Source organism: Acomys minous (assembly GCF_964271855.1).
Source record: "Acomys minous genome assembly, chromosome: 2".
Lineage (NCBI taxonomy): Eukaryota > Metazoa > Chordata > Mammalia > Rodentia > Muridae > Acomys > Acomys minous.
In genome coordinates, this window is record NC_140484.1 from 71,973,773 (window position 1) to 72,040,202 (window position 66,430).

Here is a 66,430-nt window from a genome sequence, read left to right on the forward strand (position 1 = left end):
CCTTGCTTTCACAGCCATGTATTTGAAGAACATTTTTCTTTCTTTCTTTCTTTTTTGAGATAGGGTTCCTCTGTGTAGCCATGTAGACCAGGCTGGCCTTGAATTCACAATGATCTACCTACCTCTGCCTCCTGGTGCTGGGATTAAAGGTGTGTGCCACCACTGCCTGGCCTTTGAAGAACTTTTTAATTTAGTTATAAAAAAATTTTTTTGGGGGGAGGGAATCAGTGGATAAGAGCACCGCCTGCTCTTCCAAAGGTCTTGAGTTTAATTCCCAGCAACCACATGGTGGCTCTTCTGCCCTGCAGGTGTGCATGCAGGCAGAACACTGTATACATAATAATAAATAAATAACAATTTTTAAAAGTTTTGGGTGCTGGAGAGATGGTTCAGCAGACTGTGCTTAAAGAGGCCCTGCACTCAAGTCCCTGCACCCAAATGGGAGCTCACAATCCTCTTAATCCCAGCTCTACAAGATCTGAGGCTTTCTTCTGGCACACATGTAGTGCCCATATAGACATGCAGGCAAAACACGCATACACATAAAATAAAATAAATAATACTTGGTATGGTAGAGTGTGCCTTTAACCCAGCACTGGGGAGGCAGAGTCAGGCAAACCTCTGTGAGTTTGAGGCCAGCCTGGTCTATATAGTGAGTTCCAGAACAGCCAAAGCTACATAGAGAAACCCTGTCTTGAAAGGAGACAGGGGGGAGGCCGGGCGTGGTGGCGCACGCCTTTAATCCCAGCACTCGGGAGGCAGAGGCAGGCGGATGGCTGTGAGTTCGAGGCCGGCCTGGTCTACAAAATCGAGTCTAGGACAGCCAAGGCTACACAGAGAAACCCTGTCTCGAAAAAACAAAACAAAACAAAAAGAAGACGAAGAAAGGAGATGGGAGTAGGGGGTGGGGGGCAGGGGGCTGGGGGAGTGGGGTGGGCGGGAGGGAGGGGGCAGGGGGCTGGGGGAGTGGGGTGGGCGGGAGGGAGGGGGCAGGGGGCTGGGGGAGTGGGGTGGGCGGGAGGGAGGGGGCAGGGGGCTGGGGGAGTGGGGTGGGCGGGAGGGAGGGGGCAGGGGGCTGGGGGAGTGGGGTGGGCGGGAGGGAGGGGGCAGGGGGCTGGGGGAGTGGGGTGGGCGGGAGGGAGGGGGCAGGGGGCTGGGGGAGTGGGGTGGGCGGGAGGGAGTGTTTTAGTTTGGGGGATGGGGGGATGTAGCTCTGGGTTTGATGCCCAGCACTGTAAAAAGCAAGGCCTAGACCCTCATCACTTCACTCTTGATCTCCGGCTGGGCTTTCCTCCATCTCCTCCATCAATCTTACAGCTGAAAACTGAGAAAAAGCAGCCCGTGAACAAGGCAAATGGGCTGTTCGGTGATACAGACGTCTGAAAAGATCTGCTGGCTTCCAGAGTTGAGGCTTCTATGCCCAGGATGGCAGTGGTGCAGCTGTAGTGGGTGATGGAGCGCAAGCCGATTGGCCCCAAGGTGTGCTACAAAGGCACGGTGGACTGTCACCTGCCAGATATCCCAGAGAACAGAGTTTCTTCAGTTATTGGTCTGGCAATTTGGCAAAATGTTGATATTTTCTAACGCAAGCTTGAAATGTTTCTTTTTAAGGACAAATACAACCACTTTCGTACAGAGTCAATGAGAAAGTTCTGGAGGTCCCTATAGGCTCATATATTTGAATGCTTAGGTGACAAGGGAGTGGCACTATTGGAAAGGATTAGAAAGGTTAAGAAGCATGGCCTTGTTGGAGGAAGTGTGTCACTGGGGGTGGGGGGGTGGGCTTTGAGGTTTCAAAAGCCTATGGCGACCCCTCCCGTTCTGTCCACAGATGAGGATGTACTTCTTGGCTACTGCTCCGGTGCCTGCCTATATAGGCTGCCATGTGTCCTGCCATGGTGTTAAGGCTATTTTTACAGAACTGTGTTTGTCTCTCTTAGTTTCTCTCCACACAGCCATCATACAAACAATTGAGACTTTTATATCTGTTTATAGTAAGCTTTACAACGCAATCTTGAGCAGTTTAAGTCTGTTCTTAACCCTCTGTTATCGTGACTCCATCTTTGCCAAAACCCCCAAGTTACTTGATTTTTAGTTCTTTGCTCTAGCTGAATCTTCCTCATCTCTCCTGCCCCTCTGCCTGTGGCTCAGTCCTCCAGCTCAATCCCCTACTTCCTCTTCTAACTCCTCCTCCCCTGGATGCCAGGAAGTCCAGCCTTATTCTCTCCCCTGCTTGGCGATTGGCTGTAAGCTGCTTTATTGGCATATGAGAGAACAATTGGGGAGCAGTGTTTATACAACACTGAGACAGGAGATTCTCAGAACAAGGTTTACATCCAGATACGGGGTAGGGTGGGGGCCTTACAGAAATCAGCATTTGAATTACCCAATAACCTTATGCCTACAGACTAAGCCTCTGAAACTGTAAGCAAGGCCCCCAGTTAGATGCTTTCTCTTATTATAGTTGCCTTGGTCATGATGTCTCTCACAGTAATAGAACAGTGACTGAGACATTGGTTCTGTGGAACTGAGGGCAGTATGCTTAAATGTGGTAAAGTCACTGGGTTCTGCTTGAATTCTATTAGGTGTTGATATTGGAAGAAATTCTGCAGAGGAATTTAAGGGTTTAGGCAACTGTATAATAAACAACAAACCCAGATGAAATTACTGACTTATAAATATTCCGTTTAGTGTTTCAGTTCAGTGCACCAGTGTTCACCAAGCCTCTGATTTTGGAATTTTAGTGCCAGGTACAGTGGCACATACCTTTAATCACAGCACTCAGGAGGCAGGGGAGGCAGATATCTTTGTGAGTTAGAGGCCAGCTTGGTCTTCATAGTGAGTTCCAGGACAGCTACATAGTGAGACTCTGTCTGGAAGAAGAAGAAGAAGAAGAAGAAGAAGAAGAAGAAGAAGAAGAAGAAGAAACAGTCTACAAAGTGAGTTTCAGGACATCCAGGGCTACACAGGGAAACTCTCTTGAAAAACAAAAATAAAAATCCAGAAACAAAATGGTGAGCCTGGTGGTCTATAGCTATAACTCAAAGGGGGGAGGGAAGTTGGTAGGATGCCAGCCTGGTCCACACAGAAAGCCCCAGTGCATCCATCAACACAGCAAGGCTGTGTCTCAAACACAAGCACAAGTACTCCTTTAGCTGTTCTGGAGTGTGCGTTGTACCAGTACTACCAAAACTGTTGTGTGTAATAGAGCCCTCGCTTCCCTCCTGCCAAACAGAAGCTTTGTATGTGTGTCCTTTCCTCAGCCACCCTTTCCTGTGGCCTCTGAGAGTCATTGCTCTAGTTTCTATTGCCATGAGTTCACCATTGTTAGATTCCCTATGAGTGAGATGATGGACTTTTTTGTCCTCCCCCCCTCCCCCCCCCCCCCCGCTCTGGCTTATTTAACTTATAATTTCCAGGCTCCTGTAAGTTGTTACAAATGATTAGATGTAGGATTAAAGCTATGATAGATTAATGACTTATTAATGAATAATGATATATATATATATATATATATATATATATATATATATGTAAAGTGAGAAGAGAGCTGTAATAGAGAGTGGGGATATTAACACTTGCTGTTTGGATTCAATAAAAAGAGAATGGAAGGGTTTAGCAACTACTGGACAAGAAAAGTGATGCACTTAGCAGGAAAAGGAGTGGGTAGTGCCGAGAAGGAAAATAAAACAAAACAAAACAAGAAACATTGTTCTCCATCCTCAGCAACCAGAAGGTCATTATTTAGACAGTTTCTAGGAATTGGGAAAAGCTGAAGCTAGGGTTTAATTGATTTAGGAATTACTGGAAAATGAGGAAATATTTGCAGTAGATGTTTGAATCTAGAATGCCAGACAAAAAGTTTTTTTGTTTTTGTTTTGTTGTCCGAGACAGGGTTTCTCTCTGTATAGCATTAGCTGTCCTGGAACTCACTCTGTAGACCAGGCTGGCCTTGAACTCGCAGAGATCTGCCTGGCTCTGCCTCCCAAGCACTGGGATTAAAGGCCTGTGCCACCACAACACAGCAAAAAGTCAATTCTTGGGAACAACAGCTCTGGGCCCTACTGGGGACTGGTCTACGTACTCAAATGCTGGTTCAGGTACATCCTCATGAAGACTGGTCTTTGTTGTGTAAACAACCTAATTTAAAGTTAATTGGTTAATAAAGTTGCTGAAGCCTGTGAGGACTGGGCATAAGAGAGGTAGGTGGAGCTTAGGTTCTTGGGCTTGGGGGAGATGGGGACCAGCAGGCAGGAAGGAGGAAAAGAGCTGCAGGGGAAGCGCTGACCACTGGACGGACGGGATGACAAGGAGCCTGTTGCCAAGCAAAGTGGGACCTGAAGACAGACCCATGGGGCAGAAGCCGCTCAGGAGGCATCACATCAGCAAGTGACGAGCATTTATGTGGGTTTTAAGGGTAGTAGGATTAAAATAGCTCAGAACCTGCCAGCATAGTATCTACAGCTTAGTAGCAAATCAGTCTCTCTGTGTCAATCATTGAGGAACTAGCTTATTAAAGAAAACTGCAGCTAGCCGGGCGGTGGTGGCGCACGCCTTTAATCCCAGCACTCGGGAGGCAGAGGCAGGCGGATCGCTGTGAGTTCGAGGCCAGCCTGGTCTACAAAACAAGTCCAGGACAGCCAAGGCTACACAGAAAGACCCTGTCTTGGAAAACAACAACAACAACAACAAGACAAAAAAAACTGCAGCTGAATTAATTTCCTGCATACATTATTATTAATAATCATTTTACAGGGTCCCTGCTCCATCTGGTGAGCCTGTCTCTTTGCTGCCCTTTGCTGAGTGTGTATGCACTTTGCTTTCAATACAAATCTGGTTCAAGGCTGGGCAGAGGTGGCGCACGCCTTTAATCCCAACACTCGGGAGGCAGAGGTAGGTGGATTGCTGTGAGTCCAAGGTCAGCCTGGTCTACAAATCAAGTCCAGGACAGCCAAGGCTACACAGAGAAACCGTTTCGAAAAAACTCAAATTAATTAATTAGTTAATTAATCTGGGTCAAACTGGGTGGTGGTGGCACACACCTTTAATCCCAGCACTACAGGGGCAGAGACAGAGGGATCTCTTAGTTCAAGGTCAGCCTGGTCTACATAGTGAGTTCCAGGACAGCCAGGACTAGATAGAGACCTTGTCTCAAAAATAAAAACATTAAATAAAACAAACAAGGGCTGGGCATGGTGGCACAGGCCTTTAATCCCAGCACTCAGGAGGCAGAGGCAGGTGGATCACTGAGTTCAAGGCCAAGCCTGGTCTACAAAGTGAGTCCAGGACAGCCAGGGCTACACAGAGAAACCCTGTCTCAAAAAACCAAAAACCAACCAAACAAAAAACTTTAGGCTGGGGCTGGAGAGATGGCTCAGTGGTTAAGAGCGCCACCTGCTCTTCCAGAGGTCCTGAGTTCAATTCCCAGCACCCACATGGTGGCTCATAACCATCTGTAATGTGATCTGATGCCCTCTTCTGCAGATAAAGCACTCATATGCAATAAATAAATAAATAAACAAATCTTTTAGGAAAAAAAAAACTTTAGGCTGAAGAACTCTGGCTAAACTTCCACAAGCGGGTGCGCTACCAAGGCCCAGCTGAGAAACCCTTTTTTGAAAAACAGAAACAGATAATTGAGCACTCGGGAGGCAGAGACAGATCTCTGTGAGAGTTCAAGGCCCTGCCTGGTCTACAGGCAAATGCCTGCAGAAACCCCCTCACAAAGCCAACTTCAGCAGCATTGTACAGGAGCTTTTAAAAAACAAAGAACACAGAAAAACCGCATCCTGATTGGCAGTTGCAGGGCAAAGCAAGCAGTTCAACAGAAGCCAAAAACATGGAATTAGCTGGGGACACTTCATCCCAAGCTTCTAGAACAGGATTGGGGACTTTCCCAGTGTAGAAAAAAGGCGGCGTCCAGTGTGGGAACTTTAAGATAGAATCAATCAAGTGTTTGTAGATTTCGTAGCTTAGGAGGAAAAGCAGGACGTAAAAGCCCGCACTTTGTCTGTTCTAGCCTGGAAATTCAAAAGCCAGAAAAAGCAGCGTCTTCACACGCTCACCACTTAGTGACAGACTCCAGGGCCAATCCCTGGGAATGTTTCTGCTTGAGACCGGAAACGAGCCCGAGAGGGCGGTATTATGGTGTTATAACGGAAGCTTCCGGCGGCAAGGAACAGTGATTGGTCGAATCTGAGAGAGAGGCGGGGCCCCGGCAATTCAAAAGAGAGAAACGGGCTCGAAGACTGGAGGAAATATGGACGCTGGGGCTAAGGCCAGGTCGCGGCGGCGGGAGACGGTGGCGGCCAGCTCGGGTACGCGGGCCCGGGAGAGTCCTGGCGGCGCGGGGCGGACGGGCGGGGGGCGCGGCTGGAGGACGCGGGGTGGGCGCCGCAGGACCCGGTCCTCGCTATTCGTCGCCTAACGCCGTAGACCCGGTTGAGACCTCCCCTCCCCGGTCTCCAGCGCCTGGCTAGAGCCTGCGCACTTATGTGTGCGCGTCAGTTTGTTTCGTCTGTAAAGCTGGGGGGCGGGGAGAAGCCACCCCAAGAGTCGAGGTTCCTGGGAGTCCGGACACCTCCGGCCGACTGAAGGCTCGTTCTGGGCGGCGTGTGTGAGATCACACGGCAAAGAGAAATCAAAAGTTTCCTTTCCCTCTAGCCATGGGATTGGATGCTGTCTTCTTGTTGAAAAGGCTTGCCTTTTTTTTTTTTTTTCCTCCCCTCCAGAAGGTTCAGAATCTCCTCTAAGAGGGTTTGCATATGTGTTCTTTCTCTTGCTTTAGATTGGAATATTGGCCTGTAGTTAACCCTTACTCCGTGTTCGGCCTTTGGGGAAGCCGACTTTAAGGAGAACGCCTCGTCCCAGGCGCAGCTCCAAGCATTTTATGATGAACCATTTAATGTTTGTACAGAAATCTTAAGTGATGACTGCTGGTGACCTGGGCTATACATAGTGAGGCGAGAGGCTGGAGAGATGGCTCTGGGGCTAAGAGCGTTTGCTGTTCTTACTCTTTTTGTTGTTTTTAGATTATTTTATGTTATTTTTATGAGTGTGCGTGCCTGAATGTATGTATGTGCAACATGAGAGTGCCTGGTGTCTTTGGGAGTCAGGGGACATCAGATTCCCCTGGGACCAGAGTTATAGACAGTTGTGACCTGCCACATAGGTGCTGGCTGGCATTAGAACCTGGAGTCTTCTGCAAAACCAGTAAGTGTTCTTAACTATTGAGTCCACTCTCCAGCCCTACTTGCTGTTATTTGGGTTTTTGTTGTTGTTGTTTTGGTTTTTTGTTTTGTTTTGAGACAGGGCTTCTCTGTGTAGCCCTGGCTGCCCTGTACATGAACTCAGAGAGATCTGCCTGCCTCTGCTTCCAAGTGCTGGGATTAAAAGTGTGTGCTACTGCTGCCTGGCTACAACTTAATTTTCTCCTACACAGTTTTTACCTGGATTCTCCTTACTTTTAAGTTGTCATACGCAGCAAATAAGAACCGGATATGCAAATGCTTTGTCAGTACGGGGTGTGGCCTTTGCCAGCTGAAGGGGCCACGGCCTGAATTTCCAACAGCCCGCCCAAGATTAATCGATGCCTGATTTTGTTGTTGTTGTTGTTGTAATTTCTGTGTTGAACACACACACCAGCCATTGTTTTCCTTTGAGATCTGTAGCTTCTGATAGCCAGCTGCTACCCCCATCAAAGGAGGAGGAAGTCTGCCAAGAGCTTATCTGGTACCCAAAAGGGAGACAGCACATCAGTTTTGTTAAAAGAATTTTGGGGCCAGCAATGGTGGTGGAGGTGCCCATAATTTCAGCACTTGGACGGTGGAGACAGGAGATCAAGTTCAAGGCTGACAGGTGGTGGCAGCGAAGGCCTTAGAAGACCCAGCACTTGGGAGGCAGAGGCAGGAGGATCTCCGAGTTCAAGACCAGGCTAGTCTACAGAGTGAGTTCCAGGACAGGCAGTGCTACACAAAAGAAATCTTTGAAAAAACAAACAAACAAATAAACACAGTCATCCTGTTGTATATCCCGTTTGAGGCCATTTATATGTAGCTCATGAAATCCTGTCTCAACAAAACAAAACATAGTTTTAGAATGAAGAGATCCAGGCTTGAATCTTGCTGTTAACTGAGCTTCGTCATGACACTTTCCAAGGCAAGGTAGAGTATTACTTTCCTTGGCAGGTGTCGGTATTTTAACCTAACGTGGATAGAGGCTGTGGCTGGAGGGAAGGCTCACCTGCTAAGGCCTCTTGCTGCTTTTACAAAGGACCTGAGTTGGGTTCTCAGCATCCATGCTGGGCTCCACATCTCCTATAACTCTAGCTCCAGAGGATCTGATGCTCTATTCTGGCCTTACTGGGCACCAAAACAGATGGGGCATTCATTCATTCAAATATATATCATAAATAAAAATAAATCTTAAGAAAACTCTTTAAGAAGGCTTAAAATATACTTTGCTTTTTTACAATAAAAAATAATTTAGCGCCGGGCGTGGTGATGCACGCCTTTAATCCCAGCACTCGGGAGGCAGAGTCAGGGGGATCGCTGTGAGTTCGAGGCCAGCCTGGTTTACAAAGGGAGTCCAGGACAGCCAAGGCTACACAGAGAAACCCTGTCTCAAAAAAAAATAAATAAGTAATATTAATAATTTAGGATTTTTCCCCCAAGACTGAATCAAACAAATAAATGAAAAGTTTGTGGGTTTTTTTTGTTGTTGTTGTTGTTTATTTTTTTGTTTTTTGTTATTTGAGACAGGGTTTCTCTGTGTAGCCTTGGCTGTCCTGGACTTGCTTTGTAGACCAGGATGGTCTCAAACTCACAGCCATCCACCTGCCTCTGCCTCCCGAGTGCTGGGATTAAAGGTGCGCGCCACCACCGCCTGGCTGAAAAGTTTGTAAGAGAACCAGTACTTTTTGTTTTACTTGCTTTGCTTGTTTTTGTTTTCAGTATTTCAGTTTTTGTTCATCATTTTAGTAAAACCTATGATTTTTTTAAAAAATAGGTGTGTGTCTATGTGTGTGAGGGTGCCCATGGAGGCCAGAAAAGGATATTGGCCTCAAACTCACGATGATCCTTCTGGCCTGGCCTCCCACATGGGTGCTAGGAACCTAACTTGGGTCCTCTGTAAAAGCATTAAGTACTCTTAGCCACTGAGCTGTCTCTCCAGCCCTCATTTGGTTTTGTCAAGGTCACATCTCAGTCCTGTGGCACTCCTGTGATGTGCTGATGGTACTGTGCTTTGGCGGTTCACAGTGTGCCCAACACCATCTGACAAGCTCAGCTGTCATCCAGAGACTTGAAGGAAATCTTCCATTATTGATGTAGATCTCACAGTTGGATAGTCCTGCTCTGTACCCGGTCACCCTGGGTAAAACCCACAGCACCCCTGGGCCTCCCAGCAGGTGGCTCCAGTTTCTCTATGCTTCCACCACATTTTAACACCCGAAACCGGTCTCTTTCAGGAGCTGGTCGCTGTGCAAGCAAGGGAGGAGCTGCCCGGCGCCCACCTCCAGCTCGAGTGAAGGTGGCTGTAAGACTGCGGCCATTTATGGATGAACAAACAGAAGCAAATGAGCCCCCCTGTGTGCGCGGCCTAGACAGCTGCTCTCTTGAGGTGGCCAACTGGAGGAACAACCAGGAGACACTCAAATACCAGTAAGGCTCAGGCTACTCCTTGACTAGGCCTGCTCCCCTGATGGCTTCCTAGGGTTTCTGAGATTTGCCCCTCAGCATCCTGTACCTTGCAGGGCAAAGCTTTGTTCCCAAACCTTCATTTGCTTCTTTAGGTGTGAATGGTATACAGGAACACTGAAGAGAAGACTGGGGGCGGAACTGGATATCAGCCTAGGGACAGAGACTGGGACAAAGGGAGGAGCAATGCAGCCCCAGATAGGTTTTAGGAAACACATGACAAGGGTAGGAAAACAGACCTGGCAGCCAGTCCATAGAAGGCTGTGCAGATCTGGGAGTGGCCTGTTAGTCTGGCCTAGAGGGCTGCAAACCACAGACTGCATGCCAAATCCAACTAGGAGTCTTCTGATTGGTTGTTGTTTAATTTTATTTTAAAGATTTACGGGGCTGGAGAGATGGCTCAGTGGTTAAGAGCACCGCCTGCTCTTCCAGAGGTCCTGAGTTCAATTCCCAGCAACCACATGGTGGCTCATAACCATCTGTAATGTGATATGGTGCCCTCTTCTGGCTTGTAGGAGTACATGCAAGCAGAGCACTGTATACATAATAATAAATAAATCTTGGGGAAAAAAAAGATTTACTTAGTATGTATAGTGTTCTGCCTGCATGTACACCTGCACACCAGATGACGGCACCAGATCTCATTATAAATGGTTGTGAGCCACCATGTGGTTGCTGGGAATTGAACTCAGGACCTTTGGAAGAGGCAGACAGTGCTCTAAACCTCTGAGCCATGGGTTTTTTGTTGTTGTTTGAAACAAAGTCTCATAAGGTCCAGGCTGACCTTGAACTCCTGATTCTCTTGCCTTACCTCCTAAGTGCTGGAATCACAGGTGGTGTGTCGCATGCCCAGCTCAGGAGACTTTTCTGTAAATAAAGTGTTATCATTTATTTACATAATAGTAACTGCTTAACTAGCCTTAGAATTAAGCACTTGTGAAAGGAACCAGATGATTACAAAACCTAAACTTATGATGTGGTTCTTTACAGGAAGTTAGTTTGTTCCAGATGTAGTTGCTGTTCCTTCCCAGCCTTGTCTTGTCGGCATGCACTAGATCCCGAGTCACAGTGTGGTGAGGGAGCTGTGTTTACCGACCCTGTTACGGTGCTACCTCAAGAAGCCCTTTCACACCATGTTGTTCCCTACCATTGCTGGGGAGATACAAACAAATGACTACTTACCTCAGGGTGGGAACCAACCACAGACCAAAGTAAAGATACCACCAATATCCAGCGTGGTGAACCAATAAGTTTTATTGAGGTTACTCAGGGGAATGTGGGCTTATGGGCACAGATAGGGCCTGAAGACAGCGGCATCGGCTAAGCCCACACCAGCATGGCTGACAGCACACTGCACAGCGCGCAGGCAGTGAGCCTCTTCCAGACAGCTCCACTGGCCTCTGCTTCTCCAGGCTGCTCTGCTGAGTGGAGTGTGACTCTTAGCGCTCCTTACTGCGTTACATGCACCTCATTTACCTGGTCAGTTTCAGGGACTTACTCGCTTCCTGAGCTTAGGCTCCCCTCCAACCTGGAGATTGCTGCACAAAAACCATGTCTTGTTTCTGTGTTCTCTTGCTTGGCAGCGCTTCCTTCTGTCAGTAGACTCACTTATTCCTTCTAGTGTATTCCTGTCTTTGCCTCCTGAATCATTGGAAAATATGGGTGTCTGGCCTACCAGATTGTAGTGTGAGATTAATTTTGTTTTCCTAACATCAGTACAGTGACTGCAATTCAGTAGGTTTTCCAGGGACACTTTCAAGGTCTTTGTTCAAGAAATGGGATAGAGGGCTGGAGAGATGGCTCAGAGGTTAAGAGCTCTGACTGCTCTTCCAGAGGTCATGAGTTCAATTCCCAGCATCCACATGGTGGCTCACAACCATCTACAATGTGAGCTTGTACCCTCTTCTGGCCTGCAGGTGTACATGGAGGCAGAATACTGTATACATAATAATAAATAAATTAATAAAAAAAAAAAGAAATGGGATAGAGCCAGGCACACCTTTAATCCCAGCACTTGGGGGACAGAGGCAGGCAGATTGCTGTGAGTTCAAGGCCAGCCTGGTCTACAAAGCGAATCCAGGACAGCCAAGGCTAGAGACCCTGTCTCGAAAAACCAAACAATGACAAAGCAAAAGATAGCCCGCCAGCATCATCAACAGAGCGCACACTAATGGCCTTCCTTTTTCTGCCTCCAGGTTTGATGCCTTCTATGGAGAGAAGAGCACGCAGCAGGACATCTATGTGGGCTCTGTTCAGCCCATCCTGCGGCACGTGCTGGAAGGGCAGAATGCCAGCGTGCTTGCCTATGGGCCCACTGGGGCAGGTGAGAAAGCCAGTAGAAAGCTGTGCATGAGAGAGACCAGGAGAACTGAGGGAAACTTCACACCTTCCTCTGCTCTTTCCCCAGGGAAGACGCACACAATGCTGGGCAGCCCAGAACAACCTGGAGTGATTCCTAGGGCTCTCATGGACCTCCTGCAGCTTACCAGGGAAGAAAGTGCTGAGGGCCGGCCATGGGACCTTTCTGTCACTATGTCCTATTTAGAGATCTACCAGGAAAAGGTAGGTGTCAAAGTCAGGCCCTGGGAAAGCTCCCTAGTAAGGAGGTGTAGTGAGACCTAGAGAGACGGGGCTAGGGTAGCAGATAGAAGAACTCTGACAATCCCGATGCAGCAAGCACCTAGTGATGGGGACATGGGCTTACTGTCACTGCTCAAATAGGTATTAGACCTCTTGGATCCTACATCAGGAGACCTAGCAATCCGAGAAGACTGTCGAGGGACCATCCTGATTCCAGGCCTCACACAGAAGGCCATCACTAGCTTCTCGGACTTCGAGCATCACTTCCTGCCTGCCAGCAGAAATCGCGTTGTAGGAGCCACCCGGCTTAACCAGCGCTCTTCCCGTAGTCATGCAGTGCTCTTGGTCAAGGTAAGGGCCACTGACAGAAGGGCCTGGGAAGCCCCTGAAGCCTAGCCTAAGTCTGGGCCCCTTGCTCTTCCCCTAGGTGGAGCAGCGTGAACGCTCAGCTCCCTTTCTCCAGCGGGAAGGCAAACTGTACCTCATTGACTTGGCTGGTTCAGAAGACAACCGCCGCACGGGCAACCAGGGCATTAGGCTCAAGGAGAGCGGGGCCATCAACACCTCCCTCTTTGTACTGGGAAAAGTGGTGGATGCACTAAACCAGGGGCTCCCTCGGATTCCATATCGGGACAGCAAGCTCACTCGCCTATTGCAGGTCATGTCCACCCATGTTGGCTCAAACGGGACAGGAGGAGGAGGCTCTTGGGCCTCCTGATTAGGGTAGGGGGCATTGTTGTTAAGGAATGGGAAGGTTGGGGTTCTGACCCATACTCCAATCCTCACCCCTCAGGACTCTCTGGGTGGCTCGGCTCATAGCATCCTCATTACCAACATTGCTCCTGAAAGACGTTTTTACCCGGATACAATCTCAGCACTGAACTTCACTACTAAGTCCAAGGAAGTGATTAACCGGCCTTTCACCAATGAGAGCCTACAGCCTCATGGTGAGGACTAGGGAAGACAGGGGGAGTGGCCAGGACATGGGGGTGGGGGGAAGGGGGGGGAGTTTGCCACACCCAGCAGCACCAGTCTGAGGCTGGCCACTCTGACTGTCCTTTACATCCCGCTCATCTTCTCAGCCTTGCCACCTGCTAAGCTGTCTCAGAAAGAGCTGCTGGGCCCATCAGAGGCAAAGAAAGCCAAAGGCCCTGAAGAAGAGTCAACTGGGAGCCCTGAGTCTGCAGCAGCTCCAGCCTCTGCCTCCCAGAAACTAAGGTGAGAGTCAGGCCTTCCCTGCAGAATACTCAGGACTAGGTGTAGGTGACAGCAGATCAGCCTGTCAAATCCTTGAGCAAAGGCAACCGTGTACCTGTTTCCCAATGAAGTCACTCTAAGACCTAGACTCACTGAAGGGACAAATTGGCACTCTGGAAAAGGCAGGCTCAGAAATGGGGCGGAGCAAACTTAGACCCTGACCTTGAGGGTTCACTTTTAGAAGACGGGGAACTTAAGTTTTTGAAGTAAGGTAGATAATACAGAAAAGAAAGGTGGGGCACGACTTTAATCCCGGCACTCAGGAGTTCTGCTGTTTGCTCTACACTCTCTGGTGCTGCTCTTCTAAGCTTGAGCATGAAGACTAGGCCGTGGTCTGTGTCTTTGAGGAGCCAGTTCAGTGTAGCACAGATAATTTAACTGGGCATTATTGTAAAGGTGGCATCTTCACTTTGAAATACAGTTCTCACCAGAGGTGAGCGTGAAGATCCCAGGCAGGATGGTGTATGGTTGATAGAAAGTACTGTGCTCACATAGCCAATGCTGGAGAAAAGATGCTGTGTGTACAGCCTGCTGGGTAAGGGCTTCCTCTCATCTGCGGTCTGTAGTAGCTTCCCTGCTAATGAGTACCTCGTCAGTGAAGCCTTGCAAATGTCTGAGCCCTTTGCTTTCTGTGTATTCATGTGTAAGTCTGCATGTGCATATGGAGGCTTCGGGTTGAAGCTGAGGATCTTCCTCAGTCACTCTTGTACTTTATTTGCTGAAGTGACGTCACATGATAAAGCCTATAGCTTCCTGTTGTGGCTAGTATCCCTAGCCAGCTGGCTTGCTGTCTTGGGGCAGCCTTCTCAGGCTAGGGAGATAGGCAGGCTGCCACAGCCATTTGGCATTTACTCTGGACTCTAAGGCTCTAATTTCCAAGCCCCTTGCTTACATGTCAAGTATTTTAACTGCTGAATTATCTCCCCAGCCCTTCCTCACCTCCCTTTTCACAGGTGTCTCCTGGACTGGGCAGTGTTGAGGTCCCTAGTGTGTCTGTTAACAGCATCTCATCTGATAGTCTGGCATTGCTGGCAGTTTGCTTCACATGAGAGTATAGTGTACTCAGAGGCTAGGTAACTGCTGAAGAGTTCCCATCGGGGCTGGAGAGATGGCTCAGTGGTTAAGAGCACTGTCTGCTCTTCCAAAGTCCTGAGTTCAATTCCCAGCAACCACATGGTGGCTCACAACCATCTATAATGAGATCTGATGCCCTCTTCTGGCATGTAGGTACATATGCAAACAGGATGCACATATACATAAAATAAATAAATCTTTTTTAAAAAAGAGCTCTCAGCCTGGTCTACAAAGCCAAGTCCAGGACAGCCAAGTCTACACAGAAACAGGGTTTCTGGACACCCCCCCACACACACACACACACCTGGTGGGGGGAAACGTTCTCATCAGGATTCTGAAACAGATACACCAAGGTAAGGGTTACAAGGGCAGTCCTGCTCCTGGAGATGACGACAGAGAAGATAGATGGGAGTAACCTTTTCCAATTCAGCCTCTTACAGAAGCTAAGCAATATGGATCCAGCCATGTTGGAGAACCTCCTGAGTTTGGACCGTTTGCTGGGCTCCCAGGGGAGCCAAGGAACACCTCTACTGAACACCCCAAAGCGAGAGCGAATGGTACTCATTAAGACAGTAGAGGAAAAGAACTTGGAGATTGAGGTAAATGGTGGGAAAGGTGGCCTAATATTACAACCAGCTTTGAGAAGCATTCTTAGTATCTTCAAACAGGGAAGGGCATTAAGATATTTGTTTGTTGTTTGTTTTGTTTTGTTTTTTAAGATTTATTTATTTATTATTATGTATACAACATTCTGCCTGCATATACACTCACAGGCCAGAAGAGGGCATCAGATCACATTATAGATGGTTGTGAGCCACCATGTGGTTGCTGGGAATTGAACTCAGGACCTCTGGAAGAGCAGACAGTGGCTCTTAACCTCTGAGCCATCTCTCCAGCCTTGTTTTGTTTTCTAAGACAGGATTTCATGTGTAGCCTTGGAGGTCCTGGACTTGCTTTGTTAACCAGGCTGGCCTTGAACTCAAGTGATCCACCTGCCTCTGCGTCCCAGGTGCTGGGATTAAAGGCGTACTCTTGAATATTTTTTAAAGATGTATTTATTTGTGTGTATCTGGGTTTTATGCTGGCGTGTATGACTGAACCACATGGGTGCGATGCCCATGGTGGCCAGAAGAGGGCATTGAAAACCTTGGGTCTGGTGTTAAGAGATAGTTGTGAGCTGTTAATGTTAGTGCAGGAACCAAACCTGGGTTCTCCAGAAGAGCAGACAGTGCTCTTTCACTACCCCTGCTTGACATGACTGAAGTCTAAGAAACAAGAGAGATCAGATACAAGGGGGAATAAATTCAAACTGAAAATACATTATCGGGGCTGCAGAGGTGGCTCAGTGGTTAAGGGCACTGTCTGCTCTTCCAAAGGACCCGGGTTCAATTCCCAGCACCCACATGACAGCTCACAACTGTCTGTAACGTCAGTTCCAAGGGATCTGACACCCTCCCACCAAAGCACATAAAATAAAATTAAATAAATAAAAAAAACAATACATTATCAAGGTTAGAGAAATGGCTCAGTGGTTAAGAGCATGTATTGTTCTTGCAGAGGACATTAATTCAATTTCCAGCACCCATATCAGGCAGCTCACAACTGCCTGGAACTTACAGCTTCTGATGTCTTTGGGCACATACACAGACATGCTTACATACATACAGGTAAATAATAAAATGTTATCCGGGGCTAGAGGCATGACTCAGTAGTTAAGAACACTTGATCAATTCCTAGCAACTACATGGCAGCTCACTACTGCCTATAACTCCAGTTGGAGGGAATCCAACACTGTCCTCTGATACAAAAGGGCACCAGGCACACACATGGTGCATGCATACAGGCAGAATGTGCACATGCATAAAAACATGTAACCTACATAGAGGCAGACAGCTCTCTTTTGTGAGTGAAGTTTTCTCTGAGTTTGAGGCCAGCCTGGTCTACAGAGTGAGTTCTAGAATGGCCAGGGTGTTAACAGCTTTCTCAAAACAGTAACATCAGCATCAAAACCAGAAGAAAACCAAAACACAAACCTCACATTGAAGAAGGCCTTGCTTGAAGACTTGCTCTGCCCTTAGCTATTTTTAATCTTGTCTCCTCATCGATTCTCCTGGTCTCACCTCTACTCTTTTGGGCCTCAGAGCTCCGCTGCTCACCTTCCTAGCCCACTGCTTTTGGGCCTCAGAGCTCCGCTGCTCACCTTCCTGACCCGCTGCTTTTGGGCTAGAGCTGAGTCGCATCCTCCACGAATCTTTCCACCAGAGGCTTAAGATGAAACAGAAAGAACTGGAGGCCAAGGTGCTGGCCCAGGAGACACTGGATCCAAAGGAGAAAGAGAACGCGCTCTCGACCCGCCAGCCCCTCCCCAGTACCAGCGCAAAGCCCTTGAAAAAGGCTGTGGTGATGCCCCTGCAACTGAGTAAGTTCAGTTTCTTGGTCCAGGAAGAACCTGCTATCTGAAAAACAAAGCATGTCACTCATCTTCCCACGGGGTCTGAAGGAGACTATGGGGTATTGGTGGCACACAGGAGGGCGATGCAGCGTCATACAGAAACCATGAACGCTCAAGGTTGGAGGGGAGCTGGGGAAATCAGAAATGGGGAAAGTGGGGCTTGGCATTCCTGGTGCACACCTTTAATCCCAGCAATCAGGAGGCAGAGGCAGGAGGGTCGCTGTGAGTTCAAGGCCAGCCTGGTCTACAAAGTAAGTCCAAGACAGCCAAGGCTACACAGAGAAACCCTGTCTCGAAAAACCAATAAATAAATAAATAAATAAATAAATAAATAAAATAAAAAACATGTAAAAAAAATGGGAAAAGCAAATGGAGGGGGGGAAGGAAGGCCGACACCTGTGCCCCTGACCAGTTGGTAATTCCGGCTTTCAGTTCAGAAGCAGGCAGCATCCTCCAACACGGATATCCACATTCTGAAGAGAGGCCACAAAAGGAAGGTGAGCCCCGCCCGCCCCGCCCCAGCTCTCTGGCTGGGGGCCTTTTGCCTAGGGTAACCCCTCACCACAGCTAATGTCCTCCTTGATGCCCTTGGCTTGGACTAGCTACCGGCTGGAGCTAACGTGTAGCCTGCGCCTTCCCTTCATGAACTGTAGAGCCCCTCCCTATAGGGAAAGTGATAAGCATGCTCTTCACACCAGATGAACCTCTAGCAGGACGGCCCCAGCTTGTCAGGACATGAGGGCACGCGTACTGTTCCCTGGGGTTTTGCTTGGTTTTTATTTCTTCTGTCCTAAAAATTGAACCCCAGGCCTCAAGCATGGCGGCCAAGGGCTCCACCACTGAGCTACACTCCTCCTAGTCAGACTTGATGTGCGCATTCATTCACTGAATCTCCACAGCGACTGAGGACGGTGCTAGTAATCACACAAGGCCGCCTGGTCTTGGCATAGTCATCCACTGGCCGTTGCTGCCATTTCTGTTACCTCATAGCTGGAGTCGTCAAATGTGTCAGAGGCTGTGGGAAAAGCTGAGGACTGCTGGGAGCTACAGATTAGCCCAGAGTTACTGGCACAGGGGCGAAAAAAATTATTGGATCTGCTGAATGAAGGCTCACCCCAGGACCTGCGCAGCCTGCATCACATTGGCCAGAAGAAGGCCCAGCTCATCGTGGGCTGGAGGAAGCTCCATGGCCCCTACAGCGAGGTACCGCCCTATTAGACAGGTGGCGTGGGGTGGCCCAGTTCTTTGTCCACCTCCTTCCTATGGCTGTTCCCACCAGGTGGAGGACTTGCAGCGGGTGGAAGGCATCTCGGGGAGGCAGGTGGAGTCTTTACTGAAGGTGAGCCCATCGCTGCGCTGCCCTTTCTCCACGGCCCTGCCGACAGCACCCCCCACCCCAGCCTACGTCAGGCTGCGACCTTAACGCACTTTCCTCTTCCTTACAGGCGAACCTCTTGAGCTTGGCTGCTGCCCAGCACTGTGATGCCTCCTAACCACCAGCTGTTAACACACCGGCTTTTTCTTTTAAAAACCCTTGTATAATAACGTTGTTTAAATACAGTTTTTTATTCCATGTTTGAGCCTGGTTTTGGGGGATGGCAGGGTTGGGGGTGGGAGCCACAACTACTCCTGGGATCACGATCAAGTGGCAGGACACTTATCAGGGCGCCATCTTTGGGAACCTCCCCCCCAACTAGTCCAAGATTGTAAATAAACCACTGGAATGGGGAAGGGATGGTGGCCTAGATGAATCAAAAAAGCTGAAGCAAAAGCTTAAAGCACAACGACCGTTAGGCGGGCACGCGCTTCGCGTTTAGCCCCGCCCTGCTTCAAGTCCCCGGGCGCGCTCCCCATTCTCCCGCTCAGCGACGACGTCTGTGTTGTGTGCGCGTGCGCGTGAAATAACGGCCGCTGGCGGAGGGAAGTGGGGGGTGGAATCGTTCAAGTTGGGGAAGAGAAGCCGCCTAGTCTCCCGCGCGCCCACCACCTGCACCGTCGCCAGCCAATCAGCAACCGTCTCGGGGGTCTCGCGCTTGGGGCCACTCCGGCTGCTGGGTGGCTCCCCCGTCCCTCCTCCCTCTGGAGTCCCTCCCGTACCTTCCCCCTCCCGCCGGCCCCGCGCGCACTCGTGCTCGCGCCCGTTCCAGCCTCTTGTGTGTCCTCGCGCCCCCCGCCCGCCCTCCGGCGCGCAGTGTGCTCCGCTCCCCCACCCTCCTCCCCCCTCCCTCCCTGCGCGCCTCCTCCCCGGGTCCCCCCTCCCCCACCGCCGCCTCCTCCCGCCCCAGGGTGAGCGCGAGCCACCTCCCTCCTCCCTCCGCCATGGATCCCAGCAACTGGAGCAGCTTCATCTTCCAGGTAACAACCCCCGCCCCCCCGCCCCTGCCCCCCCTCCCACACCCCCCTCCTGCCCGCCCTCCCTCCCGTCCCACCCCCCCTCCGCGCGCCCGGTGCGCGCGCAGCTGTCCCCCTCCCTCCCTCGCGCCCTCCCCCGCCCTCCCCGAGGCGCCGGCTGGGCGCGCGCGCGCGGCGGGGGCCGAAGCTGCTCCCTCGCTCCCCCCACCCCGCCCCGCCAGGCTCCAACTGCCTCCACCGCCGCCGCCGCCGCCGCCCGGGCCCCCTCCCCCGGCCCCGGCCCTCGGCCCCGCGGGGCCTCTCGCCCCCACCCAGGGGGCGTCGCCGCCGCCGCCGCGCTCCGCGCCCCACAAGACGCCCTCCTTCCCTCCCTCCCGCCGGCCGGGGTGCGCGGGCGGCGGGGCGGCCCTCGGGCCATGCGTTCGGCTCGGCCCAACCCGGCCGGCCGGGGGCGGCGCCCCGAGCCCGGGCCCCGCGCGGCCCGTGCCCCCGGCTCCCGCTGAGCTCCGGGGGCCCCACTGTGGCCGAGGCCATGTTCCCCGTGTTCCCTTGCACGCTGCTGGCCCCCCCCTTCCCCGTGCTGGGCCTGGACTCCCGGGGGGTGGGCGGCCTCATGAACTCCTTCCCGCCACCTCAGGGTCACGCCCAGAACCCCCTGCAGGTCGGGGCTGAGCTCCAGTCCCGCTTCTTTGCCTCCCAGGGCTGCGCCCAGAGTCCATTCCAGGTGAGTAGGGGCCGGGCCGGGCGGGCAGGCGCCGACCAGCGACCGCGGCCCACACGGCGCCTTGTCTCCGCAGGCCGCGCCGGCGCCCCCACCCACGCCCCAGGCCCCGGCGGCCGAGCCCCTCCAAGTGGACTTGCTCCCGGTTCTCGCCGCCGCGCAGGAATCGGCCGCGGCAGCTGCGGCCGCGGCGGCTGCCGCCGCTGCAGTGGTTACTGCACCCCCGGCCCCTGCTGCCGCCTCCACAGTGGACACAGCGGCCCTGAAGCAGCCTCCGGCGCCTCCTCCGCCACCCCCTGCCGTATCCGCGCCCGCCGCCGAGGCCGCGCCCCCCGCCGCGGTCGCCACCATCGCCGCGGCAGCAGCCACTGCTGTCGTCGCCCCAACCTCGACGGTCGCTGTAGCCCCAGTTGCATCTGTCTTGGAGAAGAAAACAAAGAGCAAGGGGCCCTACATTTGCGCTCTGTGCGCCAAGGAGTTCAAGAACGGCTACAATCTCCGGAGGCACGAAGCCATCCACACAGGAGCCAAGGCTGGCCGGGTCCCTTCGGGTGCTATGAAGATGCCCACAATGGTGCCCCTGAGCCTCTTGAGCGTGCCCCAGCTGAGCGGGGCCAGCGGGGGAGGGGGAGAAGCCGGGGCTGGCGGCGGCACAGCCGCCGTGGCAGCCGGTGGCGTTGTGACCACGACTGCCTCTGGAAAGCGCATCCGGAAGAATCACGCCTGCGAAATGTGCGGCAAGGCCTTCCGCGACGTCTACCACCTGAACCGACATAAGCTGTCGCACTCGGACGAGAAGCCCTACCAGTGCCCTGTGTGCCAGCAGCGCTTCAAGCGCAAGGACCGCATGAGTTACCACGTGCGCTCACATGACGGCGCTGTGCACAAGCCCTACAACTGCTCCCACTGTGGCAAGAGCTTCTCCCGGTGTGCAGGGGCCTCGGCTGCCCACTAGGCCGATGGTGGGGGGAGGGCAGCAAGGTGGCCTGTCTTGGGCTGGTGGGGAAGGTGGCTCCCAGTTCCTGGGGACAGGAACCACTCCCGGTGGGGGTAGGGGTGGGAAGTGAGCCTCAGGGCTCCTGGGAGCAGGGGGTGGGTCTTTGGGCTGAAGGAAAGCTAGCTGCCTCAGGGCGGAGGTGGAGTCTTGCTTTGAGAGGTTTCCTGTCTAAGGACCGACGGAACTGGGACATATCGGGAAGGTGTTTCAGGGGAACCTAGGTAGATGTGAGGCCCCCCTCACCTTAGAGTCTTAGCCCTAACCCCTTCCCCCACCTCAACATATCCCTAGGCCGGATCACCTCAACAGTCACGTCAGACAAGTGCACTCAACAGAGCGGCCCTTCAAGTGTGAGGTAGGAAGCCCACTGCCTCCTGTCCTGGTTGTCATGATTTGATCCTCATTGTAGCTGCCTGAGTTCAGCCTCTCAGACCCCCTTTTTCTCTCTCTTTTTGCCTTTTCACTCCATTTTCGCATTTCTCCTTCAAGGCCTGGTCATCTCACGCCCATTTCCTACAGATCAAAGACCCCCCCAAGGCTCTGATCCCTTTATCTTGATCCCTTCTCTCTACTCCCCGAAGCTTTAACTCTCCTGTGACCCCCCACGCCCTCCCCCCCAGAAATGTGAGGCAGCTTTTGCTACGAAGGATCGGCTCCGAGCACACACAGTACGACACGAGGAGAAGGTGCCATGTCATGTGTGTGGCAAGATGCTGAGCTCGGCTTATATTTCGGACCACATGAAGGTGCACAGCCAGGGCCCTCACCATGTCTGTGAGCTCTGCAACAAAGGTGCGTGCTAAGGGTGCCAGGTGGGCAGGGTAGAGGGGTGAGTGGGCACAGGGCTGGGCTGTGTTCACGGATGTGGGTTAAGGGTGCTGTAGCCAAGAGCTTGTGGCATGCAGAGAGCCCTTTTAGGAAGTAAGCACACCAGTATTGGAAGCAACCGAACATCACTAAATTGTCTGCCATGGCTCCAAGTCGACCTCGTGGGTGTGCTTGGGGAGAACGGAGTGAGACGTGGTTGCTTTGAAAAGGAGCACTCAAGAAAGCCAATCCCCAGGGTCTCAATTGGCAGCCACAAGTTCTTGTCTCCAGCTCCCGGGGCAGGTGGAGCACATCAGCACGGTGTAACAGGCACACACCCTGCCCAGTAACAGAGAAAGCTGTTTTCAGTGTGGTTACTCACTCACTAAAGGAGCTGCGACTGGGACACTGGAGGGGGACACAGCCGTCTCTACTGAGAATCAACCCTTTAGTAAGCTAGGCGACAGCGTCCTGGCTTATTGGGGAAGATCGCTAGCTATTAAGGATTAAGAAACGGGCACCACTAAAGTCAGGCCCCAAGCTTAGGGAAGGGCAATGCCCCAGTGGAATAGTTGGCCCCAGTCTACCAAGGATGTGGGAGGAGGACAGTGCCATGTGAGGAGGGTGTCCCCAGCCTAGGAGAACAGCCCTGTCTCTGGGGTCTCCAGCAGGCTGACCCCAACCCCCCATCCCAACCCCCCCCCCATAGGCTTCACCACGGCAGCATACCTGCGCATCCACGCGGTGAAGGACCACGGGCTCCAGGCCCCGCGGGCTGACCGCATCCTGTGCAAGCTGTGCAGCGTGCACTGCAAGACCCCTGCCCAGCTGGCCGGCCACATGCAGACCCATCTGGGGGGGGCCGCCCCTCCTATCCCGGGAGATGCCCCCCAGCCACAGCCTACCTGCTGAGGGGGACCCCTGCACCCACCAGGCAAGGCGTGGGACATGGCTGGGGGGGCAGGATGGGATGTGTGGGACAAGGGAGCTCAAAGGGCCCAGTAGGGGATCTCAGGAAGGCCAGGGATGCCAGTCCAGCACTCAGGTTAGGGAGACTTGGGGTCCAGAGAAGGCAGTACAGACATGCTCTGTCTGGGTAAACAGGCAGGCCAGAGCCTTTGGGGACTAGATAGGAAGTGAGTAACGGCTGTGTCCCACGGGAAGGAAGGGAAGAGTTGCAAAGTCTGGGCTGTGGAGCATGTTTCTTGCCCTTTGGGTTGTGCGGTGATCCTTGCTGTTTCTCACTGTAGGTACCGGTGAAGTTTGTCCAATGGCAGCGGCGGCGGCGGCAGCAGCAGCGGCGGTGGTGGCCGCCCCTCCCACAGCTGTGGGCTCCCTCTCTGGGGCAGAGGGGGTACCAGTGAGCTCTCAGCCGCTTCCCTCTCAGCCCTGGTGAGCTCCACGTTGATGGGGGAGCTTGGAGCGTGGAAGAAAGCGCCTCTTCCCACCAACTCCTCACTACTCCATCAACCAAGGAGCCTCCAGACAGGAGGAAGGAGGAACCCACTAGGTTTTAACATGGTTTTCCTGCTCCTTCCTTGTCCCTGTCAGAGCTGACCCTACAGACACCTGTCCCCTGAGTTGTGTCGAAGTCCCCTGGACAGTGAGCAGGGGTGGCAGAGGACAGCAGCAGCCACTGCCCTCAACCTTTAGCCCCTTGCCTTTCCGCCCAGGCATTTATGAGCCTTTCCTAGAAGGTCCTGTGCTCTCCTCCAGTCCCCTCCCTACTGTCTGCTGCTCCTTCCTGGGGAGTTGGTGCTTTCTTTTTGTTGTTGTTGTTTTTTTCCCAGCGGAGGGAGGAGAGAGAGGAGGGGGATTAAGATTCTGTCCCAGAGGAGGGATAAGGTGGTATTGAAGTGGGGCAGAAGCACGGAAGGCAGAAGAGGGACACTTTCAGTAAGATAGGCTGGTTAAACCTAAACATCCTACTGAAGCTATCTGTCCAGGGAAACGCCAAGGGGAGCATCAGGAGGAGCCACTAGGGCCAGAGGCAGAAGGAGAGATGGAATCTTAGGGTCCAGGGTAAAGGAGGGGAGCCAGGGACAAGAGGTGCTTCCTGGGGGTGGGGGAATGCAGCCACAGTGTCTCCCCTTCCCTCTTCCACCCCAGCCCCAGCCCTGGTCTTTTCTTCTTCCCACAACAGAAGCTGTGGCCCTGGCCATGTCATCGTGTTCCTGTGTCCCTTGCATGTTCCCCACCCTCCCCTCCCTTTTGCGCAGACCCCATTACAATAAATTTTAAATAAAAACTTGTCTCTGGGTTCCTAAGTTATCTTCACCAAGCCCTCTGTCGTGTGTGTGTGTGTGTGTGTGTGTGTGTGTGTGTGTGTGTGTGTGTGTGTGTGTGTGTGTGTGTGTGTGTCTCACCCTCCAGGGGGAGGGAGGGGCTCTTTGTTGGCTTTGGTCTTAGTCCCAAGTCTTCCTTTCCCTGCAAAGTGGTGGCTTTTTTCCTGGGCTACAGCCTCTAGCTGCAGCACAACACAAATTAGGGTGGACCCAAGAACCGAGAGGCTGTGGAGAGCAAATTCCAGGTCTGTAGGGAACACCCGCTGGAAGTCTGGGGGCCGAAGCTAGTCACTGATGCTATCCTCCAAGTGCCTGCAGGTTGAGGTCCCAGAGTCCATGGTGACACAGATGCAGAAGGGTTGAGTAAACTGCATGCGGTTCCCACCACGGTGATCACGGGCTGCTTGCCCCAGCTGTTGTAGCTTGCTGGAATTTTCCTTTTGTGGGCTCTGCTCAGACCTTTACAAAGACACCGTCCCTTAAGCTTTTCATCAGGCATTGCTGCTTCTGACCCCCTGGAGTAGAGAGGCTTCAGTCTGCAGTCTCCCTGCTCTTGAGACCTCACGCGGTTCTCCTGCAGCCGCCCCAAACTGAGGCCTGCCTCCTTAACCCCATCTATGTGTGCTGCTCAAGATGCCTCCACCCAGTTCTCTTCGGTCTCTTCGCAGACCAGACTAGGTCTCTGGTCTCTGCCAGGATCCCCCGGTGACCGTTGGTGGGAGGGGCCGAGGACTTAGGAAGGGGGTGCCCCACCAGGAGGTGCGCGTGAGAAAGGGCAGGGAGGGGGCACGAGTGGTCCCCGGGCCGGTTACCCAGGTAACACGGGGCCTGGCACGAGGTTCCCTAAGGGCTGTCCGGGAGGGGCAGGAGGCGTGCTAGGGGCGGGGGCGGCGCGGCAGCAGTGGAGCTTAGGGGAGGGGACCAGAGAAGGGCCGAGCAAACCGGGAGGAGAGAGGAGGGGAGACCCGCCACCTCCCTTCATCGCTCACAGACTTGTTCCCTCCCGGTCTGCGGCTGCCGTAGCAGCACTGGCGGCGAGACCCAGGAGCAGTCCCGAGGCTGGCAGCGGAGGAGACTGGGATGAACTGAGGCCGCTGGTAGGAGTGGACGACAGACAGCTGGGTGGCATTGGAATGCAGGTGGCAGGAGAACTAGAGGGTGGTGCTGGGTGCGTCTCACCATCGGGAGAGGATCCCCTCCCCCTCAGCCTCTGCTGAAGGCAACAAGGGAACCCCTAAAAGAAGGGCTGAGAAGGGACATACAAGATGCTAGGTCTCTTCAGGAAGAGGCGGGAAGGAGGGGGGGGCGGGCTGAGGGAGGCACGTTTGAGCCCAAATGCGCATCAGGAAAACCCGCACTGCTCAGGGGGTGCAAGGAGGAGGAAAGGGTACGAAAGGAACAGATCGTGCGGGCTCCTCTGTCAGTCTGCCTGTTGGAATGTCTGGTGTATGCACAGATTTGGGTGTACAGGGGCACCTTCGCCGTGGGTTCTGAGAGTACGGGTCTTGTGAGTGTCTTGGATGGGTCCAGAAACAGACCCAGAGTGGTTCTGTTTAGACAGGGGTTTATCTTCCCACGCTCTCCGTGCAGACTTTTAAGTAGAACATTCTCCACCAAGGGTGTTGTCCCACCTCAAAGCAAAGGAAACCCCAACTTTGCCTCCTCTCCCTACGCTAGCCTTGAAACAGGAGCCTAGCCCTCTTGGGCCTGTGGTGAGGAGAGCTATTCCTTCCTCCTCACCAAGCCTGTCTCCTCCTCTTTCAGGATTTGCCACTGTCACTGCTGTTTCCTCTTCCCCACGGGCCCTTTCCCCGGCTCCCGGCTCTAAGATGGCAGCCAGCAGCTCTGAGGTCTCTGAGATGATGGGGGTGGAAGACAGTTCTGCCGCCCAGAGAGAAGCACCTGGCCATTCTGAACCTGGACTAGATCCTGCCCAGGTTGTTGCAGAGGTCCCAGACCAGCCAGAGGCCCTCCAGCCAGGCCCAGGCGTCACTGCATCACCTGTGGACTCAGGGCCAAAGGCTGAGCTGCCTCCAGAAACCACAGAGACCCCAGAAACAGTCCCGGCCACAGACCTCAGCTTAGACCCCGGAGAATCCAAAGCCACCCCCAGCCCCAAAGAGGCATGCCAAGAACCAGAAAGCAAACCAGATGGGAGCTGCAAAGGGGCTGCAGCAGTGCAGGGGTTTGAGCAGCAGCCCACAGCCCCTCCTGAGCCAACCTCAGAGCCTGCTTCCCAGCTAAATACCCAGTCAGACCCTCAGCCAACTTCCCAACCTGCTCCTGAACTACCCTGTCACCCTGAGCCCCAAGCCCAAGAGGATCCCACCACTGAGGTTTTGACAGAAAGCATAGGGGGAAAACAAGAAAACGGAGCAGTGGTTCCCCTCCAGGCTGGTGATGGGGAAGAGGGTCCAGCCCCTCAGCCTCACTCTCCACCCCCAGCCAATGGGGCGCCCCCTCGTGTGCTGCAGAAACTGGTTGAGGAAGACAGACTAGGAAGGGCTCATAGTGGGCATCCAGGATCTCCTCGAGGTAGCCTAAGCCGCCACCCCAGCTCCCAGCTAGCAGGGCCTGGGGTGGAAGGGGGTGATGGCACCCAGAAACCTCGGGACTACATCATCCTTGCCATCCTGTCCTGCTTCTGCCCCATGTGGCCTGTCAACATCGTGGCCTTCGCTTATGCTGTTATGGTGAGCCCCAAGGGACCCTGGCCCAGGCACTCTGTGGCTCCCCGCTTCCTGCCGGTGTCAGAACAGGGCCCCAGTAACGACACCTTCCCTAACCTCGCTGCATGGACCCTACTTTTCCAGTTTCTGGGCCTTCGCTTGCCTCTCCCCAGGACCGAACCCTCCCGGGCACTCCTGCCCTACCACTTCCAGCGGGAGGGAACTAAAAAGCTGTTTTATATAACCTTGCTGACCCTGTGTCCTCTTCCTCCTGCATCCCCAACCCTCCTTCCTTTCTTAACCCCATGGGGCTAACCTCCCTCCTCTGGACTCTTCACCTGATCCCTGCTGGCCTGGCTCCTGCTGACCTGCTGGGCCATGATAACCTCCAAACCCCTCACCCTCACCCCAGTCCCGGAACAGCCTGCAACAGGGGGACGTGGATGGGGCTCAACGTCTGGGCCGAGTAGCCAAGCTCTTAAGCATCGTGGCGCTGGTAGGGGGGGTCCTGATCATCATCGCCTCCTGTGTCATCAACCTAGGCGGTGAGTTGGGGGTCAGGGACAGGAAGGGGAGGAGTGGAAGCGTTGACAAGAGCAGCTGTACTAACCCCTGACCCTGCTTTCTCCTGTCTGTCCTCCCTCTTCCTTTGTCTCTTCCTGTCTCCTTCCCACAGTGTATAAGTGAGGGGCTCTGCCCTGCATTCCAAGACCTTTCTTCCTGTTGGGAGCTGTCTTGGGGGGGGGGGTCTATCCCTATGCTGGGGGAAGCCCAGCCCAGTGGCCCTGGCCCCCCATCCCAAGGGACCAAGGGAGCCTGAGCAGCCTTGTTTACAGCTTTCCTCCTCCTGCATCGTGCCAGGCTCCTCGGCCAGCCACAGGCTTCCTTTCTCCCTGCACTGTTGCCTGCGGATCTCCCCTCCTGCCTCTTGACCTCCTGAAACCCTGCACTCTTGAAAAAAACCTCTCTGCACTTTTGGAAGCCTTCCCCAACATCCGAACTGTACTCTGCATCTCTCCCAGCCTCCCTGCACTTCTTCCTGCCCCCCCTGCCCCCCCCACCTTAATGAACCCTGACCTCCCAACTTTCATTGTCTTGGAGCTAATTCATTCCTTTCTTCCCTTAACATCTTCCGGCTTGCTGCATTCCGCCCCCTTCCTTCTCATCTTCCCCCTCCTGCCAACACTTACTGTGCAAAAACTGCCGTGCTTAGGTCAGGCTGAGGAAAGGATGGGGTGGGAAAAGGACTGCCTAGCTGGGGGCTCTGACTGTTCTCTGCTGGGGGCCTTCTGGGCCCAGACTGTACCCCCACCCCAACCCCTAAGGTGCCTATCGGGTCGCAAGGCTGGCAAACCAGGCCTCACCTGGCACCTGGCGGACTTACACAAGAGTGGGGGTCCTCAGTCTGAACGTCCAGGGGAGGAAGGAATGCCGCAGCAGCTGAAGGGTCCCCCTGAGTTGACCTGCCCATTCGGGCTTTTTAACCTCAGTTTCTTGTTTGAAGGTCTGAGGGGTTCGGGCCATTTACGTGCTTTATAAACACAATTTTAAAAAAAAAGGACCAAAGTTCCCAGCTACAGGGAGCAAGGGAGGGGCAGAGAGCTCTATAATTATTCTCTAAGAGTATGAGGGAGGCTTGTTGCACGCGACAGCCCTTTAAGGAGGCAGGGAGCCAGCTGCAATTCATTTTCGGAGTTGGCGGGATTTTTTTGTTTTCCTTTCTTTAAAAAAAAAAAAAGTTGGGGAAAACTAAAGTTCCTTTTAAAACATTACATTGAGTCTCCCTTTTTGTATGCTGAATGCTGCATGAGTCTTAAACACTAATAAACAGAGAATGCATGAGACTCGCCTCAGTTGGTCCCGGTGTTTGTTTGCAGAGTCAAGGTACTGCTTTCTGGCAGGCCCTAGTGACCGAGATACGCATGCGCTGCCGCAGTGGCCATCTTTAGTGTGGGCCGAAGCCAGTGATGCCTTAAGGGCCTAACCGCGCACGCGCAAGCCTTCTCTTCCCTCTTCCTAGTAGCTTTGACTACAGTGGAGTCTCCGCGCGCCATTTCCCTGCGCCTGCGTACTGCGATCCTGCGCAGCCTAGGAGGCGGGTTTTAGCTCCAGGTTTGTACAGCTGCTGAGTAGACGCGAACCAGGTTTGCGAGGTCCAAGGCAAATGACTCCGGTCCAGGTGTTGGAGAGGGCGATGTAAAAGCGAGAAAGCAGGCCCTTCCCTTTTCCAGCTCCGAGCGTGGTTTCTGCGGGTCCCGGGGAACGGCAGAATTCTGGATCCGTGGGGTGGGGTCTGTCCTTGCAGGGATCTGAGCGCCCCCTTCTGGGGACCGTGCTCTGGCCGCAGTCAGCTGTTGGACTGATTGGTTGGAGGTTTCCTTAAACCCCAGTGGATCTCAAGCCTTTTGGGGGAGGCACCCTGGTTTGGTAACTCTAAAATCTCCTACATTGGCTGGGCTCCTTCTTTAGTACTCTATGTCCCTTGCCCTGGGCCATGGAACCATTGCAGGCAGCACAGCGGCGCCACTGTCTGAAGAAGGAGAAGTGACTTCCGGCCTCCAGGCTCTGGCGGTGGAGGACACCGGAGGTCCCTCTATCGCGGCTAGTAAGGCCGGGGAAGAGGGGGAAAGCAGTCAGGAGGAGGTTGGGCGTGAGGGACCCAGGCCCGAGGAGGCACTAGAAGCTCCCAGCGCTGCGGGCGACGAGCGTGCGGAGGGAGAATCCGAAGACTGGTGCGTGCCCTGCAGCGATGAAGACGTGGAGCTACCAGCCAATGGGCAGCCCTGGACGCCTCCACCCTCTGAAATCCAGCGGCTCTACGAACTGCTGGCTGCCCAGGGTACTTTGGAGCTTCAAGCAGAGATCCTACCCCGCCGGGCGCCTACTCCCGAGGCGCAGAGTGAGGAGGAGAGATCAGATGAGGAGCCAGAGGCCAAGGAAGAGGAGGAGGAAAAGTGAGGCCACAGCTTTCCACATTGTCCCCGGGAGTACCCCTCCTGAGGGCGGAAGCTGGAGGTGGGGGTGGTGGGCATGAGCCACAGTAGGTGTTCGGGAGGACCTCTCTCACCCTTCGCTCTCTCCACCCTGTTTCAGGCCGCACATGCCTACAGAATTTGACTTTGATGATGAGCCAATGACACCAAAGGACTCGCTGATTGACAGAAGACGTACGCCAGGTACGAATCAGAGGAAAGAACTGAGAAGTAAAGGGCCCCTTTTCCTGGTTCCCCTAGACGTGGGCTCTTCTGAGAGGCCTTGGCTGGGTGCTGCAGTGCTGTAAAGCTGTGGTCAGGACAGAGCAGTCCCACCGCGGCAGGGTATTCCTGGCTTAGGTCGGCGCCGCCGGTTTTCCCTGTAAGAGCCCCGCAGCCCTTCCTCTCAGGCTTCCCTTCCTTTCATCTTACTCCCTGAAGTCCGAAGGCTCCTGGTCGTCACTCTCTACAACACAGCTCTGTAATAGTTCAAACAGAACTCACCCGACATCCCAGCCCACGTGCTTTCCTCAAATTTACAATCAAACTCTTTTTTTGTTTGGGGATTTTTGTTTGTTTAGCTTGGTTTGGCTTTTCTTTTCTTTTTTTTTTTTTTTTTTTTGGTTTTTTGAGACAGGGTCTCTCTGTGTAGCCTTGGCCGTCCTGGACTCACTTTGTAGACCAGGCTGACCTCGAACTCACAGCGATCCGCCTACCTCTGCCTCCCGAGTGCTGGGATTAAAGGCGTGCGCCACCACTCCCGGCTTGGTTTGGCTTTTCTAGACAGGGTTTCTCTGTGTAGCCTTGGCTGTCCTGGACTCACTTTGTAGACCAGGCTGGCCTGGAACTCACAGCAATCCTCCTGCCTCTGCCTCCCGAGTGCTGGGATTAAAGGCGTGCGCTCAGAATCATTGTTGAGTTCTCTCCCTGCTGGTCAAGCCAACAGCAAGTTCCATTAGCTCCACTAATACAGATCTGCCTTTAGTATCCTCTCCCTCTCCTTCCCTCCCTCTCTCTTAACTTCCCTCCCTCCCTCCCTTACTCTCCCTCCCTCTCCTCTCTTTCTCACTCTTATTTGACAGTTTCCCGAGTTCTAACTAGTCTCCTTTTGAGTGCTGTCCTGTCATTTCTCTGCTTGTAGGCCTCCAGCGGACTCCATTTCAGGGGGGAAGAGCCCTGCACTCTGAATGAATCGCCCTCCTGCCCCAGGACCTTAGTGCTTGTCCCCCTGGGTACAGTCCCTGACTTTGTGGGTATCTTAGCCTCAGTCACTCTGTGTGGCCCAGCCCTAAACATTAGCTCCTCTGTGCAAAGCCCTAACGTGAATGTTGTAGACGGGGTCTCAGCCAGGCTGTGATGGCGCACGCCTTTAATCCCAGCACTCGGGAGGTAGAGGCAAGTGGATGTCTGTGAGTTCGAGACTAGCCTGGTCTACAAAGTGAGTCCAGGACAGCCAAGACTACACAGAGAAACCCTGTCTCGAAAAAAAAAAATGGGGTCTCTAAGGGTGAGGATGCTTACTATTTCAATCCAGTCACATTTTCTACCTCTTTAGGAAGCTCAGCCCGGAGCCAGAAACGGGAGGCGCGTCTGGATAAGGTCCTCTCAGACATGAAGCGACATAAGAAACTAGAGGAGCAGATCCTTCGGACGGGGAGAGACCTCTTCAGCCTGGACTCGGAGGGCCCCAGCCCCGCAAGCCCTCCACTCCGGTCCTCAGGAAATAGTCTCTTTCCCCGGCAGCGGAAGTACTGACTGTTGCTTCTCCAGGCTACAGGTGAAGACTGTTCCTGCTGGGTGTGGCTGGCCCTTCCCAACCCAGGCCCTGGCAAACTTGTAACAGAAAAGCCTCAAGCTCCCAGCCCAGTTCCTTGCAGGAGCACGAATGTGTGTTCTGTCTGTCGGGTGTCTGTTTGCAGCTCTGAGCTGGACTTGCTGAGTCTAATAAAAAATGCTGGATGATCCTCTCTTGGGAGAAACTGCAGCTGAAACCAAGAACATGTTCTCACTTGGGCAGAAGCAGAGTTGTATTCCTCCACAGAATTTGTATTCCTTTACAGTGGACTATGAAGCCGATGAGGCAGAGGCACAGCCAATTATCAGCTCAACACTCCACACACACACACACACACACACACTCCACACACACACACACACACACACACACACCCTGCCCCCCCCCCCCCAGGTCCTCTGACTTCCTAGTCTCAGTCCAGTCCCACCAGTTAGTACTTAGGCAGAAACTGCCGAGTATGGGCCCAGCTGCTGTGTTTTCAGTTGCAACCTGGAGGTGAAAAAAGATCCGGTTGCTGGGCCCTTTAAATGCGCAAGCTCCGCCCCTCCCTGCCCAGCCCTTCGGGGAAGTCTTCCCGAGTGTGTCGAGTGTGTGAAGGAAATTCCAGACCTGTGGCCCGCAGCAGCCAGCTACCCTTCTAAATGTGAGTACAACATCTCGACCCTGTCCGGACACCAGACTCCCACCCAGAACTAGGGGTCTGTCCCACAGGCTCTCCTGCTTTCTTGCGACTTTTTCGGGGGAGCAGTAACACCTCAGTCACAAAGGGCAGGAAAGAGGGCGTTGGCAGCTCTGATTTGAGTGGTTTCACTTTCTAGGAGTTTTCGGGGATTAGAGACGCTTTGTCAGTATCCCCATCTTCCCCAAGCCTCAGGCCCATCTGATGCCAGGGTCCCACAGAAGAGTGGGGTGAGGGGGGTGAGGCCCAGAATCACGTGTGCGCTACTGCCTACTCAGGAGGCTGAAACAGGAGGATGCCGGGAGCCCAGAAGTCCCTCGCCTCCACAGGCACATACTGAGACCCCGTCTGTTTTTGTTTCTGTTCGCTGGTTGGCTCTTGTTTCCTAAATGGTCCTGAACTCTATGTAGCCCAGAGTGACCTTGAACATCTGGTTGTCTTGCTTCCACCTCCTGAGTGAATGCTAGCATGGATGCCAGCCGTCACTTCTCCATTGTATCTAGTGCCGGGGCTGGAAGGTAGGGCTGCGTGCATCTTAGGCAAGGACTCTCCAAACCGATGGAACGTAGCTCGATGGCACAGTGTATGTCTAAGCCTCAGTTTTCTGTCCCTGACACATTTTTCTTTCTTTCTTTTTTTTTTTCTTTTGTTTTTGTTTTTCGAGACAGGGTTTCTCTGTGTAGCAGCTCTGGCTGTCCTGGAACTCGCTCTGTAGTCCAGGCTGGCCTCGAACTCACGGAACTCCACCTGTTTCTGCCTCCCAGGTGCTAGGATTAAAGGCCTGTACCACCACCGCCTGGCACCTGGCACTGGGGGGAACCTTGCAGACACAGTTTGCAGCTCTTGGGCAGCGGAGGCAGGAGGGTCTCCAGAAGCTTGGGGCCAGCCTGAGATAACTCACCATAGCCTGAGCTTGTAAGCCCTGTCATAAATAAAAGCCAGTTAGGGAAAGGCACAGCTTTCATTCAAACTCCATCTTCGGTTTTACTTCCCTGAGGACCTGGGCTCCGCCTTTCCTTGGGTGACTGGCATATATGACATAACCTTGGTTCCCTTCTGTACCTGTCTTGGAGGCTTTCCTGCTGCCCTGTGCAGGGTTGTGCCAACCATGGGCCTTGGCCAGTCACTTAAGCAGTGCCTAGCATAGCTTGGTTTCTAGAAGGTGCAGAGATTAGTGAGAACAAGAGTCTTTGGAGAAAGGGGAATTAAGTAAATAGGAAGTTCATCTGAACAACCAGCCTGAGGTTCTAGGGACGTAGGACAGATGCCTGGAGCCCAACTCTGATAAGAGATGGTGGTTGAGGCGGTTGTTTCTCATGTCCTGCGCTTCCTGCCTGTGGACCCCTGGGACATGTACACCCAACCAGACACAGAGATATACCTAAAGAAAAGGTAAAATAGGCCGGGCATGGTGGCGCACGCCTTTAATCCCAGCACTCGGGAGGCAGAGGCAGGCGGATAGCTGTGAGTTCGAGGCCAGCCTGGTCTACAAAGTGAGTCCAGGACAGCCAAGGCTACACAGAGAAACCCTGTCTCAAAAAACCAAAAAAAAAAAAAAAAAAAGAAAAGGTAAAATAAAAAAGTCCCAGTCAAGTCTTGTTTAGGAGAGGACCCTTTGATCTAGATCGGGGCTTCTGAGCCTGCTTCTAGTGTGCACACAATTCACTTTGGTGATTGGCATTTATTTGTAAGTGGCAGAGCCACTTGGCACATGGTGAGGCCACCAAGCTGTTCCCCTGTCATAAAGTTGGGCCACAGCTCAGGGTAAGATTTTCTTCTCTTTTTCCCAGGGTCTCGTTCTAGCCCTCCCTAGGCTGGCATGCCTAGGTTACAGTTTTATAGCACGGATTGGCTAAGAGTTTTCCAGTTTTCTTTTCTTTCTTTCTTTCTTTTTTTTTTTTTTGGTTTTTTTGAGACAGGGTTTCTCTATGTAGCCCTGGCTGTCCTGGCCTCGCTCTATAGACCAGGCTGGCCTCAAACCCACAGAGATCCTATCCTCTTGCCTCTGCCTCCCTGAGTGCTGGGATTAGAGGTGTGTGCCACTGCACCCACTTGATTAAGATTTTTCTTAAGGGGCTAATGAGACTGCTGCCGAGCATCACTGCTAACCTCAGAGTTCAAGCCTCAGAACCAGCATGGTGGCCGATGAGATCAGCGAGGGGCTCCATGAAGGACGGTCCCTGCTAATACTGAGTGTGCATCTTTTCTTACACCCAAAGTGGGCAGCTGTCTGGTGGCTGGGCCGGGCCACCACCTTTGCCTTCGTTCTCTGGATCAAGAGAGCAGAGGTGGGGACAAAGGGAGCTACTTGAAGCTAGGCATCGAAGGGTGGATAGAGGTTGGAGAATGAATAAAATGTTGTGAGTGTGTAGTGTCCCAGGCCTGTAATCTCAGCACTTGGAAGTGTGTATAAAGAAAAAGGAAGGGGCTCAGGCTGTGGGGACAGATGGGTTCTTATCAGAGGGGACAGGAGAGCGAACTCTGTGGCAATGTTAATCTTTAAACTAGGAAGTGCAGCAGTGGTGCCTGTTGATGGCAGGCAATAGAAACTGTTAGCCGCAGGAGGGGGTGCGGCTGTTCAAAGTGGGGTGCAGTCACAGGGCTGGGACAGGCCTGCCACTGACTTGGTGCGCTCGCTCGTTCTCCTGAAGGCATAATAGGGGTTCAAGGCCATTGTCACTCAGTTTCATACTGAGTTCAAAGCCAGCCTGGACTACGCACCTGCCAGAGAAAGGAGGAGGGGGTCCCTGCACTCAGATGCAGTCTGATGTGTTGAGCTTGGACTGTTTGGGATGAGCCCTTGTCTTCCCAAACCTGTAGCTTTAGGACACAACATTGTTTTCAGTCAGCAGAGGAAGGTTGGTTCCTAGGAGTGGTTCGGTGCTAAGGTTGCTATGACAGAGGTCTGACAGTACTGGCATTTCCTGCTGTTCGGGCTTTATTTTGTTTTTCTGAGACACGGTTTCCCTGTGTAACCCTGGCCTCGAACTTTGCTCACAACCATCTATAATGTCATCTGGTGTATACTGTATACATAATAAATAAATCTTTAAAAAAAAAAAAGAAAGAAAGAAAAATATCCGTGCTCAGCTGGGCTTGGTGGCACACACCTGTAATCCCAGCACTCAGGGAGGCAGAGACAGACAGATTACTGTGAGTTCGAGGCCAGCCTGGTCTACAAGTCCAGAACAGCCAGGGCTATAGAGAGAGATTGTCTCAAAACAAAATAACAACAGCAATAATAATAATAATAATGGGTCTTTACAAGCAAAACAAAAAACTCCCTACAGGCCAGGAACGCAGTGTGGTCACTTTGAAACAGGCACTGCGTGTTTAGATTCACCGTGCCAGCCGTGGGAAGGTTAGCGGCTGGCTAATGTCTGAAGTATGTTGATTCATGACATCAATTTTGGCTGATACATCAATATTGCCTTCGAGTTATCAGACAAGGAGTGAAGGCGATAATGATGGCCCAGAGCTGGAGAGATGGTTCAGTAGTTAAGAGCACTGGCTGCTCTTCCAGAGGACCTGAGTTCAATGCCTGGCACCCACATGGCAGCTCACAACTGTGTGAAACTCCAGTTCCAGAGGAGCTGACATCCTCACACAGACGTATGCACAGGCAAAACACCAATGCAAATAAAATAAGTAAATAATTTTTTTAAAAAAAAGAATGGTGGCCCATACCAATATTCCCAGCACTCAGGAAGCTGAGGCAGGAGACTTGCTTTGAGTTCAAGGCCATCATGGACTTCATAGTAATCCACTATCTAGGGCTGGCTCAAAAAGAGAAACAAACAAAAACAAAAAAAACCAGACATGGTGGTTCACTCTATAATGCCAGCATTTGGGAGACAGAAAGATTGTCATGCACTCAAGGCCAGCCTGGGCTACAACCCATCTTTAAAAAGGCTGCGATAAAGAGCCTGTCTTGTGTTGTGTTGTGTACTGGAGACCAGTCCACTAAGCTGTACTCTGGCCCACACACCCCTCTTTGAACAGCAAGCTGAACCCAGCTTCTGTTGAGGAGTTAGGATTAGCCGTGGCTCCTGTCACTTGCAGCCTCATGATCAGACCAGACCAGGCGTGTACCCCAGAGCTGGCAGGGAACAGCGCTCAGTACCCAGTGGAGAGGCGCAGCGGGCAAGAGTTGGGGCCGGACCTGAGACAGGACCATCTATAGGATAGATCCTTTGCCACTGGCTTGTTTATTTTGAGACAAGGTCTCGATTTGTAGCCCTACCTGCCTCCAACTCACTATATAGACCAGGCTGACCTCTATCTCATAAAGACCTTCCCACCTCTGTCTTCCAAATATTGAGATTAAAGGTAAGTGCCACCCATGTCTTTGGAGGTCCCTGACATAACAACCAAACAACTAGGACTGTACACATCATCTAGTAAGCCACCAGAGTGTGAGACTTGTCACAAATACAGGGCAGAAGGGCAATGCTCCAAGGGAATTTGATTGGTGGTGTTAGTGGAAGGGGAGCCCTGGGGTGTGGCAGGGGAGTGGACCGGAAGTGAAAGGGGACTGTTGTCCTGAAGCAGGAGCTCGGCCTCAGAACCAGGCCAGAACCCAGCCTGATCAGCTTTGAAGAAAACTCTTGCTGAGTCACTGAGCTGGGAAAGGCTCTCCGGCCCCCTGACTGTGCCCAGCTGGAGTGACAGATGGTGAAGAGGCCTCAGGCTTGGGGAGTAGAGCATTGTACAGCAAGGAGCCAATAGAGGCTGTTCTGGAACCTACTCCCACCTCAGAGGGCCATCTATGGTTCCCTTCTTTCCAGGTGGGGCCTCCAAACCCTGCTGGCATCCCAGGCCCTTCCTTCTGTCCATCTGGTTTCCTGGCCCGGCTTCTCCCTTGCAGCGAACCTGCAGAGGAGCCCCTGGAGGGACCCTGCCTCCAACTGTGGGAAGCTCTGCCTGGGTCCGGGGAGGGGAGGGGGCATGTCTCTAACAGGCCGGTTAGGTTGATGAGTAATTTACTTCCTTCCTGACCAGTAGACAAGTGAAGAGTAAGCCCTAATGCCAGGTGGGGAAGGAGGCTGTGACTACACCCCTCGCTGGGTTAGGAAGATTGGGCCTTGGGCCCTGTCTGTTCTCAGTAGTAAACACAGCACTGGTAAGGAGCCAGGCTTGGCTCCCGGTGCTTTCTGTACAAACATGTCATCACAGTGCTGGGAAAAGACGGTTAGTCATTCCAGTTTTGTAATTGAGGAGGGAGATGGAAGAACAAAGGACTCCTCTAAGGTCACCCATCCCAAAACAGTCCCGAGTCCTGTGGCGGCCATGAACGCCTTCAATCCCAGCACTCAGGGAGGCAGAGACAGATGGATTTCTGAGTTCAAGGCCAGCCTGCTCAATAGAGCAAGTTCTAGGACATCCAGAGCTACCCAGAGACACCTCCCCCCTGGGTTATAGTTTAGGTGATGACCCCAATTTACAGAGTCTTGAATGCTTCTCTCCTAGACCAGGGTCCCTTTTCATATTGTGGAGCAACCGGGATAGAAGCAAAGCTGAGCCAGGTGAGCACTGGCTGGGAGCACTTGGGGCAGAGGGATCAGAGTAGGGAGAGAGGCTGGAGGTCAGAGGGCTAGCTCTGGGACTGGAAAAGCCGCCCTCCTGAGACTAGGGAACCTAGCCTCGTGTGAACAGGGAGCCTAGGAAAACATCTCAGTCAAGCCCAACACACCTGCTAGGAAACGTCAGGGTGTGTGTTTGTTACTTTATGTGTTTGAAGAACAAAATCCCCACAACTTCAGGAAGGACTTGGGTTTTTTGTTTTGTTTGTTTGTTTGGTGGTTTTGGTTTTTCGAGACAGGGTTTCTCTGTGTGGCCTTGGCTGTCCTAGACTCACACTGTAGACCAGGCTGGCCTCGAACTCACAGGGATCCACCTGCCTATGCCTCCTTAGTGCTGGGATTAAAAGTGTGTGCCACCATCGCCTGGCTAGGACTTTTTTTTCCCCCATCCTTTGAAGTTGCCATCACCATGGTAATGGCATGGCAGCCGGACCCAGTGGCAGCGGGCCATGCTACCCACTAGCAGTCAGGACCGAGGCTAAATGCAGGTGCTCAACTTGTTCTCTCCTTTTGATTTGGTGTGCGCCCCAAGCCCCCCCCCCCTCAAGTGGCTGGCATGGCGGTTCTGCTGGGAACGCATCAATTAGCCTAATTTGAAAAGTCCCCTTAGAGACAAGCCCTGAGGACTGTCTCCTGTCAACCATCACCCGTCATGCCTGGGAAGCATACCAGAAAAGCCTTGGGCCAGGGAAACACCTCAGATGGTAAAGTGCTTGCCATTCCTGTGAGAGGACCTGTTTTCAGACCTCAGCACCTAAATTTAAAAATGGTAGGGGCTGGAGAGATGGCTCAGTGGTTAAAAGCACTTCCAGGACGTGGGTTCAATTCCCAGCACCCACATGGCAGCTCACAACTGTCTGTAACTCCAGTTCCAGGGGATCTGACATTTTCACACAGACATACATTCAGGTAAAATACCAGTGCACATAAAATAAAAGTATAAAAAAAATCTTATGAAAAAAAAAAAAACCAAAAAGCTCAACACTATGATTCTAGATCCCTGGAGCTCACTGGACAACCAGCCTGCTGGAGTTGGCAAGCCACGGGTCCTACTGAGAGGTTTTGTTTTCTTTTCTTTGGTGGTGTGGGTGTCTTTAAAAAAACAAACAAACAAACAAAAACAAAAAAACCAAGGTGGGACAGGAGACATGAGGTACAGGTACTTTCTGCTAAGCCCGAAAAACTGAGTTTAACCTCTGGGATCCATGTACTTGAAGGAGAACTAACTCTACTTCCTTAAGCTGCCCTGTGATTTCCACAGGCACTCTGGCACACACTAAATAAATATATTTTAACAAATTAAAAAAAAAATCAGGGTGTGGTAGCTCTTGCTTGTAATCCCAGCACTCAGGGAACAAAAGGCAGGCATTTCCTGCAAATGGAGATGACAGCCAAGGTTACAAAAGAAACCTTGTTTCCAAAAAAATAAATAAAAACTAAAAAATGGTGGGGTAATCTCAGCACGTGGGAGGCAGAAGCAGGCCAGTCTCTGACTTTGAGGCCCACCTGGTCTACACAGTGAATCCAGGACAGCCAAGGCTACAACAGAGAAACAAAGAAACCCTGTCTGGGAAAACCAGGGGGGGGGGGGAAGGTGTCACCTGAAGAAAAACACCCGAGGTTGACTTGGAGCCCCCGTATGGACCTGTAGACACCCCAAACAAACAAAGGCTTTTTGTTCTTTTTTGGGTTTCGGTGTCTTCAGGTTTTGTTTTTGTCCCGCAGTGGGGTCTCAAGCTTGCTGTGTAACTAGGGGTTCCTTCAGCGTCCCGATCCCCCCCCCCCTCTACCTTCTGAGTGATGGCATGGCCGATGGCAGCCACCACTGCAGTTCTTGTGGTGCTGGGAACTGAACACGAGAGACAAGCACTCTCCCAGCTGAGCCCCATCCCTGGTCCAGCCCAAGCCTTCCACATCCAGGCCCCTAAGCAACGTTAACTGTGCTTCTAACTACCTTAGAGAGGAAAAGGCCAGCCGGGGGTATAACTCAGTGCTAAAAAGAGATTTTTGTCTACCACTTGTGAAGCCAGTCCTCAGTTCTGTCAAGACAATTACTAGTAGTAACAACATTAATAAAAATTAAATCAGCCGTTGCCTCAGGCAGGGCTCTAGTCTAACAGCACCACATGCCATGACCGCAAATGACTGACTTTCAGTCTTTATCTGATTACAACCGCTCAGAGGTATAGAAAGAATCCAGAATGGCGAAATACGATCAACCAGCCACAATGGCTATTTAAGTTTTAAGTAGTTTTTTTTTTTCCCTTTTCCCTCCATTTTGGGGACTGAGCCTAGGACCCAGTGCTGTACTGGTGAACCACACTGCTAGCCCCTCAAATTAAAATTGAAGTTTCTCCTGGGGAAACTTACTTTGGGGAGGAACTTGTTTATTAATTCTTACAGGTTGGATCCATTGTGTGGGGAGTCAGGGCAGCAGCTGAAGGGCAGGGGCCATGAGGGGTGCTGCTTACTGACTTGCTCCTGGTGACTTGCTTAGCCCTCTTTCTTTTTCTTTCTTTCTTTCCTTCCTTCTTTCCTTCTTCCCTAATTTTTAATTTATTTTTATTTCATGTGCATTGGTGCATATTGCCTGCATGTATGCCGATGTGAGGGTGTCATAAGCCCTAGGAACTCGAGTTACAGACAGTTATGAGTTGCCATGTGGGTGCTGGGAACTGAACCCAGGTCCTCTGGGAGAGCATCCAGTGCTCGTAACTGCTAAGCCATCTCTCCGGGCCCTGAGTCTACTTTCTTAGCCACCCAGGACCACGTGTTCAGAGGTGGTCCTAGCAACAGTGCTCAGGACCACGTGTTCAGAGGCGGTCCTAGCAACAGTGGTCGGGACCACGTGTTCAGAGGTGGTCCTAGCAACAGTGGTCGGGACCACGTGTTCAGAGGCGGTCCTAGCAACAGTGGTCGGGACCACGTGTTCAGAGGTGGTCCTGTCAACAGTGGTCCCTGGGCCCTTCTCTACCAATGAGCAATCAAGAAAACGCCCCACAGGCTTGCCCATGAGGAGCCTCATGAAGGCATCTTCTCAGTTGCGGTCTTCTTCCCATTTGAATCTAGCTAGTGTCAAGTGGATGTAGGTTTGCTCAGGGGTAGAGCACTTGCCCAGTATGTGCAAGGAAGGCCCTTGGTTACATTCTCAACACCGCCAAAACAAAATTGCTTTGCGCAAGCATGGTGGCATGTGCATGTAACCCGGGCACGCAGGACGCTGAAGCTGAAAGATAGAGTTTAAAACCAGTCTGGGGTACATAAACAAGATCCTGTACAAAACAAAGAAACAAAAAAAGTAACCATTTCTTTTCGCAGACGCACTAGCCATGTTCTGTAGAGTCACATGTGGCCAGTCCAGACAGAAGATACAGGGCATTTCCAGGTGCTAGAGAGATGGCTGAGCAGTTAAGAGTACTTGCTGCTCTTGCAGGGGACCACAGCTGCCTTTGTCTCTAACTCCAGGAAATCCAAAGCTTTCTTCTGGCCTCTGCAGGCACTGTACACACACACACACACACACACACACACACACACACACACACACACGGAAAGACACAGAGGGAGGAGTTCAGGCATTTAGGCATAGTCTCTGGGTCATAGGCTCTGCATTGCCTAGCAAACTTAATTGCCTTTTTCTGGCTCAAAGAGACATGTCCAAAGTCCAAGGGACACTGGGTGTAAGGATGGGCAGGGCTAAGGGTGTGTGACATTCACAAATAAGCCACGCATCGAATGTGGCCAGGATTCAGAGGTAAATCCAGTAGAGTGGGTCCATACAAACCCATTTGCTGGGGTTTTTTTTTTTTTTCCTCTCCACACCTACTCCTACTATGTCTTGTGACAGCAGGAACTGAGGGTGTTCACAGGCCAGGGAGCTGAGCAGAGTGAGGCTCTGGGGCTTTGCTGTGTTATGAATCTACCTGTTTCAATGGGGGCGTCGCTTGGCTCTTTTCTGTGGCGGGGGCCCACTTCGGAAAGGTTCACCTCAGCACTGCTTAGATACAGCACCGGAAGATGGAGCGTGCAGATGGACATCCGATGACAGCCCGGCCTTCTTGAGCCATGGGATAAAAAGAGGCTGCTTGGTTCTGGAGAAGCCAGTGAGCTTCACAGAAGCCATGGCTCCCCAGCGCGTGCAGGATAGGGCCACATAGCTGTGTCCCAGAGAGATCTGCTCGCTCAGCTTGGCCTAACTGCCTGGTGCACGTTAGGACCTGGAGACCTTTGATCTACAGGGAGAGCAGGGAGGGAAGGAAAGGTGGGAGTTACCTCTTGGCTTCTGTGGGTAACTGAAGCAAGCAGTTCTCAGCAGAGGTGAGGTCTGAGGTGGGGACAAGAAAAGGAGGAACAGGCATGGCGGAGCTCAGGAAGGCCGTGAGCTCAGAGGCAGCCAAGGCTGTAGAGTCAGACTCTGGCTCAGAGGTGGGGGCGGGGCGGGAAGGGGTGTGAGAGACAAGAGAGGTGGCTGAGAGGTTAAGAGTGCTTGCAGAGGACCCAAGTTTGAGTCCCAGCTCATACGGGTGGCTCATAGTCACCTCTAACTCCAACTCCAGGGGTTCTGACACCCTCTTGTGACCCATGCAGAGTCCCCAGGTACACACAAAGTATACATACATACATACAGGCAAAACATTCAGACACATAAAATAAATTACATACATACATACATACATACATACATACATACATACATACATACATAAGAGAGGCTGGAGCAATGGCTCAGCAGTTGAGCACTTGCTGCTCTTGCAGAGGACCCAAGTTCCGTTCCCAGCACCCGTGTGCCACTAACTCCAGTTCCAAGGGATCTGGCCTCTGAGGGCTCCTGCGTGCAAGCACACGGTACAGATAAATTCATGCAAGCAAATATACATGTCATGAAATTGATGATGATGGTGGTAGTGGTGGTGATGGTGGTGATGGTGGTTTTTCCAGACAGGTTTCCCTGTGTAGCAAAAGCCCCTGGCTGTCCTAGAGTCACTTGGTAGACCAGGCTGGCCATAATCTCACAGAGATCCTCCTGCCTCTGCCTCCCCGAGTGCCGGGATTAAGAGTGTGCTGGCCACTGAGCCCGGCTCCCTGTGTTTATCTTTTGTCTTCCCTACCTGTCCTTTTTCCGTGCTGCAACCAGGTTAACCCGGGGCTTAGGATTCACCATGGCAACCGAAGAGGCTATCATCCGCATCCCCCCATACCACTACATCCATGTGCTGGACCAGAACAGCAATGTGTCCCGTGTGGAGGTTGGACCAAAGACCTACATCCGGCAAGACAACGAGAGGTTGGCATGGAGCTGTCCCGGCTGAGGAGAGCCTGGCTGGCAGGAGTGACCCTTAACTGGGTGGCTGGGAGGTTTCTCTTGCTTTTCCTGCCTCCTTTGGACCACCACTCTGGCTCCTCACATCCCTTCTTACTGTATGACAGGGTACTATTTGCCCCGGTGCGCATGGTGACAGTACCCCCACGCCACTACTGCATCGTGGCCAACCCCGTGTCCAGGGATGCCCAGAGCTTGGTGTTATTTGACACCACAGGACAAGTCCGACTTCGGCACGCTGACCAGGAGATCCGATTGGCCCAGGACCCCTTCCCCCTGTACCCAGGGGAGGTGTTGGAAAAGGTACCTGGCTTTTCCTCCCTGAAGCCAACTCTGTCCTTGCTCCTAGGGCTCCCTGCTGCCCTCCAACAGGGAAACACAGGGCCTCTGGAAGAGTTGAGGAAGAGGGATGGTTACGGGTTTCCACCAGCGGCAGAGTTGACTCACTCTTTATTCCAACTACCCTGCTCTCCACACGAACCTCAGATAGGCCTGCCCTGTCTCATAAGACCCACGTCTAGATGCCTGTGGCTGTTGCAGTCTGGGCATGGACCACCATCAGCCAAACCCTCATCCACGTTGCCCTCAGGCTTGAGCTCCCAAGCAAGGATGGCTGCTGAAATTCATTAATAGTTCCACCTTTACCTGCTTGGAATATTATGATTTTTTTGTTTGTTTTTTTGTTTTTTGGTTTTTATGGGGGGGGGGTTTCGAGACAGGGTTTCTCTGTGTAGCCCTGGCCTGTCCTGGACTCACTTTGTAGACCAGGCTGGCCTTGAACTCACAGTGATCCACCTGCCTCTGCCTCCCCAGTGCTGGGATTAAAGGCGAGCGCCACCACGCCCAGCTATTTTATGGTTTTAAACTAACTCTCTGTACTGACCAGCGCCCTTTATGCTATCATTACATCTTATGTACTTACCTATTTGGGTGGAAGGCATGCATGCATGCTACAAATTGTGTGTGGAGGTCAGGGAACAACTTACCACCTACAGGAGGCAGCTCTTTCCTTCCACCATGGGGGCCCTGGGGGTTGAACTCAGGTCATAAGACTTGGCAGTACCTCCACCACTGGACAATCTTGCCAGCTCACTTTTAAGTTTTCCGGTTTATTTATTTATGTATTTTCCCGGTGCTAAGGATAGAACTCAGGGCATTGCGTCTGCTAGGCAAGTGCTCTATGTCCACAAGCCCTAATCAGTGCCTCTTGCTCCTGAGCGCCTAATAGCATGGGGGTGCACACAGCTGGGGAGAAGGGACGGTAATAATGATGAGGGGTCAGTGAGGTAGCACAGCAGATGAAAGCATTTGTTTCATAAGCCCGACAAGCCAAGGTCAGCCCCCCCCCAAACTGTTGGGGGGCGGGGGGAAGGAAGACAGGACCGACTCCTCTGAGTTGTCCTCAAACTTCCAAATGTGCACAGGAATTCATGCCCATCTACACACATACGCACAGATATAGATAAGATAAAAACCTTAGTGAAACAATAAACAATGAGGAATGGTTAAAACAGTAAATTTTTAAAAGAATCTGAGTGAGCCGGGCGGTGGTGGCGCACGCCTGTGATCTTAGCTCTCAGGAGGCAGGGGCACACCCACGGGTCTCTGAGTTCGAGGGCAGCCTGGTCTGCAGAGTAAGTTCCAGAGTGAGACCCTGCCTAGAAACCCCTTCCGCAAAACAAAAACAAAAACAAAACAAAACACAACAAAACAAGAAAGAAAGAAAGAAAGAAAGAAAGAAAGAAAGAAAGAAAGAAACTGAGTGAAGAGTCTAAAAAACTCTGTGTCCCCTTGTCTTTCCTCAGCGTCCTGCTCTGGGTGAGGAGGGCTGAGGAAGCCGTGGGGCCTGAGGAGCAAAGCTTCCCCATGCCTGCCTCAGTGTGACCTCTGCTCCCCTACAAACCTTCCAAGAAGGTTCATCCACAGAGGGGCCTTTCCTTCCTGAATCAGTACTCATATACTCTCCCGTGGTACCATATTCTGTGAGGCGGGCAGGGTTTTCTAATGGCGTTAGAGACATTTTCTGATTCAGCCTCCTCCCTCGTCATGACCATGGCAACAGCTTGGCCTTCCTTTTATTTGTTTGTTTGCTTGGGGGGGGGGCTTTTTGGTTTATTGTTTGGTTTATTTTATTTATTTATTTATTTATTTATTTATTTATTGTTTTTCATGACAGGGTTTCTCTGTATAGCCCTGGCTGTCCTGAAACTCACTCTGTAGACCAGGCTGGCCTTGAACTCATAGAGCTCTGCCTGCCCTGCCTCCCAAGTACTGGGATTACAGGTGTGCGTCACCATGGCCTGGCCGTGCGTGTATTTTTGAGACAGTGTCTGTCCATGTAACTGTGGCTTGCCCAGAACTCTCTATGTAAACCACACTGGCTTGGCACATGTGGCGGTTCTCAAGCCTCGGGCTCCCAAGTACCAGTCTGGCACGGCGGCCATGGGCGTTACTTAGGCTCATGTCTTGACTGCATTCTTTAATAGCTGTGCACTTGCCCCACCTACAGCAAGCCTTAGATTATTTTCAAAGACCAAATCAAGTCATGTTTGTAAAGACATTGCTACAGACTTTTAGGTTCATCTGCTTTTATAAGACCTCCCCTTTCCTGCTGGAGGGAACCCTGTGACCTACCGACAAGGCAACCCTGAAAGCAAAGCCACAACATTAAAACCTGCTTTGCATAGGCTTTTTTTTTTTCTATGTAGACTGCTTCCCTTTTTGCTTGCTTGTTTGTTTGTTTGTGTGAGGCAGGGTCTCCTGTAGGCCAGGCTGATCTAGAACTTGCTGTGCTGCTGAGGGTGATCTTGAACTCTTGGCTTCCCTTGTTGGCATGTCTCAGGTGCTGTGATTATAGGCATGTGTCACTGTGCCCAGCTCGATGTTTGTACTTTTAAACACTTCATAGAGCTGTTGTTTGCCCTGGCCTGTGGGGTTCGACTAAAACTCGGGAGAAAGTTCACCTGTTGAAAATGCAAGGCACAAATAAGGAGAGCAAGTCTCATTGATCAAACTCTCAAACTTTATTAGTCAGGCAGCAGCTTTTGTAAGTCAGAAGGCAGGGGAGCATATTGCTATAGCAACCCAGCTGCAGGCTTTTCTCAAAACACAGGGAATTCCAGACAGGGTCATAATGTCCTGCCACACAGGGTATCTGGCTCCCTCTTTGTCTAGTCTAACTGTTAAACCATAACAGGGTCGCTCCATCTCTGTCTTTAGTCTAACTGCCGACCCACAACAGGGTCAGCTAGTTTCTGGTGAAAGGCAAGCTCTGGGAAAAACAGAGACTTAAAGGTGCAGGCTCTGACAAGATGGCTGAACATTGGCCATATGGCCTATCGTTCCCAACAGTGGTTCTCAACCTTCCTAACGCTGCGACCCTTCAATACAGTTCCTCATGTTGTGGTGACCTCCAACCATAAAGTTATTTCATTGCTACTTCATAACTAAGTTTGCTCCTGTTATGAGTCTTAACATAAATGTCTGATATATGGCCCCAAGGGGGGGGAGGAGTGACAACCCACAGGTTGAGAACCACTGCTGTCGTGCAGACAAGGACCTGCAGTTGCCATTTTTTCAGCTTCCTAGATGTCTCTCCCAATCTGCCACAAGGTCTTCTCCTCGCTCTTGTCCTCACCAGAGCATAGTGTTCTTGGTTCATCAGCAATGGCTTCCTTGCTTCTTCAGACCACGTGGCCTTGGGCCTACCCCGACCTTGTATATTGCACTAGGGTTTTAATGGAGCTGCGCAAAGACGGATGTTGTGGGGCTGGATGTGTGGTTCAGCGGTAGAGCGCTTGCTCAGCATTCATAGGCCCTGATTTGTCCCACAGTGGTGTGGACCTCCCAGAGGCCGCTGCTGTGGGCGCTGGCCTCCAGGGTGCCAGCTGTGAACCCTTCTTGCCCTGTAGGACATCACGCCGCTGCAGGTGGTCCTGCCCAACACTGCGCTGCATCTTAAGGCCCTGCTGGACTTTGAGAATAAGGATGGGGACAAGGTCATGGCAGGGGATGAGTGGCTGTTTGAGGGCCCTGGTAAGTTCTGTCTCTGTCCTTTGGGCTTTGTCTGCGCCAGGGACTCCTGCCTTCCTACCATAACCCTGGCATCTCTGATGATGACATTGGCTTCCTCCTGCCTTCCTGCCATAACCCTGGCGTCTCTGATGCCAGCATTGGCTTCCTCTTCCTTCCTACCATAACCCTGGCATCTCTGTGCAGGCATTGGCTTCCTCCTGCCTTCCTACCATAACCCTGGCATCTCTGACTGCCAGCATTGGCTTCCTCCTGCCTTCCTACCATAACCCTGGCATCTCTGATGATGGCATTGGCTTCCTCCTGCCTTCCTACCATAACCCTGGCATCTCTGACTGCCAGCATTGGCTTCCTCCTGCCTTCCTACCATAACCCTGGCATCTCTGATGATGGCATTGGCTTCCTCTTCCTTCCTACCATAACCCTGGCATCTCTGACTGCCGGCATTGGCTTCTTCCTCCCTCCTACCATAACCCTGGCATCTCTGTGCAGGCATTGGCTTCCTCCTGCCTTCCTACCATAACCCTGGCATCTCTGACTGCCGGCATTGGCTTCTTCCTCCCTCCTACCATAACCCTGGCATCTCTGATGTCGGCCTTGGCTTCCTCCTCCCTCCTACCATAACCCTGGCATCTCTGATGATGGCATTGGCTTCCTCCTGCCTTCCTACCATAACCCTGGCATCTCTGATGTCGGCCTTGGCTTCCTCCTCCCTCCTACCATAACCCTGGCATCTCTGATGATGGCATTGGTTTCCTCCTGCCTTCCTACCATAACCCTGGCATCTCTGATGCCGGCATTGGCTTCCTCCTCCTTCCCCAGGCACCTACATCCCCCAGAAGGAGGTGGAGGTCGTTGAGATCATTCAGGCCACTGTCATCAAGCAGAACCAGGCCCTGCGGCTGAGGGCCCGCAAGGAATGCTTTGACCGCGATGGCAAGGAGAGGGTGACAGGTAGGTGGGTGGGCAGGAAGGGCCCTCCCTGCAGGGCAAGCAGGTGGAGCCGGGGCAGGGTTCTCCCCTGGGGTGTGTGTGTGTGTGTGTGTGCACATGTGCATATATATGCACGTCTGTCTGTCTGTCTGTGTCTTTGGGGAGGTGGGGTTGAGACAGGGTTTCTCTATGTAGACCAGGCTGGTTTGGAACTCAGAGATCACCTGCCTCTGCCTCAGCGGGGATTAAAGGTGTGCACCTCCACTGCCCAGCCTGTCTGGTTTTCATTGTTTGTTTTTGTTGTTTTTTTTTTAGTTTGTTTCAAGACAGGGTTTCTCTGTGTAGTCTTGGCTGTGAGTTCAAGGCCAGCCTGGTCTACAAAGAGACTCCAGACCAACCAAGGCTACACAGAGAAACTCTGTCTAGAAAAACCAAAATTCAAAACCAAACCAAAACATACAGTCCATGATGTCTTCAAACTTTATGTGTAACTCAGGTTGGCCCAAAATCCTCAATCCTACCTCAACCTCCTGAGTGCCAGGATTATGGATATATGCCACCATACCCAGCCTCTGAAAGTTTTTATTTGATTTTAAATTTACTTTATTTATTGCATATGAGTGCTTTACAGAAGAGGGCATCAGATCTCATTATAGATGGTTGTGAACCACCATGTGCTTGCTGGGAATTGAACTCAGGACCTCTAGAAGAGTAGGTGGTGCTCTTAACCACTGAGCCATCTCTCCAGCCCCTTTGTTTTGTTTGTTTTAATTCTTCTGGCACAGAGGTTAGTTTTCCTCTGGCATCATAAAAAGCAGCAGGTACAAGGACCTTGTCAGGTGCTCAGCTCTGGGGACAGTGGCATTTCTTTGCCTTCAAACCCCAGCTGGTCCTGTTTTCTGGGCTGTCAAGAAGTGATGGTGGGTGATTGTTTATGCTTGGCTCCTTCCTGCTCATGTCCCAGGTGAGGAGTGGCTGGTCCGATCTGTGGGTGCTTATCTCCCAGCTGTGTTCGAAGAGGTGTTGGATCTGGTGGACGCTGTGATCCTTACAGAAAAGGTATGTGCTCAGAGAAACAGACAAGGACAGACACCATCCCAATGGTCACTAGAGAAATCAGCTCAGATCTCCAGGGGAGAGGCCTGTAGCATCCTCCAGGTTAGGTAGGCATTGTCTCTGAGAACTGGGATCCGTTAGCAGCCTATGGTGCCACAGATATTCTGTGCTTTCTCCTGCAGACAGCCCTGCACCTCCGGGCACTGCAGAACTTCAAGGACCTTCGGGGAGTGGCCCACCGCACTGGGGAGGAATGGTTAGTGACAGTACAGGACACAGAAGCCCACGTGCCAGACGTCTATGAGGAGGTGCTGGGAGTGGTACCCATTACCACCCTGGGACCTCGGCACTACTGTGTCATCCTTGACCCAATGGGACCTGATGGCAAGAACCAGCTGGGACAAAAGCGTGTTGTCAAGGTAAGCTGCTCTTCCCCCCCCCCCCCAGACTGGGAGGATCAAGACCTCTGAGCGACAAGAGGCTGCCGGTTAATCTTCCTCCCTTCACTTTTTCTAAACAAACAAGTGTTCCGGAAAGACCTTCAGTGTTTTTGTACGCTTAGGAGTATATTCCTGACACACTGTCCTGTTGGTTCCCCTAGTGGCCGTGGGCTTCCCCTGAAGTTCCTGGGACTTGCTTCCCCATAGTGTGGGGAAGCACTGTCCTTTGCCCTCCACTGCCTCCTGTGAGAACGAATGGGGCTCAGCAAGCTGCCTCTGCAAAGGCAGGGACCCGATAGTTTAGGGCCTGTGTGGATGAGGTTTCTGCTCAAGTTACTCAACAAGGCTGCTGTCACAACTCCTTGGAGATAGTGTGGAAGCTAAGCCAGAAACGAGGTGTGTGTTGATGCACTAGGGAGTTTAAGGTAGGAGGGTCGGAAGTTCAGGGCTGGAGAGATGGCTCAGAGGTTAAGAGCACTGACTGCTCTTACAGAGGTTCTGAGTTCAATTCCCAGCAACTACACAGTGACTCACGACCATCTACAATGTGATCTGGTGCCCTCTTCTGGCCTGCAGGTGCACATGCAGGCAGAGCACTGTATACATAATAAATAAATCTTAAAAAAAAAAATAATAAAAAGATTAGGAGTTCAAGACTCAGAGTGAGTTTTGGGCCACCCTGGATACATGAGCTCATATCTTAAAAAGGAAAACAGCAGGGTCAGGGGAGGCAGTGAAAACAACCCTTGTAGGGTAGGACTCGATGGTGCTCGCTCTTAATCCCAGCACTCAGGAGGCAGAGGCAGGTGGACCTCTGAATGCCAGCCAGGGCTACTTAATGAGACCCTGTTTCCAAAACAAACAAAACAGCCTAAATGTTTATCATTTGATGGATAGCTTTTTTTTAAAATGTGGCTGTGAATTTGTGGCCAACTTGGGCTACACAGCAAGCACTCTTCTCAAAGGGTAAAAAAGCCAATGAAGCATGTGCTGGCAGTCCCACCTACTCCGGAGCCTGATGCAGGAGTCCAGAAGTTCAAAACCAGTCTGGTCCCATATCATCATCGGCAGCAGGTTCGATTTGAATCTAAGTGTGACTTTGAGTGTGTCCACCCTCAAATTCCGCCATATCAAGAAAACAAGCCACGGGAGAAATGAAAAGCAACAATGACCATTTTGTTTTCTCTGGAGATTCTTCGGTTTAGCTTGTGTGTGTATGTGTCTGTGTGTGTGTATGTGTGTGTGTGTGTGTGTGTGTGTGTGTGTGTGTGAGAGAGAGAGAGAGAGAGAGAGAGAGAGTGTTCTCACTTTGTTTTTGTTTTTGTTTTTTGTTTTGTTTGTTTGTTTGGAGACAGGGTTTCTCTTTGTAGCCTTGGCTGTCCTAGACTTGCTTTGTAGACCAGGCTGGCCTGGAACTCACAGAGATCCACCTATCTCTGCCTCCCAAGTGCTGAGATTAAAGGTGTGCACCACCACCGCCCGGCTGCTTAGGGTAATTCTTAACTGTTGAGGACCTAGACCCTGATCATTTACAAGTTTGACCAGTTGAGATGCCAGCATCCGTCCACACAGACAGACAGGGGCTAGGATAGGGGTATCCTTTGGGCTTCTGTCTTCAACACAAGCCCAGCACAGCATGGGGATGGGACCTTCCCGTACCACGAGAAGACCTGGCTCTAGGTCACACGGTGGGTGGCAAGCCAGAAGGCTATATGGAGGCAGTGTGGCTCTCCATGACCTAACCTTCCCTTTCCCTCACTAGGGAGAGAAGTCCTTTTTCCTCCAGCCGGGGGAGAGGCTGGAACGAGGCATCCAGGATGTGTATGTGCTGTCCGAGCAGCAGGGGCTGCTACTGAGGGCGCTGCAGCCCCTGGAGGAGGGAGAAGGCAAGGAGAAGGTCTCCCACCAGGCCGGAGACCGCTGGCTCATCCGTGGGCCCCTGGAATACGTGCCGTCTGCAAAGGTGGAGGTGGTGGAGGAGCGGCAGGCTATCCCTCTGGACCAAAACGAGGGCATCTATGTGCAGGATGTCAAGACCGGGAAGGTACCAGCTGGGGGATGGGAGGTACCAGCAGTGGCTTCCCCCAGGCAAGCCGGTGATGCTAATGGGAAGAGGCAGGAGGGGGGAGAAGACTCCAACAGCATATGCAGCAGCTGCCAGGTGGCTGGCTGGCAGATGTGAGGCCATTTCACACTTCATTTGCCTTCTCCGCGTCCTAAATATCTGATTTTTACGTTTTAGAGACTCCAGCCGAAAGAATTACCGAGGCTTTAGGACAGGGAGGCGTTCATGCCTTACTGCAGATGTGGTCCTAGCATAAAGGTCTTAACTGAATGCAGCCCACATCTCGGTAGACTGCTGCTGCTTCACCTACAACCTTGACCTTGTTTCACTGAGGATGACACTGCCAGCTCTTCCCCTGAGAATCTAGTGGAAAAAATGGTTCAGAGTCTGAGGCAGTGCTGGTGTACATAAGGTGTGTCCCGCGATGACACCTGTGGCTGCCATGCCTACCACACTGCTCCCAGCAAGGAAAACCCTAGGAAAAAAAAAATATCAAGCACTTAGTACATACCAAGTGCTGTTCATTGGATTAAATGTGGGTACCCCACCAGGGCGGTCGTGGTGCACGCCTTTAATCCCAGCACTTGGAAGGCAGAGGCAGGCAGATCTCTGTGAGTTCGAGGCCAGCCTGGTCTAGGATAGCCAAGGCTACACAGAGAAACCCTGTCTCAGGGGAAAAAAAAAAGACAAAAACGTGTGAACCCTTCACCTTTCCAAAACCCCAGCTGACCCATTGTACAGATGAGGAAAGAGAAGTGTAGCTTGAAGGAAACACCTAGCAGATGGCAGCCTCGCTTGGGTGCAGCCTCCCTGCAGGGATCGCCTTTCACCAGGACGCCGTGTCACCCCTGGGCAGGGTCGGCTCAAACTCCCTCTCTGAAAACCCCTTCCCTAGGTGCGGGCTGTGATCGGAACCACCTACATGCTGACGCAGGATGAGGTCCTATGGGAAAAGGAGCTGCCTCCTGGGGTGGAAGAGCTCCTGAACTTGGGCCATGACCCTCTGGCAGACAGGGGGCAGAAGGGCACAGCCAAGGTCCTTCAACCCTCAGCTCCGAGGAACAAGACTCGAGTGGTCAGCTACCGGGTCCCACACAACGCGGCGGTGCAGGTTTACGACTACAGAGCCAAGCGGGCCCGGTGAGCGAGCAGACCGCCTCTGAGGGGCCCTAAGGGAAGAGGCTCTCAGGGCGTCTGACTCCCACCTCTTTCCACAGCGTGGTCTTTGGGCCCGAGCTGGTGTCACTGGATCCCGAGGAGCAGTTCACGGTGCTGTCCCTTTCTGCCGGACGGCCCAAGCGCCCTCACGCCCGCCGTGCACTCTGTCTGCTGCTGGGACCTGACTTCTTTACTGACGTCATCACCATTGAAACTGCAGATCACGCCAGGCTGCAGCTGCAGCTTGCCTACAACTGGTGAGGCCGAGGACTTTCCCTGGTCCTCACTCACCGCGTGGTGTGGAAGAGCTAGCTAGCACTGTGACCAAGGCGGAGAGGGTGCTGGCCTAGTGACGGTTAAGAAAAGCATAGGCCTTAGAGCCGTCTTGCCTGGATTCTAAGTTTTGGTTTGCCACATATGGGGTGCCCTTGGGTTTAACACCTCAAACCCTCTATTTCATCTTCTGTAAAAATGGGAGAAAGTGCATCTCCACCCTAGCGACGACTCTGTGAGGAGTCCATGGGAGCCCAGGTGCTTGCTGGGCACAAGTTAACATCTCCACTGGAGGAGCTACTGTCCATCCTCCCATCCCCCCAGAGAAAGGTGTTGAAATCCTGCTCAGAGAGGCTATCATCTTTCTTGTGGGAAAATAGCTTACCCATTCCGGGCTTTTTGGTCACAGGCACTTTGAGCTGAAAGACCGGAATGACCCGGAAGAGACGGCGAAACTTTTCTCCGTGCCTGACTTCGTGGGTGACGCCTGCAAGGCCATTGCGTCCCGGGTCCGGGGGGCCGTGGCCTCTGTCACCTTCGATGACTTCCACAAGAACTCAGCCCGTATCATTCGCATGGCTGTTTTTGGCTTTGAGATGTCAGAAGACGCGGGTCCGGACGGCACGCTCTTGCCCAGGGCTCGGGACCAGGCAACCTTTCCCCAGAATGGGCTGGTGGTGAGCAGCGTGGATGTACAGTCAGTGGAGCCCGTGGACCAGCGGACCCGGGACGCCCTTCAGCGTAGCGTCCAGCTGGCCATTGAAATTACTACCAACTCCCAGGAGGCAGCAGCCAAGTGAGTGGTGCGTGGGACCAGGGCAGGGGGAGCATCTCAGCCAGTGCCAACACCTGAATAACAGTTAACGTGGCACTTACAAATGCCAGTTCCTGCTGCCAGCATGACTGTTAAAACTGAGCAGGCCATCCCTGCTTCTGTGGCTTCTCCTCCCTTTTAGGGCCTGCCAGGCTTGGCCTCGCTGTCCCCTGTCTTCAGCTTGGTCCCACCCCACCCCACCCCCCTTGGGCCTTTGGAACTTCTCGGCCCCAAGGTCACTTCCTTGGAGAGCCTTTTACTTTCTCTTACAACCGTTGCGGTGTCCTCTTTGCCGTGCACCCACTCGCTCCCAGGTGCTCACCGATGTCGGGAAGCCCTCCAGCCTGTTTGCTTCCTGTGAGGCAGTGCTTCAAGCCTGTCTTCCACAGGCCCAGAGTCACGCCATGGCTGCTTGCAGCTTGCTCACTGTTCTGGCTCCAGTGCATGTTAAATGCTTGGGGAGGAGGGCAGGGCCAGTCTCTACTTCGGGTACTCCTTTCTCAGCTCTGGCACCCCCCCTTCCCCCCAGCTAGCATCTCATTTGTCCCTACTGTTACCCAGGCATGAAGCTCAGAGATTAGAGCAGGAAGCCCGTGGCCGCCTTGAGAGGCAGAAGATCTTGGACCAGTCAGAAGCCGAAAAGGCCCGCAAGGAACTCTTGGAACTTGAGGCTATGAGGTGGGTCAAGAAATGGCGGTGGATGGGCTGGACAGAGGGCTCAGAGGTTAAGAGCACTGACTGATCTTCCAGAGGTCCTGAGTTCAATTCCTAGCAACCACATGGTGGCTCACAACCATCTATGATGTGATCTGATGCCCTCTTGTGGCCTGTAGGTGCACATGCAGACCACTGTATCAATAATAAAGAAATTTTTTTTTTTTTAATGGACGGGGAAAGACTGGCCATCCTGAGGGTATTGGAAAAGCTGCTAGCTCAGGCAGGGGTTGGGGTAAGAGGCAAGCAGAGCGTGCTCCAAGGCATAAGTCAAACCATCAGAAGGGCTGAGGATATGGCTTAGTGATAGAGCACTTGCCAGTATGTACAAGGCTCTGGGTTCCATCCTCAGTATTGGAAGAAAATTAAAAATTATGAGCCGGGCGTGGTGGCGCACGCCTTTAATCCCAGCACTCGGGAGGCAGAGGCAGGCGGATCGCTGTGAGTTCAAGGCCAGCCTGGTCTACAGAGCAAGTCAGGACAGCCAAGGCTACACAGAGAGACCCTGTCTCAAAAAAACCAAAAAAAAAAAAAATTATGGCCAAGCAAGAAGACAGTGGGTAAAGGAGCTTGCCACCAAGCCCGATGACCTGAGTTGCCTGAGACAGTTCCAGGACAGGACTGACTCTCACAAGTTGTCCTCCGACCCTCATACTTGTGTCACGGTGTCATCCCTACTCAAGTCCCTGGGTGAGTGGGTTTCTCTTCGAGGCTTTCCTCAACTCTGTTTCCGCTGCAGCATGGCTGTGGAGAGCACTGGAAACGCCAAGGCAGAGGCCGAGTCCCGGGCAGAGGCGGCGCGGATCGAAGGAGAAGGCTCTGTGCTGCAGGCCAAGCTAAAGGCACAAGCCTTAGCCATTGAGACGGTGAGCCGAGGGGCTGCTGCTGCTGGAAGGGTGGGGCATTGGGACCCGGAAGAGGCCTGTTCATCAAAAGGCCCTCAAACCAAGTGGGGCACCCACTGAGTAGCCTGAGGGAGCATGGCTCAGCCTCCCCGGGGGGTCTGCAGAGTCCTCTGTCCTGTAGCAGTGCACTTAGTATATTTATTTCCTGAAGACAGTAATCCTTGATACGGCCATTCCACTAATGAGCACTGGAGCATTGGCCCCTTTGTTGTGGCTTTCACATCTGTGACCTCATTTCATGCTTGAGGTATATGTCACCTCCATTTTACAGCGGGGCTTGAATGAAGGAACCTCCTTCCCAAGAGTCACTGATGAGAAACAGCGGCGGAGCTTGTTCCCTTGGGGTTGCTGGCTTGGGTGACCCACTGGACAATTCCTGGGTCACATGACTGTTGGAGCCTGGGCTGATGGAGTCTGGTGCTAATTGCTGGCTCCTCCAGATCTTGTTACTGCCCTGAACCTTGCCTCTCTGATTGGCTGAATATAAATACACCTGAGCAAGGCAGAAGGAAAGGGCAGAGTGAAGGTTCCAGGGCTTTGAAGAGAGGATCTTGGGGGGGAGAGGGGGTGGGAAGGGGGGGAGGAAGGAGAGCGGGAACAGAGGAAGGAGAAGAAACAACAAGGGACAGGAGTAGAGTCACGTGGGCCCAGAGAAGGAATTCTGAAGTTCCTCATGGAAAGAGATGGAGAGCATTAGGAAGTATTTGGGATTATGGATGGGAGGTGGCCCAGCTAGAAATTACTAGAAGCAGATGGAGCGGCGTGGAGATGGGGAGTTCCTGGAGGCTTAGGAGGTAACACCTGCCTTGCCCTAGGCAAAGGCTTATTCTAAAATACATAGGTGTCTGTGTTTTCATTGCTTGATAGAGGGTTAGAAAATACCATGTAGGGCTGGAGAGACGGCTCAGAGGTTAAGAGCACTGTCTGTTCTTCCTAAAGGTCCTGAGTTCAATTCCCAGCAACCACATGTTGGCCCACCGCCATCTATCATGAGATCTGGTCCCTTCTTCTGGTGTGCAGGTGTACATGCAGGCAGAATACTGTATACATAATGAATAAATAAATCTGAAAAAAAAAAAGAAAATACCATGTAATAATAATTAGCTGAATGATAAATATTTAGTAGGCCATTCTTTAAAATTAACTACAGGGGGCTGGAGAGATGGCTCAGTGGTTAAGAGAACCGCTTGCTCTTCCAGAGGTCCTGAGTTCAATTCCCAGCAACCACATGGTGACTTTGTAACCATCTGTAATGTGATATGGCGCCCTCTTCTGGCTTGCAGGAGTACATGCAAGCAGAGCACTGTATACATATACATAAATCTTTTTTTAAAACTATGCAAATTAACTACAACAGATAAAGCCTAAAGCCAGCTGGTCTCCCCCTTCTAGGAAGCTGAGCTGGAGCGAGTGAAGAAAGTACGAGAGCAGGAACTGGTCTACGCGCAGGCCCAGCTGCAGCTGGAGGTGAGCAAGGCACAGCAGCTCGCCGACATAGAGGCAAAGAAGTTCAAGGAGATGACAGAGGCTCTGGGCCCCGGCACCATCAGGGACCTGGCTGTGGCTGGGCCGGAGATGCAGGTGAGAACAGAAGGACACAGGAGGAGAGTGGATGTCTGCCTTGGAACCGAGAAGGTAGAAGGGGACCGCATGTGGGGAAATGGGCTGAGAGGGAACTGCCCCTGTGGCCTGTCATTGAGTGCCATGCGATGCCACACCAGCCACTGTCCTAGACCCTGCCAGGAGGATGGTAACCTGTGAGCCATCGGTGCCTCAAAGAAGGCGAGGGTGGCACCTCAAAAACCACTTGGTTTAGGGCGGGGGGCTGTTCTGAAGGGCGGCGCCCTATGGATGAAGGGCGCAGCTGAGGTAAACGGGACAGTTTTCTGACAACGTCGCCTTGCCTGACTTTTACCCTCCCACCCTGCAGGTGAAACTTCTCCAGTCCCTGGGCCTGAAATCCACTCTCATCACAGATGGTTCTTCGCCCGTCAACCTCTTCAACACGGCCTTTGGGCTGCTGGGGCTGGGCTCTGATGGTCAGCCACCAGCACCAAAGTAATCTGGGGGCCCAGCCCCCCCGCCCAACATTCCCTGTCCCCCTTCCCCCCCAAACCAAGGAAGGCTTGCTTCGCCAGGCTCTGAAGCAGCCATGCTGTGCCTTAGGTCAACAATGACTGCCCTGACAACGGCTAAAATAAAATGACAATTTTAGGCATTTAAGGTTTTCTTTTCCCCCTCTTACCTCTAACCTGGGTGACAAGAGATCTTAATGGTGAAGAGGGGGTGCCCCTCAAAATTTGAAAACAATTACCAGAGACCACTTCACTGTAGTCTCTAAGGAAACTAATCTGAAGCCACAATGCTAAGCATAGAAGGCATGGCCTTTTAAGCCTGTTGTCCTTAAGACCGCAGCTTTAGAGAGCCAGGTGGGGTAGGAGAGGAGGGTGCTGTCAGGTGAGCACCCCTGGGACCACTCCCACACTTGCAACAGCTCAACACCTAGTTTTCCCATGAGCCCTGGCCACCTAGTTGAGGAGTCTCCCTCAGGGTACCGAGCCTGTCATTGGAGACTCTCTTTGGCACCACCTGCCGGCCTCACCAGCAGCCTACAGTACCAGCAGGTGTGCCAGGCCTGCGCTGGGCACCTGTGTACTTGTTCCCTCCTAGAAAAGGCTGACAGCAGGGGAAGAGGACCCTGCCAGGGGCAGCAGGATCTAGAGTGTTCTTTGAAGCCTCTGCTCTGAGCTCTTTGGGAGCATTTGTTTCCCCTCTTTCCTATCTGACTCTCAAACGTTACCCAAACTTGTAAAGGACCTTTATTTGGTGAACGGATGGGGGGTTCAGTCAGTTTGGGAACACCAATGGAGGCTGGAGGGGTGTGTGTGTGTGTGTGTGTGTGTGTGTGTGTGTGTGTCTGTGTGTGTGTGTGTGTCTGTGTCTGTGTGTGTTGTGTGCTGGTTTTTAGGCCAGGCAGAGCTGTAGGCATGCCTCATCACCACTGTGGAAGTAAATGATCCTGGGGTGGAGGAGAGAAAAGATTGGCCCCGTTTCCTGTGTCTGCGGAGTTCCTCACTGACGCCTCCTGTTTGTGAAATGGGCACGTGGATCCCCAGCTAGGCAAGGCTGGTGATGTTTCTGTTTCTTCCCAGTGCTTCTGAGGTGCGTTTGTGTGCTCCGCGGCGTCTCTGCCAAAGCCTCAACTTGAGGCCAGGGCTCTCCCATGGTAACTCTCGGCACCAATTAACTCATTTATTAACTTGCTAGTGAGTCCCTGCCTGACCTTCCAGAGTTCCTCAAGAGAACTAATTCATTTAAAGCTCTTCAACTGGTACCTGCTGCCTATTAAATGCTGTGTATTACCAAGGGCCTCTGGGGACAGGGAAGGTTGTAGATGGTGGCTGTCCCTTCAGGTCTCAGCCACTGGTTCCCATGGCTGTCCCCGGGCTACTCTTTATTGCCAGTGACCCTGGATAACTTTACTTGTTCATTGCCTAACTCTGTGACTCGACTCCCTCATCTTCCTGATCCTTGTAATGCTCGGTGGGAAAAATGCTCGCACCCCCACCGCCCGGGTTAGGTGTAGAACCCAGGGCCCTCACTGCAAATGCCATATCACTGGACTATATGCCCCTGGCAGTTGCTTGGCTTTTTGGGTTTTTGTTGTTGTTGTTTGTTTTTTCCCTCCTCCTTTCCCTTCCTTCCCCACCCCACCTCCTCTGACACAGGGTCTCTGAGCGTGAACCCCCAGTCCTCCGGCCTCACTACCCAGAGTGTTAGGACTGCTGGCATGTGCCACCTGTTGTCCACCAGCTCCCCCTTGCCTCTGTAACCGCAGACCAGCTGCCGTTGCTGGAGGGGCCCCAGCGCGTGACCAGGCTCATTTTAAGACTCCAGCCGCAGCCTGCAGGGAGCCCTGCTTCCCCTGACTCCCCCCCCCCCTCAGAACAACTATTCATACCTCCTCTTCCCACCCTCCTCCTCCCCTGCCCACTTTTTCTCACCTCTCTGGAAAAAAATAGAAGCAAGCTGGGCAGGAAGGCTCTCCCCTTCCCAGCAGCAGATCAGCACACTGTGCCCACCAGGCGCCCTGATCCCATCCATCGTGTGAAGGCGGAGCCCTAAGCTCATCCCCTGCCTCAGCAGCCACCTATCTCTTCCTCTCCTTTACCGCCCCCCCCCCAAATCATCAGTCTATGAATCCCTTCAGCTCTCTAACACATAAAACAAACGGGTAAAAACCATTCCCTGTTAAGAGCATATGGGTCTGAGTTTGGATTCAGAGAACCCACATAAAGACAGGTGTAGGGGCTGGAGAGATGGCTCCGTGGTTAAGAGCACTGGCTGTTCTTCCAGATGATCCAGGTTCAATTCCCAGCATCTACATGGCAGCTCACAACTGTAACTCCAGGGAATCTGGTATCTTCACACATACATGCAGACAAAAATACCAATGGACATAAAAAAATAAATCTTTATTTATATTTTTTGGTTTTTTGAGACAGGGGTTCTCTGTGTAGACTTGGCTATACTGGACTCACTTTGTACCCCAGGCTGGCATCAAACTTACAGCGATCTGCCTGCCTCTGCCTCCCGAGTGCTGGGATTAAAGGCGTGCGCCACCACACCTGGCCTCTGCCAGGAGCTTATGCTCCCCTACTACATGTTTTAAAATTCGAAAGAAAGGCAGCTATGGCCATGCTGCAAGGCTGAAACCCCAACACGGTGAAGGGCAGAGGCAGGACTGCTGGGGCTTGCTGGCCAGTTAGCCTCACCATAAACCTGCAGGCTGTGGTGGTCTCAACAAGGCCCGTCTCCAGGGACAGGAGAGGTATCAGGGCAGGACACCAAATATCTTCCTCTGACCCATGCCCCGCCCAGTCCTACACCCCATCTTGCCTTTACCTCTCATTTCCTTCCCAGAGTTCTCTGTGGCCTTGGTTCCCATTTTTCACACCCCATTGGCTAGTATCGCCAGTTCCTCCTTTATAGGCATCACAGGTGACGTCTGTTCAGTTCAGTCTGCTCTTGTCATGATAGGTCATCTCTTTCCACACTGGGCTTCCATGGTGACACACACACACACACACACACACACACACACACACACACACACACACACACACACGTACGTTTTCTTCCTGCTTCACCATTGGCCAATGCTGTCTTTTCTACACAGCCCCCAAGGCAGGTCCTCCTAAACTCCTTTTCTCCTTGTCAGCCAGCACCACTGGCTTCAGAATCCATTTCTTCAGCCTTACTGTCACCCCTGACCTCTGGGTTCACTTCCAGTTGATGACTTCATGTCTCCACATGGGTACATAACACCCATCATGTTGTTCATGTGATTTGTTCTAGCCAATGAAATGCTCGGGACATAACATATTCACTGTACTCTTTTCTCTTTTCCATATGAAAGTATGACCAGTAACATCCCCCATACAGGCTCCTCCAATAGCCTGCATCCTAGATGGAAAATGGCATCAAGGTGAACCATGACAGACAGTGGAAAGAGATGCCATGTGTATGCCATCTGAGAGACTGGGGTGGGGAGATGTTACCTCAGCGCAACTAGCCTGGTCTGACTTACAGCCCCAGGCAGTGGGGAAATCACTCTAACTTGTACACAATGGTTACTGGCCCACGCCTTTAATCCCAGCACTTGGGAGGCAGGGGCGGGTAAATTTCTATAGACCAGCCTGTTCTACAAGGTGAGTCCAGGACAGCCAGGGCTACACAGAGAAACCCTGCCTTGCCTTGGTGGTAGGGGGTGCGGACAGTAGCACAGGTAGCCAGGTGGGGACAGCCAGGTGTTTCCTCAGTGTCAGGGAACACCTCACTGGAAATGCAGAGGGGCCCTGCTCACACAGGACACAGATTCCAGTCAGTTAGCAAATTTACCCGTAAAGTGCCCAGAAGACAAACAACATAAACAACAGAGTGGTCAGTGATGAAGTTCAACAGAAGCCATTTTCTCCAGCTCCAGAACAGACGGCTTACCTTTGGCTAAACACCAGGGAAAGTTAACAGGTTTAAGGGACCTTTTGTGAGAAAAAAAATTTAGAGGGTGGTGATAGAGGCCAGTCTTGCTATGTAGTAGAGGCTGGCCTCCTGAACTCAGCAATCCACCTGCCTCAGCTTTCTGAGCTTACAAGGCATGCCCCAGTGGTCTTGGAAACTTCCTACCACTGCGTCTTGGAATTTGTCATAGCAGCTAGGGTTGTTAGAGCGGCTCTCCAGGACCAAATTCCAGACCTCCCCACCTCCAGATCAAAGGCCTCTGGGTCCTAAGCTGTAAATGCAGACCTGTGCCCTGCAAGTTCTTCAGGGAGTTCTGTTGGCTCAGTTTATTAACAATTAAACTTTATTATACAACCCAACTAGCATATACAAGAAGGAAAAAAAAAGGTTAAAGGGACAGAAGATTAAAACCTCCTGGAATCCGTTCGGCAGGACGGGTCCTTAGGTGTCTCAGTCCCACGAGCTGGTCCGGTCCTTTCCTCTCTCTCCGTGCCTTCCCTTCTCCCCTTCTACCTCTTGTTTCTCTCTCCCCCACCTTCCCAGTCATATGCAAAGGGCGGTCCCTTCTCCCTTCGAGGGTCAATTAGGAAAACAATAGCCACGGTGGGGTTCCTAGGTAGGCTTCCTGAATTCCAAGCCCAGGAAGGCTCCAAACAGTCTCTCACAAGGTATTCATGGTGTGCCCCAAGGGTAAAGCCCGCCAAGACTGCTTCCACCTGCGACAAAGCTTAATCTATCCCACAGAGTTCAGTCCAAGCACTGAAATGGGAGACCAAAGTCCCATGCTGACTTAGGACTCAACCTCAAGGGACACACGTGCCTTCTCCGCACAGTGACAAAGCATTCGCTCCCTCCTTCCCTGTTCTCCCTGTGAAGATCACACTCAGGGCTGTGGGAGCAAGGGCAGAAGAGGGCTTCTCTGCTTGGATACTCAAAAGACCCATTTAGTGGGAGAGATGGCCACTTCCAGGAAAGTGCTTGGGACCACCTCACCCAACCTCCCACCCCAATGCAGGCAGGCCTGGCAGGGGTTGCTGGACCATCTGAACCATGCTCAGCTCTGTGTGAGTCAACATCTTTCTCAAGCACTAGCATCTCAGCCCTTCCACACCCATCCCACAAAGAGAGGCAAGAAGAGTAACCAACAGTCAGAGGGCAGATTTTGGAGCCAAACTGGCTCCTCCCCTTCCCCCCCAAAATATATAATTTCTTACCAGCTCCACTACACTCCAGCACTTAGTGTTCCAGACACATGGATCCAGATCTATTTCAATTTTCCTTAATTGCTTGGCTGCTCTCTGGACCCCTGCCTCTGTGGGCTGTTCTGCCAGGACCGGTAACTCCTCTCTCCCTGTCCTCGCCAGTTATTTACTTAAAATGTCAACACTCATCCTACTGAGTGGAGTGGCACACACCTACATTCAAAGACCCGAGACAAGAAGGTTTCCAGTTTGAGGCCAGCTATATATATAGTAAGGTCCCGTTTCCAAAATGTCTGCCAACAACATCAACATGGGGTCTAGCGCTGCAGCCTAATATACTTAAAAACAAGAGTGCTGGGTTTGCTGGCATCTGCTTGTAATTTTAGCATGTGGGAGGTGGAGGCAGGAAGATCAGGAGTTCATGGTTATCCTCCGCTTCCTAGAGCCGTTGAGACCAGCCTAGGGTATATAAGACCCTGTCTCAAAGAGCCAAAACAAAGAAAGCTGGTACCAGGTAGTGGCATGCACCCACAGTCCCAGTGACAGAGGTGGAAGGCTCGATTGAGCCTAGGAACTTTGTCAAAGCCAACCAGAATATAGCAATACTGTCTTAAAAAAACAAAAATTCAGAGGGTATGGTGGCACATCCCAGTACTCAGGAGGCAGAAGCAAAAATTTTAGGAACTAAAGGCCAGTGTAAGCTATGAGACCATCTGGGAAAAATAAAAAACCTTAGGGTTGGAGAGATGGCTCAGAGGTTAAGAGCACTGTCTGCTCTCCCAAAGGACCTGAATTCAAGTCCCAGCACACACATGGCAGCTCACAACTGTCTGTAACTCTAAGACCTGACACTTTCACACAAACATACATGCAGGGAAAACACCAATGAACATAAAAACAAAAAACAAACAAAAAAGAGCACTAGCTTCTCCAAAGGGCCCAGGTTCAATTCCCAGAACCCACACGGCAGGTCTCAACTGTCTGTAACTCCAGTTCCAGGGAATTCAACCACGTTCACATGTAGGCAAAACATCAATGAACATAAAATAAATCTTTTTTTTTAAGCCCAAAACAAAATGTTGGTATGTTGGTATACAGTTTAAAGCCAACACACGGAGGCCAAGGAGTTCCAGGAAGTAAGACGTGCGCGTGTTGTGTGTGTGTGTGTGTGTGTGTGTGTGTGTGTGTGTGTGTGTGTGTGTGTGTGACTATGTGTGGCCTAAGGAGGAAGAGATACACACACTATGGGTGACCGAAAGACCATGCTCTGAGAGAACCATCCATCTTTCTATGAATATTTATTAAGCAGCTGCCACATACCAGGCTAGTTTTCACTCTAGGCAGAGACAAAGACCTAAGTCTGCTCTCGTGAAGTTTACATTCTCGTGAGGGTAGAAAATATCAAGGTTCCAGTGAAAGTGGCCGCCAGGGACGTACAGCGGGTGAGCAGAGACAGTGCGTGCGAACCTGAAGGGCCTCTCTAAGGACACTGGAATGACAGAGACGAGCCAGCCACCTTCTTTGGGAAAAGCATCCAGGCGGATCTTTTTTTTAAAACCCAGCTCCTTTTAACCGTAGGCCTTCATCTAAGAATGTCTCAGGCCGGGCATGGTGCCTCTCGCCTTTAATCCCAGCACTTGGGGAGGCAGAGGCAGGAGGATCTCTGTGAGTTCGAGGCCAGCCTGGTCTACAGAGTTCCAGGACAGCCAGGGCTACACAGACAAGCCATGTCTTGAAAAATCAAAAGAATGTCTCAAAGTAAACATGTCCAAAAAGAATGAAGGCTCCTCCTTTATTATGGAGGCTTCTAGAGCAAAGGGCAGGACAGAGGAGCTCGCCTGAGGACAGGGTCTAGCTGGCTCCTGGTCCCTTCTCTCCGAGGCCTGGTACTCCAGGCTTCCTTGGCCCAATGGCATCAGTCTGACTCCTCTGTCTCACAGGAAACCCGGGACCCATACATCTCCCCGCCTCACGAGTCCCCCAAATCTCAGGCCAGACCCCAGGGCTGAGCCAGCAGGCTGTGTGGCAACACCTAATTCTCAGACAGGCCTCCGGGAGCACCGGCTGGATGGCGGGACCTCCCGAGCACTCTTCCTGCTTTGCAGTGCTGGGTCCATGGGGGTCACAGGCTGGGTCTAGGCCTCAGGATAAAAGAGACAGTGGCAACACCAAACAGAGGGCGACCCCCCAATCCCAGCAGGTTAGAGAACACATGAGAAAGACATGACACTGGGACCTCTTAGGAGGAAGAGAGAAGCCACGTGGCACAGTAGATACCAAGGGCAGGTAGGCAGCTGGGGACGGGACAGGATCATTTCTTCTTGGCACGATCTGCCGCATCCAGGGCAGCCATGTTTCTTGCTGCGGTGATGAGGTGGATGACACTGATGACGGACTTGAGCAGGGCGACGGGAGCCGTGACCCAGAGGCCCACTCGGAAAAGGCCCACAGAACCCACTATGGGCAGAGAGAGAGAGAAAAAGAGAGAAAGAGAGAGAGAGAGAGAGAGAGAGAGAGAGAGAGAGAGAGAGAAAGCAGGGTATGGAGTGAGAGACTGAGTCCCCTCCCTCCCCAGGCAGGGCAGGGTGGAACCCCACCCCCACCTCCCCTCTCCTACCTAGTGGTCCCTCGGAGAAATTGAACAGGTACAGGAGGCAGTAGAAGAGCTCATTTCCAGCACACAGGGTGAACAGAGCAGGCTGCACACAATACAAGATTGCCTAAGACGTAGGGCCACGTCCCTACCGGAACCCACAGGGACTTCTGCCAGACAGGGGAGTGCCTCTCAGCCAGCAGCACACTGTCCCCTACCGCTGCATACTTTTTTAGTCTCTTTCTCCCTCCCCTCCTTCATTCTCACTCTGCCAAAAGGATGCACAGAGACCTCCCACCAACTCTCCACCATGCCTCAGCCCAAGGACCGCTTCTGCTTAGATGGCTGTGTCGTCTCTCCCGACCATTTTCTGGATCAAGTAGGGGGAAGGGCAGGAAATGCTCACCCTAGAGGTATAGTAGATTCGAAGCACAGGGTTCCCAGATAGGTCAATCATTTTGTGGCTCTCGCTGCCTCGCACCACAGAGCTTGGGGAGAAAAATCATGGACTTCATGAACTTTTTTTTTTTTAAACATTTTATTTAACTTTAATTTATGTGCGTTGGTGTGAGAGTGTCAGATCGTGGAGTTACAGACAATTGTGAGCTGCTATTGGGAATTGAACTCAGGACCTTTGGAAGAGCAGGCAGTGCTCTTAACCACTGAGCCATCTCCCCAGCCCCAACTTTCATGAACTTTTACTGCTACTACATTCACCCAATTATCCCTCCACCTGGCACTGCCTCCACCATAAGGAGGAACTGGTGTGAAGCTGAAAACTGTAACTTGCTCAAAACCACACAGTTCCCTAGGTGGGGCAGAGTCAGGACTAAATACCCATCACAAAGCACCCTAAAATATTCAGCCAGTCCCAGGCCAGAAATTGCTTAGGACACTTGTAAAAATGACAAGCCCACTGAGAGGCCCAGGGCTCAGGCAGGACGGGGCATGCTGGCATATGCCTACGCTGCCATAGGCTCAGGAGGA

The 66,430-nt window shown here is 52.2% G+C and overlaps 6 protein-coding genes across 11 annotated transcripts in view; 5 read left to right on the forward strand and 1 right to left on the reverse strand.

Moving 5' to 3' along the window:
* Positions 1 to 6,173: 6,173 nt before the first annotated feature.
* Positions 6,174 to 18,631, forward strand: KIF22 (kinesin family member 22). Of its 2 annotated transcripts, XM_084772769.1 has the most exons (14): positions 6,174 to 6,317; positions 9,467 to 9,659; positions 11,891 to 12,018; positions 12,103 to 12,257; positions 12,417 to 12,626; positions 12,703 to 12,933; positions 13,069 to 13,222; positions 13,358 to 13,493; positions 15,037 to 15,205; positions 16,869 to 17,025; positions 17,491 to 17,555; positions 18,049 to 18,261; positions 18,338 to 18,397; positions 18,504 to 18,631. In XM_084772769.1, exons 1-14 carry the CDS (start codon positions 6,260 to 6,262, stop codon positions 18,549 to 18,551), a joined length of 1,977 nt encoding a protein of 658 aa, XP_084628895.1. In that variant the 5' UTR covers positions 6,174 to 6,259; the 3' UTR covers positions 18,552 to 18,631. The 2 variants fall into 2 exon arrangements, with proteins under 2 accessions (XP_084628895.1, XP_084628896.1); XM_084772770.1 differs by lacking the exon at positions 18,338 to 18,397.
* A 626-nt stretch (positions 18,632 to 19,257) lies between these two features.
* Positions 19,258 to 24,183, forward strand: MAZ (MYC associated zinc finger protein). 4 transcript variants are annotated; one of them, XM_084772792.1, is made up of 7 exons: positions 19,363 to 19,413; positions 20,048 to 20,134; positions 20,208 to 21,058; positions 21,420 to 21,483; positions 21,749 to 21,920; positions 22,645 to 22,869; positions 23,186 to 23,323. In XM_084772792.1, the coding sequence occupies exons 1-6, from the start codon at positions 19,378 to 19,380 to the stop codon at positions 22,845 to 22,847; spliced, it is 1,413 nt and encodes a 470-aa protein (XP_084628918.1). In that variant the 5' UTR covers positions 19,363 to 19,377; the 3' UTR covers positions 22,848 to 22,869; positions 23,186 to 23,323. The 4 variants fall into 4 exon arrangements, with proteins under 4 accessions (XP_084628919.1, XP_084628918.1, XP_084628920.1 ...); XM_084772793.1 differs by lacking the exon at positions 22,645 to 22,869 and having other exon boundaries at positions 19,258 to 19,413; positions 23,186 to 24,183; XM_084772794.1 differs by lacking the exon at positions 19,363 to 19,413 and having other exon boundaries at positions 19,586 to 20,134.
* Positions 24,184 to 25,127: 944 nt separating this feature from the next.
* Positions 25,128 to 28,738, forward strand: PRRT2 (proline rich transmembrane protein 2). The gene is made up of 4 exons (XM_084772815.1): positions 25,128 to 25,317; positions 25,985 to 26,913; positions 27,302 to 27,434; positions 27,566 to 28,738. The coding sequence occupies exons 2-4, from the start codon at positions 26,050 to 26,052 to the stop codon at positions 27,574 to 27,576; spliced, it is 1,008 nt and encodes a 335-aa protein (XP_084628941.1). The 5' UTR covers positions 25,128 to 25,317; positions 25,985 to 26,049; the 3' UTR covers positions 27,577 to 28,738.
* A 226-nt stretch (positions 28,739 to 28,964) lies between these two features.
* On the forward strand, positions 28,965 to 31,859 carry PAGR1 (PAXIP1 associated glutamate rich protein 1). The gene is made up of 3 exons (XM_084772826.1): positions 28,965 to 29,843; positions 29,983 to 30,065; positions 31,417 to 31,859. Exons 1-3 carry the CDS (start codon positions 29,365 to 29,367, stop codon positions 31,614 to 31,616), a joined length of 762 nt encoding a protein of 253 aa, XP_084628952.1. The 5' UTR covers positions 28,965 to 29,364; the 3' UTR covers positions 31,617 to 31,859.
* Positions 31,860 to 32,186: 327 nt separating this feature from the next.
* On the forward strand, positions 32,187 to 57,845 carry MVP (major vault protein). 2 transcript variants are annotated; one of them, XM_084772766.1, is made up of 15 exons: positions 32,187 to 32,299; positions 43,052 to 43,201; positions 43,345 to 43,540; positions 47,149 to 47,272; positions 48,092 to 48,223; positions 49,167 to 49,261; positions 49,441 to 49,677; positions 51,461 to 51,742; positions 52,659 to 52,903; positions 52,981 to 53,178; positions 53,604 to 53,990; positions 54,570 to 54,686; positions 55,462 to 55,588; positions 57,020 to 57,208; positions 57,558 to 57,845. In XM_084772766.1, coding segments are annotated over exons 1-15 (2,613 nt in total). In that variant the 5' UTR covers positions 32,187 to 32,297; the 3' UTR covers positions 57,690 to 57,845. The 2 variants fall into 2 exon arrangements, with proteins under 2 accessions (XP_084628892.1, XP_084628893.1); XM_084772767.1 differs by lacking the exon at positions 32,187 to 32,299 and adding an exon at positions 41,587 to 41,671.
* A 6,286-nt stretch (positions 57,846 to 64,131) lies between these two features.
* Positions 64,132 to 66,430, reverse strand: part of CDIPT (CDP-diacylglycerol--inositol 3-phosphatidyltransferase) — a 5,017-nt gene continuing 2,718 nt past the window's right edge. The window contains exons 4-6 of the mRNA XM_084772742.1: positions 65,850 to 65,931; positions 65,468 to 65,549; positions 64,132 to 65,307 (exon numbers count right to left, since the gene is read on the reverse strand). Of these exons, the coding sequence (XP_084628868.1) occupies positions 65,162 to 65,307; positions 65,468 to 65,549; positions 65,850 to 65,931 (310 nt within the window). The 3' untranslated portion in view covers positions 64,132 to 65,161. The remainder of the gene's footprint in view (positions 65,308 to 65,467; positions 65,550 to 65,849; positions 65,932 to 66,430) is intronic.

Excerpts from the sequence above, each read along its gene's own strand:
- KIF22 (XM_084772769.1), top strand. The coding sequence starts at position 6,260 with ATGGACGCTGGGGCTAAGGCCAGGTCGCGGCGGCGGGAGACGGTGGCG. Across the intron at positions 12,934-13,068 it reads AGCTCACTCGCCTATTGCAG|GACTCTCTGGGTGGCTCGGC; the intron begins GTCATGTCCACC and ends CTCACCCCTCAG. Across the intron at positions 18,398-18,503 it reads AGGTGGAGTCTTTACTGAAG|GCGAACCTCTTGAGCTTGGC; the intron begins GTGAGCCCATCG and ends TCTTCCTTACAG.
- MAZ (XM_084772794.1), top strand. The coding sequence starts at position 19,943 with ATGTTCCCCGTGTTCCCTTGCACGCTGCTGGCCCCCCCCTTCCCCGTG. Across the intron at positions 21,059-21,419 it reads TGTGGCAAGAGCTTCTCCCG|GCCGGATCACCTCAACAGTC; the intron begins GTGTGCAGGGGC and ends ACATATCCCTAG. Across the intron at positions 21,484-21,748 it reads AGCGGCCCTTCAAGTGTGAG|AAATGTGAGGCAGCTTTTGC; the intron begins GTAGGAAGCCCA and ends CCTCCCCCCCAG.
- PRRT2 (XM_084772815.1), top strand. The coding sequence starts at position 26,050 with ATGGCAGCCAGCAGCTCTGAGGTCTCTGAGATGATGGGGGTGGAAGAC. Across the intron at positions 26,914-27,301 it reads CCTTCGCTTATGCTGTTATG|TCCCGGAACAGCCTGCAACA; the intron begins GTGAGCCCCAAG and ends CCCTCACCCCAG.
- PAGR1 (XM_084772826.1), top strand. The coding sequence starts at position 29,365 with ATGTCCCTTGCCCTGGGCCATGGAACCATTGCAGGCAGCACAGCGGCG. Across the intron at positions 29,844-29,982 it reads AAGGAAGAGGAGGAGGAAAA|GCCGCACATGCCTACAGAAT; the intron begins GTGAGGCCACAG and ends ACCCTGTTTCAG. Across the intron at positions 30,066-31,416 it reads TGACAGAAGACGTACGCCAG|GAAGCTCAGCCCGGAGCCAG; the intron begins GTACGAATCAGA and ends CTACCTCTTTAG.
- MVP (XM_084772766.1), top strand. Across the intron at positions 49,262-49,440 it reads CTGTGATCCTTACAGAAAAG|ACAGCCCTGCACCTCCGGGC; the intron begins GTATGTGCTCAG and ends TTTCTCCTGCAG. Across the intron at positions 55,589-57,019 it reads AAGCCTTAGCCATTGAGACG|GAAGCTGAGCTGGAGCGAGT; the intron begins GTGAGCCGAGGG and ends TCCCCCTTCTAG.